The following is a 72,089-nucleotide window of genomic DNA, read 5'->3' on the forward strand; positions in this document are numbered from 1 at the left end:
AGAAGGGAAAAACTTGGATCCCCTTTTGCCTGCAAAAAGCAATCAGAATGCATTTGATGAATATCCTTGGGAAGTAGAAAGGCCAAAGGGCAAAGCAGAGAACTGAAAATTCCAGGAAGCAATGGAGAAATGCAAATATTTCCTGAAAGGGGGAGGAGTTGGGATATGGAGAGAAGCATCCTTGAGGTCCAGAGATACCAAGTAAACCTGAGGAAGCAAAAGAAGGAACAAAGTCTGAAGGGACAACGTTCAAAAGAGGGAACCTTCAGAAACCTGAGGAAGCAAAAGAAGGAACAAAGTCTGAAGGGACAACATTCAAAACGAGGGAACCTTCAGAAATGTGTTTAAATGAGATAGGTCTGGAATTGGTCTCAAAGTACCCTCTTTCCTGGGCACTAGAAACATTCTGGAATAACCTCCCCCCCCCCCCTTGGGACACAGGAACCTCTTGAACAGTATCCCAGAGTCAAGAGATCTTGAAGCAACCCTGGAAAGGACGGCAGCTGTTCCTGTGGGGGCTGGGGAATTCTCACAAAAGGGGGAAGATGTCCAGATCATGAAATACTTCTCATGGATAATGGACACCAGGAGTCCTGAGTAATCCTTAACCAAACAAGAAGAGAGAGACAGAAAGGTGAAGAGAAAGGCTGGGAAGGGTAGGAGAGTTGGACAGCACCTGGTTTATTAGGAAAAAGGTGACTTCTGGGATGCAGAAGTCTGAGTATCCTTAGCAGGAGGAGCCCGCTTCCCACCTTTTTTATGCTTGGGGTGAGAATGCCTACAAACAAAGGCTGGCTTATTCATGGTGTACCTAAAGTCCATAAATCTATTGTTGAACCTCCATTTAGACCCAGTGTCTCAGCAAGAAACTCAAAAACTCACCCCTTGGCGGTCTATATAGATAGAACTACTAAAAACATAGTTACAAAAATGAATCACATTCTTAAAGATTCATGGGACTTCCTTGGCAAAATCAACAATGACCTATGGTCGGAAAACTGTATTTTCCTAACCATAGATGTAAAGGATTTGTTCACCTGTATCCCACGGTCAGGAGGTTTTGCATTTTTTGAAGATAGTATTCATAAACATCTAGATGTACCTACAGACCAGAAATTGCTGATTTTGGAATTAATGGAAGTTGTTCTAGATAATAACTATATAGGCTTCCAAGGGGAATATTTCCAGCAGGTGAGTGGTGTAGCTATGGGGGCTGCTTGCGCCCCCATCTATGCCAACCTGGTGATGTTAGAATGGGAAGAAAGATATATATTCAACAGTGCACACAGTATACAAATTAAGTGCTATTTAAGGTTTTTGGACGATATTTTTGTTATATGGGAAGGTACAAAAGAAAATTTGAAGGAATTTATTGTCTATTTAAATAATACAACTGATTTCTTATCTTTCACACATACTGTCGGGGAAAAAAGTATCAATTTCCTCGACATTACAGTCAGTAAAGTTGTACAAGGTTTTAAATCTAGGATTTTTTGTAAGGATACATGGTGTAATGGGTATCTACATTTCGACAGTTTTCACCCATTTCATCAAAAAAAGAGCCTGATTAAAGGGCAGGCTGTTAGGTTAGCGAGGATGACATCTGACTTCGAAGATTTATTCGAAGAATTTGTTTTTTTAGGTGAAAAATTTATAGAGAGGGGGTACCCAAGGGCCTTGGTTGGAGAAATTTTAGAGGAAGTATATTATGGTTGGGGGACGAAATTTAAGGCATTATTGGGTCAACCTTTCAAGAAAAGAGAGGAACCCGACAAGGAAACAACCAATTATCTAGGGACATGTATAACTGAATTTAATGGATTTTCCGATGAGTTCACGAAAATCTTGGAAACTAACTGGTCCATATTAAAGACCAATAAGGAAGTACATGAAGCGGTAGGTAACAGACCCCATTTTACCTACAAGATAGGTACTAGTTTTAAAAGACTGTTTGAGAGGGGTGGAAGTTTTAGTAACATTAAAAAAGCTACTAACGCAAGTGGTAGGTGTGGACAATGTGGCCACATTTACAAAAAAGAATTTATAAAACTAAACAATGGTTTAGGTAGTATAGTTAAATTTTGTAAGGGCAATTGTCACACTAAGATGTTAGTATACTTAGCCATTTGCACACAATGTTCGTCTTTCTACGTAGGGAAAACTGAAAGGGCACTGAAAGATAGGATATATGAACATATGAATGATATTAGGATTAAGAAGGAAACCAGTACCCTTTATAAACATTCAGTTCTTTGTAGTTCATTTAATGGTTTTAAATTTGGGATCATTGATTTGGTTAAAAATAATTTAAGAGGGGGTGATATGAAGAATTCACTACTTTATAGGGAAGTGAGATGGCAGTTGAGACTGAAGGCTAACATTTTCCCTGGCTTGAATGAATACATTAGTATTAAAGCTATTTTAGTTGACAAAGCAGGGAGAGTATGAATTTATTATTACTTTCATTTTTATTTTCATTTTTATTTATGTTATAGTTCTTTATACAAAAAAAATTTTTGTATAAAGTAGTCACATTAGATCTTAAATAATTAATTGTTAAATTTAAAATATTTTATAGTTTCATACAATTGTTTTAAATTTCAATAATACTGTTTTTGCACACACTGGTGTGGTGGATAAACTAATTTTATTCAGGTGTTTTAAATTTTTAACTTCATTGAATGATTGAGACAATTATTGGCAGTATAAATATAGGAGTGGTACCAGTATCATTTTATCTGATGAAGTCTCATTTGGCAGACGAAAGCGCTTACTACCAGTTGTTGGAATAATAATAAAGGACTATTTCATTCCATTCTCCCTTGGTGACTTGGAACTATTTATTGGTCTACACAGTTTGTTCAGATTTATTGGTGTTATTCATGTAATGTCTTTGAAATTTAGGTACAGGAAAAGCAAACACAAATGTTTAAGTTCCTGTAAAGCCTTGCCCTTATCCTGAAGGGACTTAAAACAGCAGCAGCTTCAGCAAACAAGTATTCATTATATAGAGAAGCTTCCATTAACTTACCCTTAATATCATCAGGCAAAGGTTGAAGCTGAAGCCAAGAATATCTTCTCATCACAAACCCAAAAGGAATCATCTGCTGCATCATAACAAGCACCTGGACATATGGGTTTGATAATTGACAGCCCTAAAAGCCAAGGTAGCAGCAGTTCTGCTATCTTTATCAGAACGCAGTAACTTAGGAGAAGGAAACAACTGAGATGGCTCATCAGAAGCCACAGACACCACTGAGTAGTCAGCAGAAGGGCACTTATACAGAAATTTACATTCCTCAGGCACCCTGTAAAATTTATCCGGTTTCTTGGGGGCAGAAGGCTGACAGGAGCCTTAGAAGGATTAGAAAAGGCAACCAAAACAGGAGAGATAGCAGAAGGTCTGGGAGAATCCATCTGCAGGAACTCATAATACCTTTTTTTGTACCTCAGAAACTTGAGCACAATCCCATTTTAAAAAACTCCATAATTCGAGAGACTATATCCCCAAAAGAAATCTCAAAAGGAGCATCATTCAGGAGTAGTAGATTAGTCTTTCTCAGACCTATAATCTAAAGGAGAGGGAATCTGAGAGGTGTACACAAGGGGATTCCTCATCTGACTCTGCCTCCTCCTCAGAGGAATCCTGTTCTTGGAGTCTCTTAAGAGGAGTAGAGTGGACCTGGGAGGGGGGGGGGTGGCTGGAACAGAAACTCTCTGAGGAGGTTTTAAAGCCATCAAAGCACTAAACAACCTCTGAGTGAAGGGCTGCCATTCACTGTGTGGGTCCTTAGTGGCTGCAGAAATACACTTAGTTTTCTGCTTTCTTTAAGAGGACATCCACCTTATAAAACTTAGAAGGCTCTGACACCAGAGAGCACTCAATTGCAATTGAGACTTCTACTCTGACCATAATTTGAGAAACATCCCTAGGACCCTCAGAGATAATCAGCCACGGTTCTCCCTGAATGTTTGATGCGGACCTGTACAATGCCTCCAAGGTCAGATCCCCGCCGGCCTCCAAACTGGTTGCAGCAGAAGAATCCAATGATGGAGCCGGACAATCCTCCAGGCTTTCAACTTGCCTTGGAAGAGATATGATCCTGTGGAGGCTATACAGCAAAAGAATCTGGCCTAGATTTTTTGACAGTCTTCTTCATTGGTGGCTGCCCCTCAGAGTACGAAGTTCCCTCCATTTTGTCTTTAGCTAGGAGCTTAAGATATTGATTCTCCAGCTAAAAAGTCAAAGAAGAAAGCCTACTACAGAAGGTCTTAGGAACAAAGGCCTGACAAATTGCACAGGTTGTATGGTTGTGGGAAGCACTGAGGCAAAACAGGCACTGTTTGTGATAGTCTTTATGGGGAACCTATCTTCCATACTGGCATTTACCCTTCCTGAATGACAGGAAACCCCACAAGTAACAAAAATGTAAAAGGAACAAAATCTCCAACAGGGCACTTATCTGCAACAGCTTGGCGAACCAGCAATGGAACAGGCATTCAGACAGATGATCAAGAGATGACATTCAGACTGGTGGCAAATAAGTTCTGACGCTGATACGTCTGGATGTCACCTTTATACCCTACCCTACGTTGTGTGATAAGCAAACATATGGCATACCTTAAAACAACCTAAAGGCTTTGGAATACTGGCCAGACGTTGGGACACCCTTGACAAGGGATCCTTAATGTAATGAATACTGCGGCACCCTTGACAAGGGATCCTTAATGTAATGAATACTGCAACAGTGAAATGGACGGACATCTCTGCATTGCTTTTCAAGTATTTCAAATGCATCCAAAGCCATCCAAGCTAAGATATTTTCTTGATTTACTACACACGTACTTGCTTTATACAGTGATCACTACTGATATGAGCATTTTTAAAGCATTTATTTAATTTTGTGGCAAAAACAGTAATTTTTCTGTTTACTGTTTTTTCTAAATTGCCTCGTAGAAGGATGAATTAGCAAGGGATGTAGATATCTGGTGGTAGCCGCTTGTTTAATCTGCACTTAAGAGATGCTTTTGCATTAAGAAATTCCAGGAGCATTCATCTCTCCGAGTTAGGAATCACACCAGGGAGCTCAAAGTGTGGTTGTTTATTAGTTAGAGGGCATATGTGTCAACTTAAAAGTTTTTCCTCTGCTATAACTCAGGCAAGTTTGCACAGAGCTACCCACTGAGCAGTGGTGGTTAGCAGTGCCCAGTACAGTAGCATATGCCTAGACAGTAGAATTTCCCCTATGAAGTTAGGATTATGTCTGAAACCTGATAAATGCTGTGGTATTGTGCAGAATTATGCTTACTACAGCTAGCTTGCTAAGCTCTATGTAACATATTGCCCTTAACCGCAAAAACTACCTATGAGATCCCTGTTAAAACCCAATCTTTACAGCCCACCCGATTACATGATCTGATAATATAGATATGCAATTTCCAAATGTCACTGTAGCCAGCTTAGTGGCCACGGTGGTGCAGTGGTTAGCATTGCTGCCTCACAGCAAGAGGTTCTCCGGTTCGATCCTTGGCTGGGGTGCCTTCTGTGCGGAGTCTGCATGTCCTCCCTGTGGTCGCGTGGGTTTCCTCCGGGTGCTCTGGTTTCCTCCCACATCCCAAAGACATGCTTCTGGTGGATTGGACATTCTAAATTGGCCTTAGGTGTGAGTGCGTGTGTGTGCCTTCTGTGGAAGGTTGGGCGCCGGGCTGGCAACTTGACACTGTTAAACTCTACTGCCAGTCATGAGCGGACAGGTGATCTGCTGTGATGACCCCTAACTGGGAAAAGCCAAAAGAAGAAGAAGACTGGCCAGCTTAGTAGATTTGGGCATCCTAAGACAATGTAGCAATTGTCTCGTTATCAGACAACCAGTTAATCATTAAAGAAAGTAACATGGTATGCAAGAGATGTAAATACACAATTTCCTTGGAAGCAAAAATCTTGCATACAAATTAGGTTGTCAGGAATAACCACACTACATGCCTCACACACACAGATCTTATGGAGAGGCGCTTAAAAGAAACCTTTCTAAATCTGAAAGCCCTCCAAAGCCACCTAATGGCATCACTGCTCCTCACCAATCATTAAAACATATCAAACATCTCACATAAATCTACACCCAATCGTCCCCCAAAAGTAAAGCCCATAAGGCAAGCATATACTTTACCTAATACTCTTATCACTGAGGACTCTATTGTGCAATACACAGATGCCCCACTTACCAGGTTACACAAGGAGAAATAACTGTTAGTTGCCTATCTGGAGTCAGGATCTGCAATTTCATACATGCACTTGTCAGTGCACACCAAGTACCAACATGATTCTACCACAGTCCATGTGGGTGTAAATAACCTGAGATGCACCTCACTGGACTATACGAAGAGAGAATGGATCTGTCAGAAGGTGCGTTACATATAGGTACAATCCTTGCACCGAGCAGCATTCTGGATTCACCTCAGATGATGCTGCCTTATGAACATAAAATGATTGATTTTAACAACTGGCTTAGTTTCTGGTGTCACTCCAGGAGGATCCAACATCTGTCAGCATGGGAGGATATGGTCAACAGACAATTTTGCTTAGCAAAGGATGGGATGCACCTGTTCCCCCCAGGTGTTCAGAAATTGGCCTAAACTTTATTCACCCCCTTGGAGCCTTTCTTTTAGGAAACGCCACAAAGACAAAAGTACTAGCATTCTGAAAAGGTCGCTAAGCAACCTTATGGTGGTATTACTACTCAGTGCTTGCAGCCTAAACAAAAACATTCAAACACTCAAGCTCTCCTCACTGTGGAAAATGCAGACACTATGCCATGGCTGAGAATTGTTTAAACCTGTAGAAAGTACTTAATCAGTGCAATGCTACATAGCCTTCCACACATTCAGACCAACAGCAGCACAGACTGGGGCCAAAGGTGGATGTCTTCAACTACATTAGCAATAAACATAAGATATCATGGAGCACATCCACCAGCAAGTCACTATAGATAAGGTCCTTCTCTATATCATGGTTAGCAACAGGTCATCATCTATGCCCCTAGAGTCACAACTCTTACTTAAACTACTAAATGCGCTCACCATCCTAACCAAAACTCTATTCATGGGTGACTGCAACTACCCTCTATAGACCACACTGCCTCAAACGTATAGGCACAGTGCTTCCTGGGCTTTAACACAAACACCCTGGAACAGATACAGTGCACGCTCCTACCAGAGGATCACAATTACTCAAGCTGGTAGTCACCAATATAGGAGAGCGTTGCACCCCCTTCCATCACATCCTCATTAGTGAGATTGGTCTCCTTTGAAGTAAAAATCTACCTGGAAAACCCATCCAAACCTCCAACTATACCCTATTAAAGTATTTGTTAAAATTCAAGGCTTCCCCTAACCCCAAAACCATACTACCTATGCAGAATTATTCAGAGAGTTCCTAAACAAATATGTAAACGAATGCATAGAAACTACATACCTACCAGAAGCAAACCCAAATCAAACACTAAAACCAGACCCCACTGGTGGAATCTTCACTCATGACAGCAACTCCCTTAACGACAAGTAAGCTCTTATACAATTAAATAAGTGGTCTAATAAAGTCCAACAAGGACAGCTACAAGGTCAGGATAGCTTCACATGCTAAGAACAATCACAAAGGCTTCTTCAGCTATGTCTGGAATCTTAAAGGTAAGAGACGGAAGTGTGCTGAACTGGTGAACAGTACTCACCATTACCAATCAGGGTGACAAAGCAAATCTACTGGCAGATGAATTCAGCTCAAATGTCTCCCCATTCCTCCCCAGCTCCACCAGGTAAAATCCTCTCCAACATACTACCCTAAATGGGCCAGATACTGGCAGCACGTATTAAAGCCAAGAACACCACCTCCAGGAGTCCTGACAACATCCCCAGTTGCCCTCTAAAGTCTAAGCAGTCTAAAACACAACCTATCAAGATCACTTACGGCACTCCAACTGCAGCCTTGAAACAGGTTATGCTCCAAATGACTGAAGGACCACAGCAGTCATTCAGCACCAAAATGGCAGACCATCAGTTTGAAGCAGGGGAACTACATACCCATCGTCTAACAAGCTTAACATGCAAAGCCCAGGAACAAATTATGGAAATGATGAACACGGACAATGGAAACCTACTGGACCCATCCCAATTTGTCTTTGTTAAGGGAAGAGCATACCTACTTAACCTAGTAAACTTTGAGAGGTTCTCCAAGAGAATGGATGAGGGTAAAACAGTGCATACTGCATATCCTGATCTAGCCAAAGCATTCTAAATAAACCCCACTCAAGCATTGTTGACAAGCTCTCAGAGTTATGCAAAAATCCCTGCATAACTCCCTGGATTGCCAGTTTGCTCACAGACAGGACACAAGTCAGGATGGGCAATACCAACTCCACCAAGAGACCAGTCACTAATGGAGTACCACATCGCTCTGTGCTGGGCCTGTTCTTTTCTGCCATTTACTTCTTCGAAGTCAAGGCTAATGTTCAAGGCCTCTGGCTCAACAAGTTAGCAGATGACTGTAAATTGGGAGCTATTACAGATCCCTCCAAGACACCCACAACTTGCAAGGGGTTAACAGTTAGCATAATGCCCTAAGGTGTTTGCCTTATAAATACTATGTACAGGGTTTGAATCTTACTTTTGAAATGAGAAGTTTGAATAGACTTAAAATAGCCTGTGGTAGCCTAGTATGAACCTATGAAGAGTGTTTAACATAGATAAATGACTGGTGCCAAAGCCATGGTCAAAAACTCAGTGCCAAAAAATGCATTATGGCTTCGGAAACTGTCAACCCAAGTTCATTACTCCACTGACCATTGATAGAACACCACTAAGAGTTAACTCAGTAGCAAACTATCTGGTAACACATGTACACAGCAATCTAGTAAGAAAAATCATTATATGTCACCCAACTTACAGTTAAGGGTATGGCACCCAGGTCCAAGGAAGTTATAGTACCACTCAACTCAGCCCTTATTAGATCTACCATTGAATACAATGACCCCTTGGCATGTACCTAACCAGACACAACAATTAGAATGCCCATAAAGATTTCTCACCAGGAGAATTCAGGGCATGAATACCCTTGTACTACACTGATAACCCAAAGGCTGTCTCTGTTCTGTCTCCTATAGGCTGCTGAAAGGGGATCTCTGCCTGGCTTACAGGGCTTCCTCAGACTCAGCCAGAAGGATATGTTGCACATGTGCAAAACAAAAAGCACCAGAAACATTAGACAGGGATTTGAACTTTGACTGTGACAAACAGGACTTGGCGTGACAAATGTGTACAAGGATCCACACACTATGGAACAGGTTCCCCCATCCACATAAAAAAGACGTGTTCTTACCATAACGTTCTATCTGTGTTGTCGATCTTCATTTATCTTTGATGTTTGGGACTTTGTTCCTACTCTCAGAACCAGCTCAGCCCCTATAACAGCTCACAAAAACCAACAAACTCTTGAGCTAAGTCTTTATCCAGAATACTCCTCTCCAGATTACCTCAGATTGGGTTTGCAGCTACACAGGAAGACAGTAAAACAGCTCTATAGAAACTGAAGAGGCTATGTCCAAGGTCATACATGAGATAATACATAAACAGGACAAGAGTTCATGGTCATACATGAGATAATACATAAACAGGACAAGAGTCCAAGCCTCCAAGGAGTCGGAAGGAGGGTGGGGTGCCAAGGATAAATGAACATCAACAACACAGATGGAACATTATGGTAAGAACATAACTTCTTTTTCTGATGTTGTTGTTCATTTATCTTTGATGTTTGGGGCAGAGTCCCCAATTAACTTGCATCTTGGGAGGCCTTATGGAAGGATATTCCTAAGTACCATAGAGCCAAAAGACACTCTTCCTCTGGAGACCATATCCAATTTGTAACGAGTGATAAAAGTATATGGAGTAGTCCAGGTTGCTGCTGTGCATATTTCATCCACAAAAGCCTTTGAATGGAAGCAGCAGACATGGCTATTGCCCTAGTAGAATGCACCCTCCTTGGTGCTGGTAACTGGAGAGTCTTCTTACTGCAGATGAAGGTAATACAATCTCTTAACTACCTTGACAGAGAAATGTTTGAAACAGGTTTATCCTGAGACGGACCCAAGGAGGAGATAAATAGCTGGTCTGAGTTTCTAAATTCCTTAGTTCTGCTGAGAGTAATGCAATTGTCTGTGAATATCTACCAAATGTGAGCAATATTTACGCTTGTTACAAAAATTTGGAAGAAGACAGGTAAATCAATGGATTGATTAATGTTAGTTTCTCAAACTACCTTAGGAAGAAATGATGGGTTGGTTCTTAGTGAAACCCTATCCTTGTGAAAAACTAAATATGGAGGCTTTGAAGATCATGCTTGAATGTCTGAAATTCTTCTGGCAGAGGTAATGGCTATCAGGAAAAATGGTCCTCCATGAAACAAACTTTGTCACATGTAGCCGCCGGATCATAAGGGGAAAGGACCAAAGACTGCAGAACCAAGGTAAGATCTCAAGGAGCCAGAGGATCTTTATAAGGTGGTGTTAACCACAGTGTTCCTTTCATAAACACTTTACACTATCTATGTAAAATTAACATGTGGTCTTCAAAGCCATTGTAGAAACTGTAAATAGCCACTTGGACCTTATCAGTAGAAGCAAAAGCTCCTTGTTCAAAAAGTGTAGCTAAAAATTCTAATACCTTTTCAACCAGTACAGAGAAGGAATCAAGACCATTATTGTGTGCCCAAATAAAAAAATCTTCTCCACTTGCCGTGGTAAGGTAAAGTTTCCTGGTGGAAGGTTTATAGGAAGCTAACAAAGTTCTTTGGAGTGGAGACCATAGGTCATTCTGCCTACTGATTAATGGAATTGGAGGAACAAAGCTGTAAGCTTAAGGTTCTGTAGATTGGGATGCACCACTCCCTGAGGATGGGACAGAAGATGTGGATATGGGGCCAGAGTTCATGGATGGTGAATTAGGTAAGGCTATATAAAGGGGAACCAGACCTGTCAAGGGCAAAATGGGGCAATGAGGATTACCTTGCTCTTCATCCTAGTGGCCTTCTTTAAGAAGAGAGGAATCAATGGAATGGTGAGCAAGGCACAGAGAAATCACAAGGGCCAATGGTGAAGAAGAATGTCTCTCGGAGACTCCCCTTGAGGGGAAATGGGGCAAAGTAGCTGCTGCATTTGTTCAAAGGGGGATGCAAACAGACTGCAGCAAGGCTGGACCCAGCGACTGAATCTCCACCACTCTGGGATTGAGACCACTTGTGAAGCATGAAGATGCATCTGCTCAGCTTGTTCGCCACCACATTTGAACTCCCCAGAATGTGCGTTATTAGAAAACAGTTGGAAGAAATCACCCACTGCCACACTCAAAACTTCTCGACACAGGGGATAACACTTAGTTTCACCCTTTGTTGATATACCAGACTACAGACATACTGTCTGATTGAATCACAATTGTTCCTAGAGGGAGGGCATCTTGCAAGGCCTGCAACACTAAAAAGCACTGCCCTCAATTCCAGAACATTGATATGCAAACTGGCCTCTATCAGAGACCAAGTACCTTGGACTGTTCTGCCCAAATAATGCCCCCCACACCATCTGGGAGGCATTCATGGTCACTACAGCCTTGGGCTGGGGTGAAACAGAATCAGTCTAACAAAACTTCCTTGGATTCCATCCACCAGGATGTCTTTCTTGCAACTAGTGGTGATTAAAATGGGATGCATCAAAGGATGAGTCAGGATGGATCACTGGGAAGCCAAAGGCCACTGCACAAGTCTCATGAAATCTTGCTAGTGGAACTAGGGTGACGGCTAATGCCATGAACCCCTACAGCTTGTAGAACTAATAGTGCAGGATCCTACAGTTGGAGAGAAAAACTTGCACTTAGAATCTTATTTTCTGCAGCCTGTGTAGGGGAAGGGAAGCTGTACAAATGGTAGTATTAAGGCGGGCTCCTATAAACTTCAAATCTTGAGTTGGGCTTAATTGGGATTTTATTTGATTCACTGGAAAGACTAGAAGAGCAAAAAGATGCAAAGTCTGTTGCTTGACATAGTAGATACCTGGTGAGAATGGTGAGGAGCCAGTCTTCTAAATATAGAAACACTTGAAATCCATGCAGTCTTCAAGTGAGCTGTTATAGCTGCCATACACTTTGGTGAACACCCTGGGGCTGTGGTGAAGCCAAAAGGCAGCACTCTGAACTGAAAGTGACTGGCTCCTAGCTGAAAGTGGAGGAACCTTATGGAGCGCTTTTCCATTTTTATGTGGTAACACACATCCTGAAGGTGTATGGAGCATATCCAATTGTCTTCCTCCAGGAAAGGTAGGAAAGACTGAACCATGACCATCTGGAATTTTGCTTGCAAAACAAACTTGTTCAAAAGGCTGAGATCTCAAATTGGTCTCAAGTTCCCTGTCTTTTTTTGGCACCAAAAATAATTTTGAGTAAAATCCAGATCCTATCTGGTCTGGTGGGACTTCTTGGATGACTGTTTTCTAGCAGCTTTTGAATTTCCTCAACTGCTTGATCCCACTGATTAGGTGGAACATCAGGGAATCTTCTTCTTCTTTACCTTGGAATGAGAATGAAGGGGATATAGTATCCTCTGGTAATGATCATTTGCACTCATGTATTGGTGGTTAAATGTCACCAGACTCTTGAATGCAAGGATAACCTTTCCGCTGACAGCCTCCGTATGCAAGTAATTGGGCCTCCTTTCAGTACTGCTGGTAGGGCTTCCCTCAACAAAGAATCTTTAGAAACCTGATGTTGCAGGCCACCTCTGCTGTGGGGTCGTCTTCCACTGGAGCTCCCCCTCTGCCCTGAGGGGAGCCACTGCCATGCGTGTCCTAAGAAGGCCCTTGGGATTTTCTGAACCACAACTTCCTGCTCCACTGGTTCCTGGAATAGGACTGTTGGGGAGCCTAAAAATGCATGACCACTGCAGAGAGGTTCTTTCCATCTTTCTCACACCTGGCTAAAGTTTCTCTGACTTTGGGGACAAACAATGATGATCCATCAAAAGGAGCATTGACGAACAAAGACATAAATGGCTCAAACTCACACAAGCACATCCAAGCGTGCCTCCTTATGGCAATGCCAGAACCCGCTGCCCTAGTAGTTACTTTGGCTGCACTAGCAATGAGTTTCATGGACAAGCTGGAAATAGACTCCAGGGTATCCAGTTGGGAAGCCACTTTATCTTGAACTTCCTCAGACACTGCTCCTGCAAGGGTATCTCACAGTTCCTTGATTAGATCCCTTTGGAGTCTAGTAAAGTGTGCCATAAAATTCAAGGACCTTAAGGCGAAGGTCGATGATTCATACACATCTGATTTCTGAATCTGTCCATTGCCCTGGACTCTTGGTTATGGGGATGAAGTGTGGAACTCTCTTTTGCAAACAACTTCTTTGTGGCTACCACAACCACCATGGCATCTACTGCTACTCCCACAGCCAAAAATTGATGATCTTTTGGCGCTGAGAAAATTTTGTCAGGTCTCCTGGAGATTTGCTCTACAGAGTCAGGTGCCTTCCAAGCCCGCTGCACCATCAATTTAATGAGATAGTCAGCAGGTGGGTTTACCCAAGAGGTAGATAGGTGAGCACCAAAAGCTTGCAGGTACAGCAACTCCTCTGAGGTAGGGTCTTTGGGCTTCTAGTCCCTCCTCTGTTTCGACATCTCTTGAATGTCTTCAAAGGAAATGTCTTCTGGGGATGACAGAGGGGAACCCTCCCCATTATCAAAGTCCATGAAGAGGAGTAGGAGCCTGGAACAGAGAAGGGCAACCTCTGAACTGTGGTCCCACCCAACGAAGCTGCCTCCAAAGTTGGAGCCGTGGAAGAGTTCGCTCATACCAATCAGAGTCCCTTTGATCTGGCAGTGGAGCTAAGACCCTGGGAGTCCATCAGATCCAATGCAGCAGAAGAAATCAAGGCAGACTCTGGAACCGAAGGAAAGGCTGTCTTGTATAGGAGCAGCCAGAACTGGAGGAATCTGAGTCATTATCTCTAAACCCTCAGAGGAGGTTAGAGGAGGAAGATTCAGTGGAGTCCTAGGAGAGAAAGCCCCATCAACAGAAAGGAGTGAGGCATGGGAAGAAACTGGCCAACAGGAGCTGATCTACCAACTGCACAAAGTCGATTTCTGTCAGATTCATGGAGGAACAGACAGAAAAAGCTGAGGTGGATTCCTCTCTAGAAAGGGGTTTGAAGTTGCCCTATGAAAGGATCAATTAAGGGGGAACATCTTCGCCTGGGAACTGAAATAAAACCAGGTTGTGAATTTATTGGCAGCACTGGGGGAGGTATTGGTTCCAAGATTTTGGAAAGTGCCACAGAGGGGACCAGTACCAATGGTGCAGCTTGGACCATTGGTATCATGGTGGCAGGCACTGAAACCTGCGGTGCAGAAGTAGTTACCATAGCTGGTGCTGAGGAGGTCAGTTCTGTGGATTTTTTGACTATCAACTTTGGGTCTATGGAAAGTGTGGGAACCGATGATTTGTTTTCTTGGCTGCCGGAGCTGAAGGGGATGCCAGCACCTAGTGACAATTCTTCTGTCCATGTGTAGATTTAGAAGACTGGGAGGAAGGTGAAGATGCATCAGATTTGGATTGACTGGACAAAGCCTCCCTAAAAGAAGTTTTAATCAGACATTTTAAAACCAGTTTATTTTTCTTTCAATGAGGGCCCGGTAACTGAAGGCTTGACAAATAATGCAATCATCCTGTAAATGTGTGGGGCCCAAGCAGTAAACACAAGAGGAATGCCCATCAGAGTTGGGCATTTTCCTACCACAATCTTGACACTGCTTGAAACCAGTCACTCCTCAAGTTTTATCTGCCATGTTGAATAAGGAAAGTATCAACATGCAGAAACACACACTAGAGAAAGGCATAAGCACACTAGAGGTAAATGGCTACCAGCAATGATAGGCCAGGGCTACCAAGAGGTATGGAAAGGGAAAAGAACTACCTACGATGGTAGAAACTGATATCATGAGGTAACAGAGCACACTCACTCGCAGAAAGGAAATGAGTGAAAACTATTTCTAGAAGAGGAGTAGAAAAGCAAAGTAAGAAATAAAATGGGTAGAAAAAAATATATAGATAAAGATTTTAACAGAATTAATCAGGGTTTCAGAGAAAAAAAATGAAAATACACTTAGTTGGCAAGACAATCTGGCTGATATGCCTTGGTAGAAGAGCTGCAAACAAGATCTGGGGGTAATCTGGACGGGGGTATTCTGGGTAGAGACTTAGCTCGAGTTTTTTGGTTCTCAAGAGCTGTTATAATGGGTAAGCCAGTTCTGAGAGTAGGAATACAGTCTTCAAATGTCAAGGATAAATGAAAATTGACATCAGATACAAAGTTCAACCCTGATCCTATTCAAACAAAACCTTGACAACTGGATAGGACGTAAAATTTTCCCCCAGTCTGCCTCCCACATCCCTTATGGACAGAGGTCATCAAAAAGAAAAGTATTATCCTAACATCCCCCAACAAATAGTACAGTTGTGTACACTTACCATAAATGTAGATGTTCAAGTGTATTCACTGTTGCAGTCAGGGTTATCTGCAGGCAGGTAGCCCTCAGTCGGACTGAATACCAGAGTCTTGGGATTTCTGCGTTGGATGCTGTCGCCTCTTCCATGTCAGGTCATCAGGGGTATAAAAAATGCAGTCGATGCCATTACATCACTTTTTCTTGCCCCAGATGTCAGGAGCCCCAAAATAGGAAGCAATTACATGGTGTGGAACACCTCCAGTAAAAAGTAAATACCACTGCCATAAGATATGGCCAAAAAGAGGATAGGTAGAAAGTATAGAAGAGTCAGGGGGCTGGAGGGAGAGTAACCAGGACTACAACAGTGAATACACTCGAACATCTACATTTATGGTAAGTGTACACAACTGTACTATGTTCTTCGTGTTTCACTGTTGCAGTCAACACACATGGGTTGATTCCCAACGCTGAGGTTGGGTGGAGGCAGTCAAGAAGTATTAGGGCTGGCTAGCAGGCCTTGTAAGACTGCTGTGGCAAATCCAGCTCTGGATTTAGAAAAGATAGGTAAGTGGTAATGCTTGGTGAAGGTGTGTACAGAAAGTACCACTTGTGTACACTTACCATAAATTAAGATGTTCGAGTGTATTCACTGTTGCAGTCATCACATTTGGGTTATCTGCCTGAATACCACAGTCTTGGAATTTCTGCATTGGATGCTGTCGCTTCTTCCATGATGTCAGGTCATCAGGGGTATAAAACATGCAGCCGATGCCATTACATCAGCTTTTCTTGCCCCAGATGTCAGGAGCCCCCTAAACAGGAAGCAATTACATGTTGCGGAACACCTCCAGCAAAAAGCAAATACCAATGATATAAGGTATGCCAAACAAAAAGGATAAGTAGAAGTAAAGAGAAATCAGGGGGCTGGAGGGAGGGTAACCAGGACTGCCACAGTGAATACACTTGAACATATACATTTATGGTAAGTGTACACAAAGTACAGTTGTGTACACTTACCATAAATGTAGATGTTCGAGTGTATTCACTGTTGCAGTCATTACATCTGGGTAATCTGCTGGCAGGTTGCCCTCAGTCAGCCTGATTAACAAAGTCTTGGGTCCTGCATCGGTTGCTGTCCCTTCTTCCATGACATCAGGGGTATAAAACATGCAGCTGATGCCATCACATCAGTTTTTCTTGCCCCAGATGTCAGGTGCCCCCTAAATGGGGAGCAAAATATAGATAAATAATTTAAAACATAAAAATATACCTCCAAACAAAAACAAATACACCAAAAAGACTTTTAAGTGTAGTAAAAGAAAATAAAGGCATAGTAAGAGAAAAAACAGGGGGCTGGAGGGAGGGTAACCAGGACTGCAACAGTGAATAAACTCAAACATCTACATTTATGGTAAGTGTACACAAGTGTACTATGTTCTTTGTGTTTCACTGTTGCAGTCATTACATTTGGGTAGATTCCCAAAGCTATGGATGGGGGGATGGATTTATACAGCATTAGGACCGGCTATAAGGCCCTGCAAAACAGCAGTGGCAAAGCCATCTCTGGATTTAGAGAAAATTGGTAGATGATAATGTTTGGTGAAAGTATGAACTGAAATCCAGGTAGCAGCTTCTAGAATATCCCTGGTAGGAACACCTCTGAGAAAGGTTGTAGAAGTAGATGCAGCCCTGATGGAATGGGATCTGATCCCCTGGGGGACAGGTTTTCCATGGTGCTTATAGCAGAAATGAATACAATGGCTTATCCATTTGGAAATGGTTTGCTTTGAAATAGCCTTTCCCTCTGCACCTGCAGCAAAAGCTACCAGCAGTTGTTCAGATTCTCTTAAAGAATTAGTCCTGTCCAAGTAAAATAGAAGTTGTCTGTGTACATCCAATGAATGCATAATCCGCTTCCCCTTGTTCTGTGGATTGGGAAAGAAAGTTGGCAAATGAATGGATTGATTAAGAGCCACACTGGATACCACCTTGGGCATGAAGGATGAGTTGGTCCTGAGTGACACCCTGTCTGCATGAAAAATGATGAAAGGCTCCACTGCCATAAGGGCCTGTAATTCAGAAATCCTTCTAGCCGAAGTGATTGCTAAAAGAAAGGCTGTTTTCCAGGAAAGAAATTTTAATTCTGCAGTAGCAGCTGGCTCGAAAGGAGGGAGAGTGAGTTTCTCCTATACAAATTTAAGGTCCCAGGCAGGGGTTGGAGCTCTCCTGGGTGGTCTCATGTTTTTGGCCCCACTGAGGTACTTCTTTAGCAGAGGATGAGAGAGAAGAGGGGAGGTTCTGTGTTGTAATGAGCTGAAATGGCTGAGGCATGGATTTTTATGGAAGAAAAAGACAGGCCCTTGTGAAGCATCTCAGTTAAATATTGCAAAATCTGAGGTAAATTGGGCTCTGCTGTGCTCATCCCTTGAGACAGATTCCAGGCACAGAATCTTTTCCATTTATCAGCATAAGATTTTCTAGTACTAGGTCTCGCTTCCAAAATGACATCCATCACAGGTTTGCTGAGTGATGCTAATGGGGAATTTAAGTGATCAGTCAAGCTGCAAGATTCAAAGTTTGGAGCTGAGGGTGCAGAATTTGGTTGTTCTGCTGAGACAGTAAGGTGTCTGAGGCAGGTGCCATGGAGAAATTTGTGACAAGACTGCATAGGAGTGGGTACCAGTGTTGGCGAGGCCAGTCTGGAGCAATCAAAATTATTTTTGGTTTGTCCTGTTTGACTTTTAGTAGAACCTTGGAGAGTAGAGGCAGAGGGGGAAAGGCATAGAGTAATAGGTTTTCCCAGCTGAAGGACAGAGCATCCACTTTCCAGGCTTTTTTGTGAGGAGTTCTTGTGCAAAATTTGTCCATCTGGTAGTTCTGGGGTGAGGCAAAAAGATCTATGTCTAGGCTCCCCCATTTGCATGTCAACATGTTGAAAATCTGTGGTTCCAGTTTCCATTTGTGTGGGTCCATGAGATTTCTGCTTAGTTTGTCTGTCAAAATATTCATCTTTCCTGGCAGGAATTGAGCTTGTAGTTGTACCTGACAGCTCAAGGCCATGTTCCACAATGGCATGGCTAGTCTGCAGAGGGGGTAGGAATGTGTACCTCCCTGCTTGTTTATGTATCACATAACTGTGGTGTTGTCTGTCTTTACCATTAGTTGTCCTGGATGAAGTTAGTCTTTGAAGGCTGTCGGTGCATTCTGTACAGCTAACATTTCTTTTTGATTGATATGAAGGTGCATTTGATTTGGGCTCCATTTGCCCTGAATGCACTTCCCTGCCAGATGAGCCCCCCATGCATAGTCTGATGTGTCTGTAGTTAGGGTATGGGCAGCAGGGGGTGGAGTGAATGGCAGTCCCTTGTTTTGGTGGCAGGCCTCTGCCCACCATAGGAACTCTAGTTGCAGGCAAGGAATGATAGGAATCATTGTTTCCAGGCTGTGACAATGTTGACTCCATAAACTTTTTAAGTAACACTGAAGTTTCCTCATATGCAGTCTTGCATATGGAATGTTTAAGAGGGAATGTACTTGTTTCTGGGCCTCTGCCCATTGATCTGGGGGCAGGTCTGGTCATCCGCTTGGAGGTGGCAACGTATGGAAATGAAATCTATATCCCTGGGATACTATATTTAAAACCCATTTGTCCTGGGTTATAAGTTGCCAGTTTTTTGCATGAAAAGCCAGTTTTCCCCCAAAGGGGTGGCTAAAAGGTAAGTGCTTGGTAGTTCTAGAGGAAAGTCATTGAGACTGCTAACCATAGGGAGGTGTCTTGTTGCTTCCAGATTTGGAAGAGGAGGCACCCCACTGCTTAGCTCTGAAAGTCCCTTGGGAGTGAAACCTGGTGCCTTTGGAATGTCTGGGTTTGACTTGAGTGGCTCTGGAAAGGACCAGTTCTTAGTAGGCCAGTGCCTACTAAATCTTGGAGGTTGTACTTGTAAGAAATCTTTTACAGTTTGCATAGATTTAGCTTTATCGTCCATCTTTTTTAGAACTTCTTCAGCCTTATTACCAAAGAGACTGTCATGTTGCAAAGGAGCATCCAACAATTTTACTTTAACATGATCAGGCAGAGATTGCTCTTTGAGCCAAGCATGCCTTCTAAGCACAGACCCAGTTACAGCAGCCCTGCAAGAGGCCTCCAAAGAATCAAAACCACATTGCAAAGTATGTTTTCCAACTTGTTCAGCTGAATGCAATAAATCCTGTAAATCTTTATTTTCCAAACAGTCAGAAATCAACATCATTTTCTGTTTAAGCAGTCCCATGACATGCTGCTGACATTTTAGCATATGGAATTGACAGTTTAAAGCCCTGCTTGCCAAGGTTGCATTAGTATAGACCTTCTTACCCCATCTATTGAGCGCCCTGGAATCTCTATCAGAAGGTGTAGGATTTTTAGCAGTAGAAGCCTTAATGCCCTCGGGGCCCTGAGAAATGGTTTCAGGATCCGCAACAGGATTTTTGAAAAGGAATTTGTGGGAGTCAGGAACCCTATAGTATCTGTCTGGCTTACAAGGAGCTGGAGGCAGAGAATCAGGAGCCATACTAGATTCTGAAAACACATCAACCATGTCTAGAACAGGAGGTATAGCCAAAGGCCTATGCTGAGGAAGAAGAAGAAAATCCCTAAGCCTCTTTTTAGATTCAGAAAAATCCTGACTTTCCCAGTGGAAGTGTTCCCTTAAGGTATGTAAAGTTTCCCCAAAAGAAAAATCCTCAGGGGGAGAAGCAGAAGGAATGGAATCCTCTGCATCAGAGTCCTCATAAGTAGGTGCAGACAAATCCTGTTCATTAGAAGAGTCAGAAGAAATAGAATCCTGTTCAGAAGATTCATAATCAATTTCAGCCCTAGGCCTCTTAGAAGGGGGGGGGGGGTTGGCTACCCCTGATTAGAGTAATTAAATCTTCAGCCATTTTGATCATTTGTTTTTTAGGCATAGGGGCCTGGCACATGTGGTCTGGGCGTCAATTTTTTAAACATGGATTGAGATTTTGGCCTTAATATTAAAGATGGTGTTGGTTTAATATACAAATCTGTAGGCCTGAATACACCCTCAGAAGCCAGTGCCTGCACAGCGGCTCCAGACCCGTCCAAGGTAGAGACATCCGTGGGTGCCATAATTGAAGCATCTTGCAGCATACCAGACTCCGAATGGGTCTCAGTAGAGGCTAGCGAATCAGAAGTAGCGGGGCTGCGAAAGTGCCTCACTGAGTACCGGGGAACTGGCAACTGGCTTAGGAAAAGCGTCGTCAGCAGTTTTGGACCTCAATGGCCTGTCTCTGTCTTTTTCTTTGTGTTTTTTAGGTATTCTGGTAGTCGGATTGTTAACCGACGTCATTTCTGGATAATTAAACCGTGATCCAAAATACTAAGATGCAAAAATGTACCAAAGACAGACAGTGTGCTGATTAAATAAAGCACAGAACCAGCAACACGGTACGTCGTGGTCAGGGCCTAGGCAAGGAATACAGTACAAATGGAAATCCTTATGAGGTATTTGCTTCCCACAAGTAATACAATTATTAACTTTTACTGACATCGGTAAGGAGCAAGAAAAAGTTTCCCCAACGGGATACTTAGCTTTTTAGTTGAAGACTTCGGTTCTGAAACTTGAAAATGAAAATTTCAGTAGTCGGCCGACCAGCACTTGCGAACTGCTTCTGCTTCGGGCACCGCACAGCAAGAAAGACTGATGTAATGGTGTTGACTGCATGTTTTATACCCCTGACGTCATGGAAGAAGGGACAGCAACCGACGCAGGACCCAAGACTTTGTTAATCAGGCCGAGTGAGGGCAACCTGCCAGCAAATTACCCAAATGCAATGACTGCAACAGTGAAACACGAAGAACATCTGTACTATGTTCTTCATGTTTCACTGTTGCAGTCATCACATTTGGGTTGCTTCCCAAAGCTGAGGAAGGTTGGAGGCAGTCAAGAAGCATTAGGGCTGACAAGCAGGCCCTGTAAGACCGATGTGGCAAATCCAGCTCTGGATTTAGAAAAGATAGGCAAGTGGTAATGCTTGGTGAAAGTGTGTACAGAGCTCCAGGTTGCACCTTCCAGGATGTCCCTGGTAGGGACTCCCCCCTGAGAAAGGCTGTAGATGTAGCCCTAGTGGAATGTGTTCTGATCTCCTGTGGGGTAGGTTTCCCATAGTGTTTGTAGGAGAAATGGATGCAGTGTGCTATCCATTTAGAAATGGTTTGCTTTGAAATGGCCTTGCCCTCTGCCCCTGCAGAAAAGCTGACTAGCAGCTGGTCAGTTTTCATGAAAGGCTTAGTCCTGTCCAGATAGAACCTAAGCTGCTGTGTACATCCAGGGAGTGCAGGATCCTTTCCCCTTTATTCTGAAAATTAGGGAAAAAGGTTGGCAAATGTATGGATGGTTTAAAGCCATACTAGATATCACCTTGGGCATAAATGATGAGTTAGTCCTGAGGGAAACCCTGTCCACATGGAAGATAATGAAGGGTTCCACAGCCAAAAGGGCTTGCAATTCAGACACTCTTCTTACTGAAGTGATGGCTAGAAGTAAAGCTGTTTTTCATGAGAGGAATTTTAACTCTGCTGTAGCAGCAGGTTCAAAGGGTGGAAGCGTGAGATTTTCCAATACAAAGTTAAGGTCCCAGGCTGGAGTGGGAGCTCTGCTGGGGGGGGTCTTAAATTTTTGGCTCCTCTCAGGAACTGTTTGACCAGAGGATGAGAGAAGAGGGGTGGCTCAGTATTATAATGAGCTGAGATGGCAGAGGCATGAATCTTAATTGAAGAGAAGGATAGGCCTTTGTGGAATGGTGGCCACGGTGGTGCAGTGGTTAGCATTGTCACCTCACAGCAAGAGGTTCTCTGCTTCGATCCTCGGATGGGGTGCCTTCTGTGTGGATTTTGCATGTCCTCCATGTGGTCACGTGGGTTTCCTCCGGGTGCTCTGGTTTCCTCCCACATCCCAAAAATATGCTGTAGGTGGATTGGACACTCTAAATTGGCCCTAGGTTTGAGTGTGTGCCTTCCATGGAAGGTTGGGCGCCGGGCTGGCATCTTGACACCATAAAAATCCACTGCCAATCATGAGCGGACAGGTGATCCGCTGTGGTGATGTGGTGACCCTTAACTGGGAAAAGCCGAAAGAAGAAGATAGGCCTTTGTGGAGCATTTCTGTTAAGTAACCTAGTATATGAGGTAAGCTGGGCACAGTTGTGTCCATTCCCTGAGACTGGATCCAAGAACAGTATCTTTTCCACTTTTCCGAATAGGAATTTCTAGTATTAGGCCTCCTTGTCTCAAGGATGACATCCAGCACCTGTTTACTGATGGTTGCTGGTGACGAGTTCAGGGGATGAGCCAGGGTGCTAGTTTCAGGGTCTGTAGCTGAGGATGCAAAATCTGGCCCTCCTGCTGGGACAGCAGGGAAGGGGTCTGAGGCAGGTGCCATGGTGGCACTACTGTCAGACTGCGCAAAAGAGGATACCAGTGCTGATGTGGTCAGTCTGGTGCTATCAGGATTGTCCTTGACTTGTCCTGTTTGATCATTAGTAGAACCTTCGAGAGGAAAGGCAGTGGGGGAAAGGCATAGATTGAGAGGTTTTCCCATGTAAAGGACAGGGCATCCACTTTCCGTGCTTGGCTGTGGGGAGTTCTGGAGCAATACTTGTTCAATTGATAGTTCTGTGGGGAAGCAAAGAGGCCCACCTCAGGTGCCCCCCACCTGTGCCTCAAAAGCTTAAATATGTTGGGTTCCAGTTTCCACTCATGTGGGTCCACTAGATTTCTGCTTAAGTTGTCTGCCAGTGAATTTAGTTTGCCTGGCAGGAACTGAGCTTGCAGGTGCACTTGGTTGCTCAAGGCTGTGTTCCACAGAGCCATGACTAATCTGCAGAGTGGGTAGGAATGGGTTTCTCCCTGCTTGTTTATGTACCACATAACTGTGGTGTTGTCCATCTTTACCAATAGTTGTCCTGGAAGAATAAGGCCTTTGAAGGCTGTCAGAGCATTTTTTACAGCTAACATTTCTTTTTGATTGATATGCAGGTGCATTTGCTTTGGGCTCCATTTGCCTTGAATGCATTGTCCTGCCATGTGAGCCCCCCTCCATGCATAGTCTGATGTGGCTGTTGTTAGGGTTTGGGAGGAAGGGGGTTGAGTGAAAGGGAGTCCCCTTGTTGTGTTAGCAGGCCTCTGCCAACCAAAGGAACTCTCTTTAGGCAAGGAATGATAGGAATCATCGTTTCCAGGTCCTGAGAATGTTGACACCAGAGACTTTTTAAGTACCGCTGAAGTTTCCTCACATGCAGTCTTGCATATGGAATTAGTAGAATGCAAGAGGCCATGAACCCTAGGGCTTGCAGTATTTTTCTTGCAGATAGCTGGGTTTTGGTGGCCAGTAGATTGAAGTAGTTTGTCAAATAAATTTGTTTTTCTGGAGTGAGGAATGCCATCTGGGAAGTTGTGTTCAAGCTTGCTCCTAGGAATACAATCTGTTGGCTGGGTACCAGATGTGATTTCTTTTAGTTGATGGTGTACCCCAGTGAAGTTAAAAGTCTCTTTACAAATGTCAGGTGCTGTAGTAGAAATTCCTGATTGTCCGCCTGAATCAGGCAATCGTCCAAGTATGGGTAAATTTGAATTCTTCTCTGCCTGCAATATGCAATGACCAGAGCTAGGCATTTTGTGAATACCCTGGGTGCAGTAGATAAGCCAAAGGGAAGTGCAGAGAACTGATAATGCATACAGCCTGCTCTGAAACGTAGATATTTCCTGCATGATTCCATTATGGGGATGTGCAGATAAGCTTCTTTTAGGTCTAGGGTGGCTAGCCAGGAGTTCTTGGTTAGCATAGGAAGCATCTGTTGGAGAGTAAGTATTTTGAATTTTGGAACCACCAGAAAGGTTTTGAGAATAGACAGATCCAGGATAGGGCGCCAAGAGTTTTCTTTTCTGGGTACCAGAAACAGTCTAGAATAAAAACCTTGTCCCCTTTGCTCTGTTGGGACAGGTTGAATAGCCTTGATACTGAGAAGGGACTGTACTTGATTTTGGGCCTCTGCCCACTGGTTTGAGGGGAGAGGTCTGGCCACCCACTTGGGGATGGCAGTGAGTGTAAGTGGAATCTGTATCCCTGGGAAACAATGTTTAAGACCCATCTGTCCTGGGTAATGTACTCCCAGTTTTTTGCATGCAGGGCACATTTTCCTCCTAGAGGTGCAAGTACTTGAGCAAGGCTTGGAAGAGTTAAGGATAAGTCATTGTGAGATTTTATCAAAGGATTGCGGCTTACTACTCCCTGTTTTAGAAGTGGGAGCACTCCATTGCTTAGATCTGTGCATACCCTGAGACTGTAGTCTTGGTGGTCTGCTGCCCCTGGGTTTGGACTGAGAAGATCTGGGAGGGACTGGAAAAGACCAGTTTTTAGAAGGCCAATGCCTACTGAATCCAGATGGCTGTACCTGTAGGAAATCTTTAACAGTTTGCATAGGTTTAGCTTTTTCCTCCATCCTTTTGAAGACTTCTGCTTTATTGCCAAAAAGACATTCTTGGTTTAATGCACCATCTAGTAATTTTGTTTTGACATGGTCTGGCAAAGTTTGTTCCTTAAGCCAACCATGCCTTCTAAGAGCAGACTCAGTCACAGCAGCCCTGCAAGATGCTTCTAAGGCATCAAAACCACATTGCAAAGTATGTTTTCCAACTTCATTAGCAGAATGCATTAACTCTTGTAAATCCTTATGTTCTGCACAATCAGGAATCAACATCATTTTCTGTTTAATTAGTTCCATAATATGTTGCTGATACTTTAACATATGAAACTGGCAATTTAAAGCCCTGATGGCAAGAGCAGCAGAGGTGTATACCTTCTTACCCCATCTGTCTAAAGCCCTAAAGTCCCTGTCTGGAGTAGTAGGGTTTTTGGCTGTTGTAGCCTTAATGCCTTTAGGTCCCTGGGAAATGGTCTCTAGATCTGCAGCAGGATGTTTAGAGAGAAATTTGTGGGAGTCAGGTACTCTGTAGTACCTGTCAAGTTTCCTGGGAGCTGGGGGCAAAGTATCACGGGTACGGCTGGATTCCAAGAAGGCATCTACAATTTCCAGAACAGGAGGTATAGCTAGAGGCCTATGCTGAGGCAAGTTTAAAAATTCCCCGAGTCTCTTTTTGGACTGTGAGTAGTCCTGGCACTCCCAGCAGAAATGTTAAGAGTATGCAGGGTTTCGCCAAAGGAAAAATCTTCTGGTGGGGAAGCAGAGGGAATGGAATCCTCTGCATCAGAATCCTCATAGGTGGATAAGGGTATGTCCTGGTAATCAGTAGGATTGACAGATGGTCCAAAATGAGTTACAGAATCCAGGATTTCTTCTGTAAATGAGTTCAGAGAAATGGAAACCAGATTTATTGAGGCCAAAATGGGGCAATGAGTATTATTTTCTTCAACCTTTACCTTCTGCAGGAATTTGTGAATCAAGGGGATGGGAGGGGAAGGCATACAGGAGACTGGGAGGCCAATCGTGTAGGACAGCATTCCCTCAGGGACTCCTCTGGTGGGGGGATTAGGGCAAAGTAGCTACTGCATTTGTTGCTTTGGGGGTGCAAAGAAGTTGCAGCAAGGCTAGGCCCATCTTTGGAAAATGTCTTCTGCTACTGTCTGGTTGAGGGACTACTCGTGAGGCATGAGAATGAATCTGCTCAGTTTGTCCGCTATCACGTTGGACTTTCCCAGAATGTGCATTGCTACAAGAAAGTGGTTGGATGAGATCGCCCACTGCCACACTATGAGCACTTAGACACACAGGACATGATCTGGTTCCTCCTTGTTTATGTACTACACCACAGACATGTTGTCTGACTGGATTGCCACTGTTCCCAGAGAAAGAGCAGACTGAAATGCCTGCAGCACTACAAGCACTGCCTTCATCTCCTGGATGTTTACGTGCAAATCAGCCTCGTCGACAGACCAGATGCCTTGGACAGCCTTCCCCCAGATAATGCCCCCCCCCCCCCCCAATCTGGGAAGAATCTGTGGTCACAGTGACCACTGACTGAGGGGGAAAAAAGGGTCATTTTTGCATCAACTGTGCTGAATGAAACCACCATGAAAGGGATCTTTTGCATGCGTCCATTATGAGAATTTGGGAAGACATCGGTTAGTGGATAACTGACCACTGGGCAGCTAGATGCCATTGTATAATTCACATAAGAAATCTGACCAACGGAACAAACTATAGCAGCAGCCATTGATCTTAAGGCCAGTACAACATGACAGGTGGCTGCCTTCTTGTCCCAGAGCAATCTGTGTTTGGTGCCTGATTGTCAACACTGGAGGGTGTAGGTTTCAAAATCTGAGTTGTGTCCAGCAGTGCTACTATGAACTCCAGTGTTTGAGAAGGATCCAGGTGCAATTTTTGGTAATTTATGGTTATACCTAGTTCTGTACAGATGTGAAAAACAGTCTCTTGCACGTATAAGTAGATGCTTGGTCGGGGGGATACGAGCCAGTCGTATAAGCAGGGAAACACCTGGAATCCTTGCCATCTCAGGTGAGTCGCAACCACTGCCATGCATTCGATGAACACACTGGGGGGGGGGGGGGCAGCAGTGGGACCAAAGGGCAGCACTCTGAATTGGTAAAGACTGGCTCCCAGACGGAAACATAGGTGTCTTCTGGATTGTCTGTCCATTTTTATATGGTAGTATGCATCCTGAAGGTCTATGGAGCATATCCAATCATCCTGTTCTAGGAAAGAAAGCATGATTGAACCGTGACCGTTCAGAACTTGTGGTGAACTGACTTTAATCTGCAGAGATCCAGAATTGGTCTCCAGTCCCATTTTCTTTGGAACTAAAAAAGAATCTTGAGTAAGTTCCTAATCCTATCTGGGGACCTCTTGGATGACTTTTCCAGCAGTTCTTGAGAATTTGAATAACTACTTGATCCCTTTGACTGGGTGGAACATCTGGGATTTTTTTGGGGGGGTGGGGTTGGTGAGAGAAGGGGATTTGCTTACCTCTCGATATTATCCTCTGCACTCACATGCTGGTGGTTATTTTTTTGCCAGGCTCTCCAGTGCAGGGATAGTCGACCCCCGATTGCCTCCAGAGGTGGGCAATCAGGCTTCCTTTCAGGAGCACTGGAATAGTTTCTTGAAGATTGATTCTCAGGACCATTGATTCTGCAGGCCTTGTCTACCACAAGGGGAGTGCCTTCCAGAATTGTTCTCCCCTCTGCCTCTGGGGGAAACTCTCCACATGTGTCCTGGTAAGACCCTTGAGATTTCTTGGACCACATTTTACTGCCACCTCTCAGAGGTGCAGAAAAATGTATGCCCACAGCAGAAAGAGTCTTATCTTCTTTTTCAAACTTGGATAATGTATCTTTGACCTTGGAAACTTTTCTCGTGCTCCCTCAGCTACTGCTCCTTCAAGGGTATCCGATAGTTTTTTGATCAGATCCCTTTGCAACCTGGTGAAATGGGAAAGGTAATTCAGTGATCGTATGGCAAAAGTCGCTAAAGAAAAAACTTGCTTCCCCCGCATGTATCCATCGTCCAGAAATCCTTATTAGGAAGATGAATAGTGGAACTCTCCCTCTGATGATTCCTTTTTGGTCACTGTCTCCACACCATGGCATGTACTGCAACCCCTTCCATCCAAAAAGTCTTGCCAGCTGGAGCAGTAATTATTTTGTTTGGTTTCCAGGGAGTAGATTCGATGTAATCTGGGCTCTCCCATGTCCACCGAGAGATCAATATTAAAAGCTCATCTGTGGGCGGAGTGACCCAGGAGGTAGACTGTCAGGAACCAAAGGCTGCCAGGTACACTGACTCCTCACTCCTCAGGTGAAGGATTACTGGACTGCCAGTCATCATTGATTTAAAATCGCTAGGATTTCCCCAAAGGAAAAATCCTCAGGAGTTTGACCATGGAGATCCTCTTTGGCTGACTCTTCTGTGGAGGCCAAATGCTTCCCCTTGCAAGTTCTCTTCCGTTGGACTTCCTCAGTGGAATACACTGGGCAGGTATCAGAAGAGGCAGGGATACCCCGATGGGTATCCTGGGGCCTAAGGTTTCATTGTCCTTATGGAACACCTGGTCAGAAGATGTGCACAGGGGACATTGATGGGACTGAGGATCTGAGGGGGGCAGGTGACTTTCTAGATCTGGTGGCAGCTATAGTCCTCTCCACAGCCCAAAAAGCTGACTGCTCCTGAGAGGAGAAGGACTCCGGCTCAGATAAGCCATGCCTGCAGGACAGGGTCTTCAACAGCTCAGAAGACAGCTCACCTGTGGTAGAAGCTGAGGCAGAGCTCATCTGTGTGGAAATCCCAAGGAGCATTGCTTGCTCCAAAGTTCTGGGAGTTCATGGTCCGCGAGACTCGCTACTGCTCCAGAGCTCTCCAACTCCAGAAAGACCAAACAGCTCCCAGCAAAGGTCTGATCCAAGGAAAGAAACATCTTCAGATCTGAGCTGAAAGATACTAGGCATTTTGGATCCGATTACTCTGAAGCTTGCCCTGAAGTTGGAGGAAGAGTTAGAGGGGGAGTGGATGGCTTCGGTAAATCTTGAACTGTTTAGGTAGAGGCTGAAGGGGACTTAGTGATGCCCTGTTCCCACAGGATTTTATGTACCATTCGTTCCACATCTTCTGCAAGGCTCCTGGTTGAACAGGAAGAGGATGCTGAAGCAGATTTAGGTCTGCTCAAAAAGGGGGACGATACCCTTGAATGCACAGGGTCTACAGACTGGGAGTACAGAGTCCTTGCAAGAGTCACTAATGGTTTAAAGGGACTGGTGGGTGGATCCGACCTCAACAGATCAGAGTTATCGTTACCCAACAGACTCAGGGCCAAAGAAGCTGAATCCAATAAAGAGGTGCTCAGTGCCGAAGGTTCCGGCTGAGCCACTGAGCAGATTTAGAAGGTTTTGAAATCTTAGTCTTTGGCTCTGAAGGATCTCTAGGAGCACAGGAAGGCCTCTGCCAGAACTTTTGGAGGAAAAAGAAGAAGCAGGGGTCGAATGAGCCAACTTGGATTTAGATGTAGTCACAGGTATAGGATCACTGCAAGAAATGGCCTCGACAAATAAAGATGGTAGCATGCCCATCAAAATGAGTTTGTTTTTCCTTTCAACCAAGGCCCTGTGGTTGAAGGAGTGGCAAATTCCTGCAGATGAAGAGGCCGCAGACAGTATATTCACAAGGAGTGCGAGTCACTGAAGGGAAGTTTGTGACGGCACTTTGTGCATTTCTGAAAGCCCGCTGGCTTATCCTGCTACTCAGCCATGATGAAGAGAAGGCTGAGAACACACCCACATACACAAACCCACACACAAAAAAGGCACACAACAATTCTCTCAGAATGAAAGGGAGAATTTGGTCCCCCCTCTGCTTGTTCACATACTAGATGACTGTCAATGTTGTCTGTGAACAGTTGTAGAGAGCCTGAGAAAAGGAGATGTTGAAATGCTTGTACAGCTAGTAGCAATTTGGCATTTCCCTGATGATGTGTTCTGTTTTCTGGGAGGGAGACCAAATTGCCTGAACTGTAAATTTACCCAAGGCTGCTTCCCAGCCCATGACTGATGCATCTTGGTAGACTCCTAGGACTGGGGTGAGACCTGGATTTAGGTCCATCTGTTGGATCCACCAGAGCAGTTGCCTCTTTAAGCAGGGGATGAATAGGACTTTGTATTCTAGCTGGTGAGAATGCTGGGTCGACACTGATCTGAGGAACCACTGGAATTTCCTCATGTGGAGTTTTGCCATTGGTACCACGGGAAGGGTTGAAGCCATAAATTCCAGCGCCCTAAGGAAAGTACAGTTGTGTACACTTACCATAAATGTAGATGTTTGAGTGTATTCACTGTTACAGTCATCACATTTGGGTAATCCCTGCAGGGTAGCCCTCAGCCAGCCCGAATACCAGAGGCTTAGTATTTCTGTGTCAGTTGCTGTCGCTTCAGGACCAACATCAGGTCATCAGTAGCATAAAGTAAGGCAGCTGATGCCATTACATCAGTTTTTCTTGCCCTAACTTGTCAGTAGCCCCCAAGTAGTAGCCAAGTTCTGGTGGAAACCCCCCACCAGTAGAAAGTAAATACCAATATATCCCTTGTAAGGAAAGAGAAGAAAAAAGGGGGATGGAGGGAGGGAAACCAGGACTGCAACAGTGAATACACCCTAACATCTACATTTATGGTAAGTGCACACAACTGTACTATGTTCTTCGTGTTTCACTATTGCAGTCATCACATTTGGGTGGATTCCCAAATCTGAGAGGCAGTCAAGAAAACTAGGGGCTGGCTAGGATTCCCTGCAAGACTGCAGAGGCAAACCCTGTCCTGAATTTGGAGAAGAGAGGCAAGTGGTAATGTTTGGTAAAAGTGAGAACAGATGTCAAGGTGGCAGCCTCCAGGATGTCCATGGTGGGGACTCCTCTCAGGAAAGCTGCAGAGGTGGAGGCTGCTCTGGTTGAGTGAGTCCTGACCCCCTTGCGGGGAGGCTTTCAGTGTTGCTTGTAGCAGAAATGGATGCACTGTGCTATCCATTTGGAAATGGTTTGTTTGGAGATGGCTTTGCCTTATGTCCCTGTAGCAAAGCTAACAGTACAGTTGTGTACACTTACCATAAATGTAGATGTTTGAGTGTATTCACTGTTGCAGTCATTACATTTGGGTAATCTGCTGGTAGGTTGCCATCAGTCGGCTTGAATAACAAAGTCTTGGGTCTTGCGTCAGTTGCTGTCTCCTCTTCCATGACATCAGGTCATCAGAGGTATAAAACATGCAGCCGATGCCATTTTATTCAGTTTTTCTTGCCCCAGATGTCAGGTGTCCCCCAAATGGGGAGCAAAAAATATATATACATATATAAACAGAAAAATATAAAAATTCACTTTTAGCAACATAAACTTTACCTTCATCTAAAAGCAAATAAACCACAAAGGCTTTAGTGAATAGTAAAGGAAAGAAAAGGTATTGAAAGGGGGATAGCGGGTGGGTAACCCAGACTGCAACAGTGAATACACTCGAACATCTACATTTATGGTAAGTGTACACAACTGTACTATGTTCTTTGTGTTTCACTGTTGCAGTCATTACATTTGGGTAGAATCCCAAAGTTATGGATGGGAGGATGGAACTAAACAGCATTAGGAGCAGCTATAAGGCCCTGCAGAACTGCAGTGGCAAAGCCTGCCCTGGATTTGGAGAAGAGAGGCAAATGATAATGCTTTGTGAAGGTATGAACAGAGGTCCAAGTAGCAGCTTCTAGAATGTCTTTGGTTGGAACCCCTCAGAAAAGCTGCTGAAGTAGAGGCAGCCCTGGTGGAATGTGATCTGATCTCCTTGGGCACAGGTTTTCCATGGTGCAAGTAGCAGAAATGAATGCAGTGGCTTATCCACTTAGAAATAGTCTGCTTTGATATAGCCTTCCCCTCTGACCCTGCAGCAAATTCTACCAGTAGTTGCTCAGACTTTCTTAGAGATTTGGTCCTGTTTAAGTAGAATCTTAGTTGTTTGTGTACGTCCAATGAATGCAGAATTCGCTCCCCCTTGTTCTGCGGATTTGGGTAAAATGGCAGGTGAATGGTCTGATTAAGAGCCACACTGGATACCACCTTAGGCATAAAAAAAGGATTGGTCCTGAAGGACACCCTGTCCAGGTAAAATATAAAAGGCTCCACTGCCATGAGAGCCTTTAGTTCTGAAACCCTTCTTGCTGAAGTGACTGCCAAGAGAAAAGCTGTTTTCCAAGATAGTAATTTTATATCCGCAGTAGCTGCTGGTTCAACAGGAAGCAGGGTGAGTTTTTCTGGGACAAAATTGAGGTCCCATGCAGGAGTTGTTAATCTTCTGGGAGGCCTTAAATTTTTGGACCTTCTTAGATACTGTTTAAGCAGAAGATGAGAAAAGAGGAGAGGGCTCTGTGTTGTAATGAGCTGAGATGGCAGAGGTATGGATTTTTATTGAAGAAAAAGATAGGCCCTTGTCAAGCATCTCAGTCAAATATTGTAAAATCTGAGGAATATTGGGCTTTGCTGCATCTGTTCCTTGTGCTTGGTTCAAAGCACAGAATCTCTTCCATTTATCAGCATAAGATTTTCTAGTACTAGGCCTTCTGGCTTCCAAAATGACATCCATCACAGATTTACTGAGAGGTGTTGTTTGAATAATTAATTGATCAGCCATACTGCAAGATTCAGAGTTTGGAGCTGAGTGTGCAGAATTTGATTGTTCTGCTGAGACAGTAGATGAGGTATTTGAGGCAAGTACCATGGAGTAAGTTGAGACATATTCCTTAGAAGTGGGTACCAGTGCTGGCGAGGCAACTAGGGTCATTTTTGTTTTTTCCTGTCTGATTTTAGTAAGACCTTGGAGAGTAGAGGCAGAGGGGGAAAGGCATAGACTGATAGGTTTTTCCAGCTGAAGGATAGGGAATCCACTTTCCATGCTTTTTTGTGATGAGTTCTTGTGCAGAATTTGTCCAACTGATAATTTTGGGGAGAGGCAAATAGATCTATGTCTGGGCTCCCCCATTTCTGTGTTAACATGCTGAAGATTCATGGATCCATTTTCCATTCGTGCGGGTCCATAAGATTTCTGCTTAGGTCATCTGCCAGAGTATTTTGTTTTCCTGGCAGGAATTGAGCTTGAAGATGTATTTGGTAAGTCAAGGCTGTGTTCCACCACAAGGCCATGGCTAGTCTGCAAAGGGAGTAGGAATGTGTACCCCCCCCTGCTTGTTTATGTACCACATAACTGTGGTGGTGTCCGTCTATCAGTAGTTTTCCTGGATGAAGTAAATCCTTGAAGGCTGTCAGAGCATTCTGAACAGCTAGCATCTCTTTCTGGTTGATATGCGGATGCATTTGGTTTGGGCTCCATTTGCCCTGAATGTATTTCCCCACCAGGTGGGCCCCCTAAGCATAGTCTGAAGCATCTGTAGTTAGGGCATGAGTGGTAGGGGGTAGAGTGAATGACAGATCCTTGCTTTGGTGACATGCCTCTACCACCAAAGAAACTCCTGCTATAGGCAGGGAATGAGAGGAATCATTGTTTCCAGACTGTGACAATGTTGACTCCATAAACTTTTTAGGTACCGTTGAAGTTTCCTCATATGCAGTCTTGCATATGGAATTAGAAGAATGCAGGAAGCCATGAACCCCAAAGCCTGCAGAATTTGTCTTGCAGATAACTGGGTTTTTGTTGCCATTTGTTTGAAGTACGCTGTCAGTTGCCTTTGTTTGTCTGGCGTAAGGTACACCATCTGGGCAGTTGTATTCAAGCGTGCACCCAGGAATGTAATTATTTGAGGGGGTACCAGTTGTGATTACTTTTCGTTTATGGTGTACCCTAGGCATGCTAGAAGCCTTTTTACAAATGCCAGATGTTGAAGAAGTGTCCTTGTCCTCTGCTTGAATGAGACAGTCGTCCAGATAAGGATAAATTTGAATGCTTCTTTGTCTGCAGAATGCAATTACTGGTGCCAGGCACTTTGTAAAGACCCTGGGTGCAGTAGATAAGCCAAAGGGTAGTGCAGAGAATTGGTAATGCAAAAAACCTGCTTTGAAGCGGAGGTATCTTCTGCATGATTCCCTTACTGGGATATGCAGGTATGCCTCTTAAGTCTAGAGTTACTGACCAGGCATTCCTGCCTAGCATAGGCAGTAGCTGTTGTAAAGTCAGCATTTTGAATTTTGGAATGTCCAGGAATGTGTTCAAAATTGGTAAGTCCAGTATTGGACGCCAGGAATTGTCTTTTCTGGGTACCAGGAAAAGTCTTGAATAAAAACCTTGTCCTTTTTCCTTTTCTGGTACCGGTTGAATAGCCCCCATATCCATGAGGGACATGACTTGTTTCTGGGCCTCTGCCCACTAGTTTTGTGGTAGATCTGGCCATCCATTTGGAATTGGCAAAGTATGGAAATGAAATCTGTACCCCTGGGATACTATGTTTAATACCCACTTGTCCTGTGTAATTAACTGCCAATTTTGAGCATGAAGTGCTAGTTTTCCCCCCAAGGGGACTGCCAAAAGGTAAGTGCTTGGTGATGGTAGAAGAAAGTCATTGAGACTGCTTACCGTAGGGTTGTGCTTTGTTTCCTCCAGTTTTGGAGGTGGAGGCACCCCATTGGTTTGACCTGTAAGAACCCTGTGATTGGTTTCTGGAGCCTTTTGAGCACCTGGATTTGCCTTGAGTGGCTCTGTTGGACACAGGAAAGGAACAGTTTTTAGTAGGCCAGTGTCTACTGAACCTGGGTGGTTGCACCTGCAAGAAATCTTTGACAGTTTGCATAGATTTAGCTGTCTCTTCCATTTTCTTTAAAACCCCTTCTGCCTTATTACCAAACAGAGTATCATGCTGCAAAGGGGCATCCAACAATTTAGCTTTAACATGATCAGGCAAGATTTTGCTCCTTGAGCCAAGCATGCCTTCTAACCACAGATCCAGTAACGGTGGCCATACAAGAGGCCTCCAAGGAATCAAAACCACATTGCAAAGTATGCTTTCCAACCTGTTCTGCTGAATGCAATAATTCCTGCAACTCTATTTTCCACACAATCAGAAATCAAAACAATTTTCTGTTTCAGTAAGCCCATAACATGCTGTTGATATTTAAGCATATGAAACTGGCAGTTTAAGACCCTGATTTGCCAAGGTTGCAGACATATAAACCTTCTTTCCCCATCTATCCAGCGCCCTGGAATCTCTGTCAGAGGGGGTAGGATTTTTGGCTGTAGAGGCCTTTACACCCTTGGGACCCTGAGAAATAGTCTCAGGATCAGCAGCAGGGTTTTTGAATAGAAATTTGTGGGAGTCAGGAACCCTGTAATACCCGTCTGGCTTACTAGGAGTCAGAGGCAGGGAATCAGGAGCCATGCTTGAGTCCGAACACACATCAACAATGTCTAAAACAGGAGGTATTGCCAAAGGTCTATGCTGAGGAAGAAGAAGGAAATCCCTAAGCCTCTTTTTTGATTCAGAGAAGTCCTGACTCTCCCAGTGAAAATGTTCCCTTAAAGTATGCAAAGTTTCACCAAAAGAGTAATCCTCAGGAAGAGATGCAGATGGGATGGATTCCTCTGCATCAGAATCCTCATAGGGTGGAATAGAAAATTCCTGATCAGAAGAGGAATCAGAAGAAATGGAAACCTGATCTAAAGATTCAGTGCCTTGCCTAGGCCTCTTAGCGGGGGGGGGGGGGCCCTGATCAAGGTAATTAAATCGTCAGCCATTTTGATAATCTGTTTTTTAGGCATAGGGGCCTTAGCACATGGCTCATGCATCAGTTTTTTAGACATAGAAGATGTTTTTGACCTTGTTTTTGAGCTGGCTTTGGTTTAATATAAAAATGTTGAGGCCTGAAAACACCCTCAGAAGCCGGTGCCTGCTCAGCGGCTCTGGACCCATCCAAGGGAGAGACATCCGCAGGTTCAATACTCTGAGAATCTCGTGGCATACCGGACTCTGAATGGGTCTCGGTAGGGGACTGCAACTCAAAATTAGTGGGTATCAGGGGCTGTGAAAGCACCTCACTGAGTACCGGCAACTGGCTTAGGAGAAACTTCGTTGTCGGTTTTGGACCTCAACAGTCTGTCTCTGTCTTTTTCTTTGTGTTTTTTTGTGAACTCCGGTAGTCTGATTGCTAACAGACGACATTTCAGGATAATTAAATCTTGAACCAAAATATTTAGAAGCAAAAATATACCGATGCTTAATAGTGCGTTAGTTAAATCTAGCACAAAACCGACAGCAAGGCACGTTGTGATCTGGGCCTAGGCAAGGAATACAGTACAAATGAAAATCCTTATGAGGTATTTGCTTCCCGCAAGTAAGGCAATTATTAACTTTTACTGACATCGGTAAGGAGCAAGAAAAAGTTTCCCCAATGGGGTACTTAGCTTTAGTTTGAAGACTTCGGTTCTGAAACTCGAATGTGAACATTTCAGGAGTCGGCCAACCAGCACTTTCGAACTGCTTCTGCTGCATGTTTTATACCCATGACATCATGGAAGAGGAGATGGCAACCGACACAGGACCCAAGACTTTGTTATTCAGGCCGACTGAGGGCAACCTGCCAGCAGATTACCCAAATGTAATGACTGCAACAGTGAAACATGAAGAACATCAGCAACTGATCACTTTCTGAAGGATTTAGTCCTGTCTAGACAGAATCTGAGCTGTCTGTGCACATCTAGGGAGTGCAGGATCCTTTCCCCCTTGTTCTGGGGATAGGAAAAAAGGTGGGCAAATGAATGGATTTGTTGAGAGGCACACTGGACACCACATTGGGCATGAAGGATGGGTTAGTCCTGAGGGATACCCTGTTAGCATGGAGGATAATGAAGGGGTTCCACAACCATGAGTGATGGCCAGGAGGAAAGCGATCTTCCAGGTGAGAAATTTTAGCTCTGCAGAAGAATCTGGTTCAAAGGGGGACAGAGTGAGCTTTTCCAACACAAAGTTAAGGTCCCAAGCTGGGGTTGGTGCACTTCTGGGTGGCCTTAAGTTGCTAGCCCCTCGTAGGAACTGTTTGATCAAGGGGTGTGAGAAAAAGGGGCTGCTCAGTGGGAAAATGAGCAGAGTTTGCAGAGGCATGAATTTTAATAGAGGAAAAACAGAGGCCACTGTGTAGTAGGTCAGTTAAGTAATCCAGTATGAAAGGGGATTGGCTGCCTTAGCCTGAATCCAGGTGCAGAACCTTTTCCATTTGTCAGCATAAGACTTTCTAGTGCTAGGGAGTCTGGCCTCATGTATAACATCTAGAACCTGGGGGTTAGGGAATAAGCCAAGCTGCCAAACTGAGTGACTGCAATTGGGGATGCATGAATTCCCCTTCCCTCTGGGTCAGGAGGTTTGGAATCTGAGGAAGATGCCATGGTGGCAGTGGGGACAGGTTGCGCAGCAAGGGGTACCAGTGCTGGCAAGGCCAGTCTGGCACTATAAGAATTGTCCTTGGTTTTTCCTCCTTTATTTTGGGTAGTACCCTGGGGATGAGAGGTAGTGGAGGACAGGCACAGACCAATAGACTGACCCAGGGGAAGGACAGGGCATCCACTTTCCAAGCCATGCAGTGGTGCTTCCTGGTGCAGAATTTGGTGAGTTGATGGTTGGTGTGGGAGGCAAAGAGGCCAAACTTCGGGATCTCTCATTTCTGAGTTATTAGGGTGAAGGTTCTTCTGTTGAACTGCCACTCGTGTGAGTCCAGAAGATTTCTGCTTAATTGGTCTGCCAGACAGTAGAGAGAACCTGGTAGGAACTGTGCTAACAGGTGGAGTTGCATGGCAGAAGCTGTGTGCCAACAGGTCATGGCCAGCCTGCATAGAGGATAGGAGTGAGTCCCTTCCTGCTTGTTGATATACTACATTACAGTGGTGTTGTCTGTTTTGATCAGGAAAGCCCCTGGAGAGAGAAAGGGCTTGAAAGCTATCAAGTCATGCTGGATAGCCATCATCTCTTTTTGGTTGCTGTGTATAGGGATTTGCTCTGGGCTCCATTGGCCCTGTATATACCTGCCATCCCAGGTGTGCACCCCAGGCATAGTCTGATGCATCTGTGGTGAAGGTCTGGGTGGCGGGAGGTGGCGAGAAAGGTAGTCCCTTGTTGTGGGAGCATGCTGTTGCCCACCAAAGAAAATCTTTTCTGAGGCAAGGAATTATAGGTACAAGAGTCTCCAGGTCTTGAGAGTGTTGCCACCAAAGGCTTTTTAGGTACCACTGAAGTTTCCTCATATGCAGTCTGGCATATGGACTGAGTAGTGCGTAAGATGCCATGAACCCCAGAGCTTGCAGGATCTTCCTTGCAGATAGCTAGGGTCTGTTGGCTAGTTGAAAGAAGAAGGATGCCAGGACATTTTGCTTTTCTGGTGTAAGGAATGCCATCCGGGATGCTGTGTCCAGGCTTGCTCCCAGGAAATATAATCCTTTGGGTGGGCACCTGTTTGGATTTCTTTTAGTTGACTGTGTACCCTAGGGAGGATAGTAGGGACTTTACAAAGGCCAGGTGCTTGAGCAGCTTTTCCTGGCTGTCTGCCTGAATTAGGCAGTTATCTAAGTATGAGTAAACCTGGACATTCCTTTGTCTGCAAAAGGCAATGGTATAAGCCAAAGGGAAGCACAGAGAACTGAAAGTCCTGAGATCCTGCCCTGAAATGGAGATATTTCCTGCATGATTCCGATACGAATATGGAGGTAGGCCTCTTTTAGATCTAGGGTGCCTAGCCAAGCATCCTTGGACAGCATGGGTACCAGCTGCTGGAGAGTGAGCATTTTGAATTTTGGGATCACCAGGAAGGTGTTTAGAATGGATAGATTGAGGAGGGGGCGCCAGGTGCCCTCTTTTCTGGATACCAGAAAAAGTCTGGAGTAGAAGCCTTGGCCTCTCTGTTCTGAAGGAACGTGCTCTACTGCCCTCACAGAGAGCAGGGAATGGCCTTGCTTTTGCGCCTCTGCCCACTGGTTTGGAGGTAGATCTGGGATCCCTTTTAGGGTAGGAAGGGTGTAGAAAGAAAATTTGTATCCCTGGGACACGATGTTGAGAACCCAGCGGCCATCGGTAATGGTGGCCCAGGTGCTGGACTGGCTTAGTGGGAGCAGGAAAGGCCCAGTGCTTAGTTGGACAATTCCTGCTGAACCTGGATGGCCGGACCTGTAAGACATCCTTATCGGCATAGATTTTGCTTTTTCTTCCATATTTTTTAAGACCTCTTCTGCCTTAGTGCCAAATAAGTTGTCTTTGTGCAAGGGACATCCAATAATTTAGAGCTGACATAGTCTGGCATGGGCTGTTCTTTAAGCCATGCATGCCTTCTAATAACAGGGCTGGTGACTGCTGCCCTGCAAGAAGCTTTTAGGATGTCAAAACCACAGTGCAAGGTGTGTTTTACTTGCAAAATGCATTAACTCTTGTAACTCTTTATATTCTGCACAAGCAGGAAAGGAAGACATTTTTTGTTTGAGGAGTTCTGGGGTATGTTGCTGAAATTTTAGCATATGACACTGACAATTTAGTGCCCTGATAGCAAGAGTAGCTGAGGTGTATACTTTTTTACCCCATCTGTCTAGTGCTCGGGAATCCCTATCTGAAGGGGTGAGATTCTTAGCAGTGGTTGCTTTAATCCCTTTAGGCCCTTGAGAAATTACCTCAGGGTCAGCAGTAGGATTTTTAAAAAGAGATTTGTGTGAGTCAGGGACTCTATAGTACCTGTCTGGTTTTCTGGGTGCAAGAGGGAGGGTGTTAGGAGTCAAGCTGGATTCCAGGAAAACATTCTCCACAACATCCAGGACTAGGGGGATGGCCAATGGTCTGCACTGTGGAAGATCTAAAAATTCCCTGAGTCTCTTTTTAGACTGAAGGTAGTCCTGACTCTCCCATTGGAAATGCTCCCTTAAGGTATGAAGGGTTTCCCCAAAGGAAAACTCCTCTGGGGGAGAGGCAGAAGGGATGGAATCCTCTGTATCAGAATCTTCATAAGTAGAGAAGGGTTGCATGCCTTCATATTTCAGATGCATCAGTCATCTGACTCTTGTTCAGACAAAACTACAGGTGACAGATCTTTTTTACTTTTGGAGGGGGTAGCTTGGCTTCCCCTGATCAGCATGATAAGGTCTTCTGCCATTTTAAGCATTTGAGATTGAGACAAGGAAGCAGGTGCCTGAGATTGGATAAGTTTCTTGGGTGTGGTTTGTACCCTGGGACTAAGAAAAGTACAGTTTTGTACCTACCATAAATGTAGATGTTCGAGTGTATACACTGCTGCAGTCATTACACTTGGGTTATCCTGCCATCAGGCAGTTCCCCAGTCAGCCTGAGTTACAAAGTCTTGGTCCGGCATCAGTTGCTGTCGCCTCCTCCCTGACGTCAGTGCGACAGGGGTATATAAGATGCAGCCGATGCCATTTTCTTCAGTTTTTCTTGCCCCAGATGTCAGGTGCCACCAAAAGGTAGGCAATTCAAATTGCTAATAAAACATACATAAGAAAAGCAAGCATCAACTTTCAGTTACCAGCAAATACTCCCCATAGGTAGTAAAGGGAAGAAGACATAGGTACGTACCAGCAAGTAAGGGGAAGGAGGGAGGGTAACCTGGACTGCAGCAGTGTATACACTAGAACATCTACATTTATGGTAGGTACAAAACTGTACTATGTTCATCTTGTTACACTGCTGCAGTCATTACACTTGGGTAGAATCCCAAAGCTGAGGTAGGGTGGCTGGTTCTATAAGGCATTAGGTGTGGCTATAAGGCCCTGCAGCACAGCAGTGGCGAAGCCAGCTCTGGATTTAGAGTATAAAGGCAGATGGTAATGCTTGGTGAAGGTATGCACAGAACTCCATGTTGCTGCTTCCAATATGCCCTTGGTAGGTACTCCTCTGAGGTAGGCAGTTGAAGTGGCTGTTGCCCTGGTGGAGTGAGATCTAATGCTGCTAGGTATAGGTTTCCCATGGTGTGTGTAGCAGAAACGTATGCAATGTCCTATCCATTTTGAAATAGTCTGTTTTGAAATGGCTTTTCCCTGTGCTCCTGCAGCATATGCTATCAGTAATTGCTCAGATTTTCTGAAAGCTTTGGTTTTGTCCAAGTAGAAGTGTAACTGCCTGTGAATATCCAAAGAATGAGGTAGTCTCTCCCATTTATTCTGTGGTTTTGGATAAAAAGTTGGCAAGTGAATAGTTTGGTTTAGAGCCACACTTAAAACCACCTTTGGCATAAACGTAGGGTTAGTTCTTAAGGACACCCTGTCCTGGTGGCAAATGAGGAAAGGTTCCACTGCCATTAGTGCCTGTAATTCTGAAACTCTTCGAGCTGATGTTATTGCCAGGAGCAGAGCAGTCTTCCAAGAAATATATTTTAATTCTGCTGTGTTAGCTGGTTCAAAGGGAGGTAAAGTTAATTTTTCCAGAACAAAGTTGAGGTCCCAAGTTGGAGTAGGTGCTCTACAGGGCGGTCTTATGTTTTTAGCCCCTCTGAGGTACTGTTTTAGCAATGGATTAGAGAAAATTGGAGGATCCATGTTGTAATGAGCAGAGATGGCAGAGGCGTGGATCTTGATGGATGAAAAAGAGAGACCTTTGTCCAGCATCTCAGTTAAATATTGTAAAATCTGTGGAATGTTTGTGACAAGTGAAGTATCTGATTGCTGTGCTGAGTCAGCAGATGTGGGATTTGAGGCAATATCCAGGGTGGTTCTTGTGTTAAATTCTTTAAGATTGGGTACCAGTGCTGGCGTGGCCAGTCTGGAGCAATCAGGATCATCTTTGGCTCTTCTTGCCTGGCATTTATGAGAACCTTTGGAAGGAGAGGCAGTGGAGGGAAAGCGTATACTTGTAGGTTTTTCCAGCTGAATGAGAGGGCATCCACTTTCCATGCTTGTGGATGGTAACTCCTTGTGCAGAATTTCTGTAGCTGGTAGTTCATTGGGGATGCAAACAGATCTATGTTTGGGCTCCACCATTTTTGTGTTATCATTCTGAATATTTGTGGATTCAATTCCCATTCGTGGGGATCCATGATGTTTCTGCTTAAGTCGTCTGCCAGTGTGCTGTTCTCTCCTGGCAGGAATTGTGCTTGAAGATGAACTTGATAGTTTAGAGCAGTGTTCCACAAGGTCATGTCTGCAGAGGGGGTAGGAGTGAGTGCCCCCTTGCTTGTTTATGTACCACATAACTGTGGTGTTGTCTGTTTTTAGTAGTAGTTACAAGGGCATTTTGTACAGCTAACATCTCTTTTTGATTGATGTGAAGATGCCTTTGTTCTGCGGGCCACTTGCCCTGAATACATTTTCCTGCCATGTGCGCTCCCCAGGCGTAATCTGATGCATCTGTTGCCAGTGTTTGCCTGGCTGTGGGTTGAGTAAAAGGCTGTCCCTTGTTGAGGTGACAAGCTTGAGCCCACCATCAAAACTCCTGTTGAAGGCAAGGAATTAGTGGTATAACTGTTTCCAAACTTTGACAGTGCTGAGACCATACACTCTTTAGGTACCATTGTAGTTTCCTATTTTGCAGTCTGGCATATGGAATTAGTAGCATGCAAGATGCCATGTAACCCAAGGCCTGCAGAATTTTTCTTGCAGGGAGTTGGGTGTTTGTTGCCATCAATTGAAAGTATTGAGTCAGTTGTCCTTGTTTGTCTGGCGTGAGATAAGCCATCTGGGCCGTTGTGTTCAAACTGGCACCCAGGAATATTATCTCTTGTGAGGGCATTAGTTTTGATTTCTTTTCATTTACTGTGTACCCCAGGCAACTTAATAACTGTTTTACAAATGCCAGATGCTCTAGAAGATTGTCCTTGCTCTCTGCTTGAATCAGGCAGTCGTCCAGGTACAGATAAATTTGAATTCCTTTCTGTCTGCAAAATGCAATTACTGGTGCCAGGCACTTTGTAAAGACCCTGGGCGCAGTAGATAAACCAAAGGGCAGTGCAGAGAATTGATAGTGCATTGAACCTGCTATGAATCTGAGGTATCTTCTGCAGTTTTGTCTGATAGGAACATGCAGGTATGCCTCCCTGTGGTCCAAAATCACGAGCCAAGCTTTCTTGTCCAGCATGGGAAGAAGCTGCTGTAGTGTTAACATTTTGAATTTTGGAACATCCAGGTAAGTGTTTAGAGAAGAAAGATCCAGAATGGGCCTCCAGGCTTTGTCCTTTCTGGGAACCAGAAAGAGTCTTGAATAAAATCCTGCCCTTGTTCTTGTGGTGGTACCTCTTGAATAGCTCTCATTTCCATGAGTGCTGCAATTTGTTTTTGAGCCTCTGCCCATTGATTTGGTGGCAGATTTGGCATTCCTTTTAACCTTGGCAGAGTGTGAAAGTGGAACCTGTAACCTTGAGATACAATGTTGAGAACCCATTTGTCTTTGGTGATCCAATGCCAATTGTGATAGAAAAGTTCTAGTTTTCCTCCCAAGGGGGCTGCCAAGAGAGAGCTGTAATGGGAAGTCATTGAGGCTGCTTTTTATATGGTTGGGGCCCGTCTTCCCCTTCTTTCTGGCCTGGTGCACTCCATTGTCAAGGCCTGTAAAGACCTTGTGGTTGACCTCTACCTCTCAGACGTCTGTATCTGCCTCTTTGAGGTCTGTCTGTAGCCGGAAAGGACCAGTTTTTTGTTGGCCAATTTCTGCTAAATCTTGGTGGCTGAACCTGTAAGAAATCTTTTACCGTTTGCATATATTTTGCCTTATCCTCCATTTTCTTTAATACCTCTTCTGCCTTAACTCCAAATAACATATCCTGCTGTAAAGGTGCACCCAATAATTTTGCTTTAACATGATCTGGTAACGTATGCTCTTTTAACCAAGCATGCCTTCTAATGACAGAGCCTGTAACTGCTGCTCTACAGGAGGCCTCTAAAGAATCAAAACCACATTGCAAAGTATGCTTTCCCACTTGTTCAGCTGCATGCAATAAATCCTGCATTTCTTTAAAATTGGGAGTCTGGAAGCATTTTTTGTTTTAACTGAGACATCAAAAATTGCTGATAATTTAGCGTGTGAAACTAGCAGTTTAAGGCTCTCATTGCTAAGGTTGCAGACGTATATACTTTCGTTCCCCATCTGTCTAATGCTCTGGAATCTATGTCAGAGGGAAATGGGTTTTTTGCTGATGAGGCCTTAATCCCTTTGGGTAAAATAAAAAACACAAAATCACCAGCACTTCACCAGAGTATCTTCTTTATTATTTGGTTAACAATCTGGTACCTCGGCCTTTTGCCTTCATGGATCTCAGAACATTCACTTTTTAACTGGTTTATATACTTATTCATCCTAGTTAACACAAACAGCTTGCATTCAATCATTAATTCATAGTACACATTTAAAGTGACAGTACATATCACATACATCAAATTCACTATTTCATCATTTTTTTTCTACAAAAAATATATACATATATATGTATATATAAAACTAAATATAAATAAATCATAAATGTATTAAATATATATTATTAAATGTTGGATATTGCAATTCTTAAATACCCATTTCCTGATTTAAACCAAAGGGCTTTAAAGTTTTAAACTTTAATATCATTCTAGTTTCTAGTTCAAGTAATTTATTGTTGTAATCCCCCCCCATCTAGTTAAATATGGCTTACCAAGTACACAAAATTTTAAACTATTAGGGGAACTGTGTAATATGAATTAATGATTGAATGCAAGCTGTTTGTGTTAATTAGGATGAATAAGTATATAAACCAGTTAAAAAGTGAATGTTCTGAGATCATGAAGGTGAAAGGCCGAGGTACCAGATCGTTAACCAAATAATAAAGAAGATACTCTGGTGAAGTGCTGGTGATTTTGTGTTTTTTATTTTACTATTTGCCTGCTGGTGTTTTTTGATTTAATCCCTTTGGGTCCCTGAGAAATAGTTTCAGGGTCAGCAACAGAGCTTTTTTACAGAAATTTGTGAGTCAGGGACTCTGTAATATCTATCAGGTTTAACAGGGGCTGGAGGTAAGGAGTCAGGGTTTAAGCTGGATTCAGTGTAGACATCATCCACAATATCTAACACTGGCGGAATACAAAGGGGTCTGTGTTGAGGCAATAAAAGGAAGTCTCTGAGCCTTTTCTTGGATTCTGAGTAATCCCGGCCTTCCCAATAGAAATGCTCCCTCATGGCGTGTAAAGGAGTAGTCCTCAGGCGGGGAGGCTGATGGAATTGATTCCTCAGCATCAGAATCCTCATAAGGTGGTAAGGAATATCCTAGGTCTGAGGATGAATCTGAAGAAATGGACACCTGGTCGGAAGATTCATAGTCTGCATCCTGTCTGGGCCTTTTATCAGGAGGGGGATGGGGTCTTCGGCCATTTTGAGCATTTGTTTCTTAGGCATGGAAGCCTGTCCTGGAGAATGCTGAATCTGTTTCTTTGTTTTTAAGGGAGCCTTAGACTTAGTAAAGGGTTTAATGGTTAACTGGGTAGGTCTGAAGACACCCTCTGAGGCTGTGGATTGCTCAGCTACTTCAGTTCCCTCACATAGGTTAGTTTCGGTAGGCTGAAAACATGTAGAGTCCGAAGGCCCAGCCAGCTCCACGTGGGAGTCAACTGCGGTCTGTGGTTCTGTGGAAGTGGTCGTCAGGGGCTGCATAGGCGCCTCGCTGAAAAACGGAGAACCGGTGACCGGCCTAGAAGAGGCCTCGTCAGTTTTGGGCCTCGGATGCCTGTCTTTATCTTTGCGCTTTTTATGCAATCCTGTCATTGGGAGTTCCGACAGCATGGTGTAATTGAATTTTCTGCCAAAATAATGTCGGGCAAAATCAAACAGATGTTTAATAGTGCGCTTGTTAAACCTAGCACAAAACCGACAACCAGTGACATAGTGGTCTGGGTCTAGGCATGGAATACAATAGGAGTGGAAATCCTTATGAGGTATTTGCTTCCCAAATGAAATAGTTATTAACTTTTACTGACATCGGTCTAAGGCAAGACAAAGTTTCCCCAAGGGGGTACTTAGCTTTGTAGAAGACTTCGGTTCTATATTCGGAATGAAAATCTTAGGAGTCGGCTGACTGGCACTTGCGAACTGCTTCTGCTTCGGGCACCGCGCGGCAAGAAAGACTGAAGAAAATGGCGTCGGCTGCATCTTATACATCCCTGTCGCACTGATGTCAGGGAGGAGGCGACAGCAACCGACACCGGACCAAGACTTTGGAACTCAGGCCGACTGAGCAACCGCCTGACGGCAGGATAACCCAAGTGTAATGACTGCAGCATTGTAACACGAACATCTTGGCAGTTTTCAAAAGGTTTGTGTCGAGAATCAGTAGTGTGGAGGACTTCCTCTGAAGCCGATGCCTGCTTAGTGGCTCTGGACCCATCCAAGGTAGAGAAAACTGCAGGATCCTTAGTCGAAGAACAGCTTTGCGGCATACCAGACTTTTGAAAAGGTCTCTGTTGCAGCCAGCGAATCCAGAGAAGCAGGCATCAGGGGCTGCGAAAGTGCCTCACTGAAGACCGGAGAACTGACAACTAGCTTATTGGAAGAGTCGTCGGTAGGTTTGGACCTGTGTGGTCTCTCTCTCGGTCTTTATGTTTTTTCAGATCATCTGTCTGAAGGCTTACCGAAGCAATATCAGAGTTCGAGGACTGTAAGCAAAAATATCTAGCTACAGTAAGGGCCTGACGACGGATAGTTCTGGCGATGAACAAAGCACAGAAGTGACAGCGGGGGACGTCGTGGTCTGGGCCTAAACAAATGACGCAGTAAGAATGAAAGTCTCAGTGTGTTATTTGCTTTCCACAGGCGAGAAAATTGTTAACTTTTTCTGACATCGGTTAGTGCAAGAAAAAAGGATCCTCAATGGGGTACTTAGCTTTAGAAGACTTCAGCTTCAAATCTGTAGACGAAACTCAGGTAGCGGTCGACCGGCACTCATGTGAACTGCTTCTGCTTTGGGCTCCACAGCAAGAAAGACTGATGTAATGGCGTTGGCTGCCTTACTTTATACTGACGACCTGACGTAGGTCCTGAAACGACAGCAACCAGTGCAGAAATACTAAGCCTCTGGTATTCGGGCCGGCCGAGAGCTAACCCGACAGGGATAACCCAAATGTGATGACTGCAACAGTGAAACATGAAGAGCATCTCCCTGGCCATGATGCGAGTCAAGGGGAGAAGGGAGTAAAATGATCAAAGGTCCTGCACCTTCTGAAGTGGAAGTGACACACTCAATGTCTCTCTGGATTAGACTACCCAGGAAGATGCGGTCCTGTGCAGGAGTGAGGATTTACTTCTTGAAGTTGATGTAAATCCATTTTCCAAAGAGGGAAATGCTCTCCAGGTTCTAGAGTGTGGGAAGTTGGGGCCTGTAAGAGCAGGTCATCCAGGTATGGAAAAATCTGGATGCCCAACAGTCTGCAGCATGCAATCACTGGAGCCAGGAATTTTGTGAATACCCTCAGCGCTGTAAAAGACCAAAGTGCAAGGCATTGAACTGAAAATGCCAGAAATCCACAGAAAATTTAAGAATTTCTTGAACATGGGGAGAACAGGGATGTGAAGGTAAGCTTCTTTTATATCTAGAGATGCCATGTATCCTTCTGGAAGGATAAGGGAGAATAGAGTTTGTATTGTCAATATTCTGAAGGTAGGAACTTTTAAGAAGGTGTTGAGATGGAATAAATCCAGGATTGGTCTCCAAGAGCCATTCTTTCTGGGTACTAAGAACATTCTTGAATAGAAGTCTTTCGCTATTGACATTTGAGGAACCTTTTGAATGGAGCCCTGTTGCCAAAGCTCCCAAAGGAGCTCTGGGAAGAGAGGCAACTGCTCTCGGGGGTTGAGGTATTCTCATGAAGGTGGGGATGGAGTGCCAATTCATGAAGTATCCTTTTTTGATTATGGAATGAACCCATGTGTCTTGGGTGATGCTTTTCCAGACCCTGTGAGCATTTGAAAGGCCAAGGGAAAGAGGGGAAAGGGAGACATCTGTAGGGTCATCACAGGACTCCCTGCTTTATCAGGAAAGGACTGCCTTTGTTGTGAGAATGGCTGAGAAAGTACAGCTGTGTACACTTACCATAAATTTAGATGTTGAGTGTATTCACTGTTGCAGTCCTTATAAAATGGGTTATCCGGCTCCCGTTAGCCCACAGTCAGCCAGAATACCAAAGTCCTTGGTATATGACGTTGGCTGCCTTCAGTTTACGCCTGATGTCAGGTACAAAGGAAGGCAGCCAACGCCATTTCCTCAGTTTTTCTTGCCTTAACTGTCAGGAGCCCCCCAAAAAAGGTTAGACCAAGAAAAGAAAAATCCAGTCTGTGCTCTAGGAAAATAGGGTATGGAAAGGGGGGGGGGGGACCAGGACTGCAACAGTGAATACACTCGAACATCTACATTTATGGTAAGTGTACTCAACTGTACTATGTTCGTGTTTCACTGTTGCAGTCCTTACAAAATGGGTTGATTCCCAAAGCCCAGGAAAAAAACAAAAGGGAGGAGGAACACCCACTGTTTAAGGGTTGGGAAGGATGCCCTGCAACACTGCAGTGGCAAAACCAGCCCTGAACTTAGGAAACAAGGGTAAATTATAATGTTTAGTGAAAGTGTGGACACAAGTCCAGGTAGCTGCTTCCAGGATGTCCCTAGTAGGTACACCTCAAGCTTCTGAGGTAGAGGCTGCTCTAGTAGAATGGGTACTAATACTCTGTGGAGGAACATTGCCATGCTTTAAGTAACAAAGGTGAATACAATGAGCAATCCACTTAGAAATGGTCTGTTTAGAAATAGCTTTGCCCTGAGCTCCAGCAGCAAAACTGACCCAACAACTGATCTGACTTTCGAAAAGGTTTAGGTAAAATCTAAGCTGTCTATGCACATCCAGGGAATGCAGTAACCTTTCCCCTTTATTCTGAGGATTAGGGAAGAAGGTAGGCAGGTGGATAGACTGGTTAAGAGTCAGGCTAGAAACCACCTTAGGCATAAAGGAGGGATTAGTTCGACGAGAAACCCAATCCACATGGAAGATGACAAAAGGCTCTACTGCCATTAAGGCCTGCAGCTCAGAAACTCGAATGGCTGAAGACCTTATTACTTTAATCAGGGGAAACCAACCTTCCCCCTCTAAGAGACCTAGGACTGAATTTGCTTATGATACTTCTGACCAGGATTCTGAATTTTCTGTCTCTTCTGATGACCAGGATTTACCCTTATCTACCTATGAGGATTCTGATGCAGAGGACTCTATTCTATCTGCTTCTCCCCCAGAGGATTTTTCTTTTCGTGAAACCTTGCATGCTCTTAGGGAGCATTTTCACTGGGAAAGCTAGGATTACTCTGATTCTAAAAAGAGGCTTAGAGATTTCTTACTCCTGCCCCAACACAGGCCTTTCACTGTCCCTCCTGTGCTGGACATCGTTGACGATGCCTTTTTAGAATCTAGCTTGCCCCCTGACTCTCTACCTCCTGCTCCCAGAAAACCTGATAGATATTACAGGGTTCCTGATTGTCACAAGTTCCTTTTTAAAAATCCTACTGCAGATCCTGAGACCATTTCACAGGGACCCAAGGGCATTAAGGCTACTACTGCCAAAAATCCTACCTCCAAGAGAGATTCCATTATCATTTGTTTTTTAGGCATAGAGCCCTGACCATGCAGTCTGGGCATCGGTTTCCTAAGCGTGGTTCGAGTTTTAGGCCTAGAAGAAGAAGATGGTGTTGGTTTAATATGCAAGTCAGTAGGCCTGAATACACCCTCAGAAGCCAGTGCCTGCACAGCGGCTCCGGACCCATCCAAGGTAGAGACATCCGCAGGTTCCACAGTTAAAGCATCTCGCAACATACCGGACTCCGAATGGGTCTCAGTACAGGCCTGCGAATCTGAAGTAGCAGGTATCAGGGGTTGCGAATGCGCCTCACTGAGTACCAGTGAACTGGTGACTAGCTTAGGAAAAGCGTTGTCGGCAGCTTTGGACCTAGGCGGCCTGTCTCTGTCTTTATCTTTGCATTTTTTCAGAATGTTGGTAGTCGGGTGGCTTACCGAAGATATCTGGATAATTGAACAGAGTACCAAAATATTTAGAAATGAAAATGTACAGAAGTTGAATATTTCGTGGTTTAAATAAGGCACAAAACAGACAGCGAGGTACGTCGTGGTCAGGGCCTAGGCAAGGAATAATGTAGGAATGAAAATCTTTATGAGGTATTTACTTTCCACAAGAAATACAATTATTGACTTTTACTGACATCGGTTTAGAGCTAAAAAGTTTCCCCAATGGGGTACTTGGCTTTAGTTGAAGACTTTGGTTCTGAAACTCAAACGAAATTTTCAGGAGTCGGCCGACCGGCACTTGCGAAATGCTTCTGCTTCGGATACCGCATGGCAAGAAAGACTGGGGTAATGGCATCAGCTGCATGCTTTATACCCGAGAGACATCACAGAAGATGATGCGGCAACCAATGCAGGACCCAAGACTTTGATAATCAGGCCGACTGAGCGCTACTGCAAGCAGATAACCCAAATGTGTTGACTGCAACAGTGAAACACGAAGAACATCTCTTCTAGCTGAAGTAATAGGCAAAAGAAAGGCAGTTTTCCAGGAGAGAAACTTCAAATCTGCTGAGGCAGCTGGTTCAAAAGGAGGCAGAGTAAGTTTCTCAAGTACAAAATTAAGATCCCAAGTAGGAGTAGGTGCCCTTCTGGGAGGCTTTAAATTGCTAGCTCCTCTGAAGAACAGTTTCATCAAGGGATGAGAGAAAATGGGTTGTTCAAACAATGAGCAGAAATAGCAGAAGCATGAATCTTGATAGAAGAAAAGGAAAGTCCACCATTAAGCAAGCCTGGCAGGTAGTCAAGAATAAGAAGAGTAGTAGGTTGAGAAAGGTCTTCCCCTCTAGTCTGCATCCAAATGGAGAATAGTTTCCACTTATCTGCATAAGATTTCCTAGTGCTAGGCCTCCTGGCCTCAGGAAGGACCTCAATCACCTGTTGGGAAAGGTTTAAATTATGAGCCAGGCTGCCAATGCAAAGTCTGCAGATGAGGATACAGAATTTTTCCTCCCTCCTGAACCAAGAGATCTGGTATTAAGAGAAGATACCAAGGCTGAGACTGGGAGAGACTGCTAAGTAGTGGATACCAATGTTGCCTGGGCCAGGCTGCAGCTATGATGATGGCCCTTGGCTTTTCACCCCTTATCTTTAACAGCACTCTGGGAAGAAGAGGCAGAGGAGGGAATGCATAGATCGAGAGCTGTGTCCAGGGGAAGGACAGAGCATCCACTTTCCAAGCTTTGTTGTGATGATCCCTGGTGCAAAAGGTTTAAAGAAGGTGGTTGGTTGGAGATAAAAGATCCACCTGGGGAGTGCCCCAACACTGAATGATGCAATAGAAGATGGTCTTGCTAAGTTGCCACTCGTGAGGATCCAGGACCTGCCTGCTCGGCTGGTCTGCCAATGTGTTGAGCCTTCCTGGAAGAAACTGAGCTATCAAATGAATGCCCATGGAAGCTGCTATGGACCATGTTGTCTGCACAGGGGGTAACAAGAGAGTCCCTCCCTGCTTGTTCATGTACCACATGATTGTGGTGTTGTCTGTCCTGACCAGAAGAGTACCAGGAGAGAGAAGATGCTTGAAAGCCATCAAGGCCTGCGGGACTACCATCAATTCCTTCAGATTTATGTGCAAATAAACCTGTTGATAGTTCCAAGACCCCTGAATGCATCTGCCCTCTTGATGTGCTCCCCAAGCGTAGTCAGAGACATCTGTAGTGAGAGTCTGGCTGGCAGAAGGTGGACAGAAAGGCAGGCCTTTGTTATGTGCACAGGCCGATACCCACCAAAGGAACTCTGCAGGCAGGGAATCAGAGGAAGAATCAAATCTAAATCCTGTGTGTGTTGACACCAAAGGTTTTTGAGGTACCATTGTATTCTCCTCATATGCAGTCTGGCATATGGAATCACCAGAATACATGAAGCCATGTATCTCAGGGATTGCAGGAATTGCCTTGCAGAGAGCTGGTCATGCTTGCCAAATTCTTGAAGTAATTTGAAAGATCCATTGGTTTCTCTTGAGGGAGGAATACCATCTGGGCGGCTGTGTTCAGGCTCGCTGCCAGGAATACAATTCTCCCTGGTGGGTACCAATTTTGACTTCTTTTCGTTGACAGTAGCCCAAAGAGGTGGGAAGGTTCGTTACAAAGTCCAACTCCTTTAGAAGTTGCTCTGGAGAGTTTGCCTGAATAAGACAATCGTCCAAAGTAAGGGTAAATTTGAATGTTTCTTTGCCTGCAAAAAGCAATGACTGGAGCTAAGCATTTTGTAAAAACTCTGGGAGCAGTAGATAAGCCAAAGGGCATTGCAGAGAATTGGAAGTGCCTGTTCCCTGCCCTGAAGTGAAGGAAAGTACAGTTTTGTACCTACCATAAATGTAGATGTCCGAACTGGATAGCATCTGCAGTCATAACAAGTGGGTTGTCCTGTCATCAGGCAGCCCTGCAGTCGGCCGGATTCCAAAGTCTGGGTCCGGCTTCGGCTGATGTCGCACTCCACCCGACATCATCTCTGTTGGTCTTCGGGTATAAAAGCATCAGCCGACGCCATTTTCCTCAGTGTTTCTTGCCCCAGATGCCAGTAGCCCTCTTGCAGGCTAAAATTTGGATAGATGCCAATGTTTCCAAATAGATAGAGGTAAACACAACAATAAGCATATATGTACATATATACAAACAAATACACCATAAAGACTCCCCAACAGCTAGCTATTAGGAGGGTAAACACCCTAGGAGTACCACAGAGCGGAAGGAGGGAGGGTAATCCTGACTGCAGATGCTATCCAGTTCGGACATCTACATTTATGGTAGGTACAAAACTGTACTATGTCCTTCATGGATGCATCTGCAGTCATAACAAGTGGGTAGAATACCATAGCCAACTAGGGGAGGAGGATAAACGTAGATTATGGTGTGTTTAGGATCCCTTGCAGTACAGCAGTGGCAAACCCTGCTCGGGATCTGGAATATAGAGGTAAATTGTAATGCTTGGCAAATGTATGCACGGAGGTCCAAGTAGCCACCTCAATAATGTCTTTGGTTGCCACTCCTCGTAAGAAGGCTGTGGTAGTGGCTGTTGCCCTTGTAGAATGAGGTCTTATGTTCTGTGGAATTGGTTTTCCATGGAAGGAGTAACAGTATCGTATGCAATTTCCTATCCATTTGGAGATTGTCTGTTTGGAAATGGCTTTTCCTTCCCTTCCTGTTGCATAGGCTACAAAAGTTGGTCAGTCTTTCTGCTATTTTTGTTCTGTCCAAGTAGTAGCGTAGCTGTCTATGTACATCCAAGGTATGCAGTATTCTTTCCCTCTGTTTTGTGGGTTGGGAAAGAAGGTAGGTAGGTGGATTGCCTGGTTTAAAGATACTCTGGATACCACCTTGGGCATAAATGTAGGATTAGTTCTCATGGACACTCTATCTTGGTGGAAGATTAGGAAGGGTTGCACTGCCATTAAGGCCTGTAGTTCTGAAACCCTCCTTGCTGAAGTAATTGCCAGTAGGAAAGCAGTTTTCCATGACAGGTGTTGTAGGTCTGCTGTTGCTGCTGGTTCAAAGGGTGATAGTGTCAACTTTTCTAGCACAAAGTTTAAATCCCAGGCTGGTAATGGTGGTTTCCTTGGAGGTTTTACATTCTTGATTCCTCTGAGGAACTGCCTGAGCAAAGGGTGCGAAAAACAGGTGGATCAAAGCTGTATTCTGCTGAAATAGCTGATGCATGTATCTTGATGGAGGAGTAGGACAGGCCTGAATGAAGAAGTTCGCCAGATACTCCAGAATGTTAGGCATATCTATGTTTGACACATCTTTTCCTCTTCGGTACTCCAAATGACAAACCTTTTCCATTTTCCAGCATAGTTCCTTCTTGTTGAAGGTCTGCGTGCTTCAAGAATAATGTCTTTAACTCTTTGGGAAAGTTCTGGATTAGCTGCTGCTATGTGATGTTCCATGCAGTCAGTTGCAGCGTTTTAGGTTTGGATGCATGATGCTGTAGTTGTTCTGAGTTAACATCAAAGGCATCAGGGTATTGGCCACATATTGTTCGAGACATGCTCTTCAGTAGTGGGTACCAGTGTTGTCTTGGCCAGTTTGGGGCTTCCAGGATTTTCCTTGGACGTTCTTCCTTGATTTTAGTAGTACCTTGTGTATCAAAGGAAGAGGTGGGAATGCATATGCTGTTAGGCCTTTCCAGTTGAAGGAGAGTGAGTCCACTTTCCATGCTAGTGGGTGGAATGTCCTTGTGCAGAATTTTTGAGCTGGTGATTGAGAGGTGATGCGAATAGGTCTATCTGTGGCATTCCCCATTTCTTTGAGATGGTCTTGAAGATGTCCGGTGCAGCTTCCATTCGTGGGCATCCGGTGGTTCTGCTTAATATGTCTGCTAGAGTATTGTCTTTCCCGGAACAAACATTGCCTGTAACTGAATGTTGTAGCTGAGTGCCAGGGTCCACAGCTCCAAGGTCATTCTGCATAGGGGTATGAATGAGTGCCTCCCTGTTTGTTGATGTACCACATGACTGTGGTGTTGTCTGTCCTTATCATCAACTGGCCCTCTTTGAGGAATGGTTTGAACTTTTGGATTGCCAGTTTTACTGCCAGCATTTCTTTTAGATTGATGTGCAGGTGAAGTTGATCCTGTGTCCACAATCCTTGCACGCATTTGTCCAGCATGTGGGCCCCGGATCCTAGGTCTGAAGCGTCTGTTGTGATGGTCTGGCTTGGTTGACATCTGCGAAAGGGTAGGCCTGGGTTTGACTGGCATGCCTGAGCCCACCATAGGAACTCCTGTTTTAAGCATGGAATTAGTGGGATTTCTGTTTCTAGACTGTGTCTGTGTTGGGACCATAAATTCTTTAGGTACCACTGTAGTTTCCTCATATGTAGTCTGGCAAATGGGACCAAGATTATGCATGATGCCATGAAGCCCAAGGCCTGCAGAAATTTTCTTGCTGTTAACTTGTTCAGTTTTGTTAGTGCCAAGAAGTAAAGAGGAAGTTCTTTTGTTTTTCTGTAGTCAGGAATGCCATTTGTTGTACTGTGTCCAATTCACCAAGAATGTCCTTGTTTGGGATGGTATCAGCCTTGACTTTTGTAAATTGACTGTGTATCCCAGTCCTTGAAGCAAGTAAATGACCCTTTGTAAATCTGTTGTCAGCTTGCTTTTGTTGTCCCTTGTAGTAGGCAGTCGTCCAGGTATGGGTAAATCTGAATTCCCTGTAGTCTGCAATGGGCGATTACTGATGCCAGGCATTTTGTGAATACTCTGGGCAGTAGATAAGCCAAAGGGCAATGCTGAGAATTGATAGTGCTCTGATCCTGCAAGAAATCTGAGGTATCTTCTGCAGATTGGTCGAATGGGGACGTGCAGGTATGCCTCCTTGAGATCTAGAGTTACCAGCCAAGACTCCTTGCCCAGCATGGGAAGAAGTTGCTGTAGGGTCAGCATTTTGAATTTTGGGACAATGATGTATGTATTTAAGGTGGACAGGTCGAGAATTGGTCTCCAACTTTTTTCCTTTCTTGGAACTAGGAATAGTCTGGAATAGAACCCCTTTCCTTGTTCTGTTGTTGGCACTCTTTCCACAGCTCTCATGTTTGCTAACTCCATTATCTGGCGTAGAGCCTCTGTTTTTTGATTTGGAGGTAGATTTGGCATTCCTCTTTTGACTGGTAAAGTGTGGAAGTGGAACCAGTAACCTTGATCTATGGTTTGTAAAATCCACTTGTCTTTTGTTATGTAGTGCCAGTTCTTTGAAAATAAGGTTAACTTTCCGCCTAGAGGAGCTGCTATTTGTTCCCTGGTAGGCGGAGTTAGGATTAAGTCACTGTGGTTGTGCTGATGTAGTGGCAGTGGCTGCGTCTGTGCCTCTGTTGTTACCTTGCCACTGTCGTCCTCTGTAGGCACCTCCTCTGGATTGGTTTCTGCCTCTGGAACGCCTATTCCTGCCCCTTTGAAATTTTGTGGAGTCGGGAAAGGACCAATTTTTGGCAGGCCAGTTCCTGCTAAACCTTGGGGGTTGAACCTGCAAGAAATCTTTAACAGTTTGAACAGATTTTGCCTTTTCTTCCATTTTCTTCATAACCTGCTGGGCAGGTGTACCAAACAAACTTGTCTTATCCATAGGAGCATCTAGCAACTTAGCTTTAACATGATCCGGTAAAGCTTGTTCCTTTAGCCATGCATGCCTTCTTATCACTGTGCCTGTCATGGCTGATCTAAATGAAGCCTCCAGTGCATCATAGCCACATTTTAAGGAATGGTTGCTAACCTGTTGTATGTTATTTACCATCTCTAATACATATTTCTTATCAAGAGATTCATCAGTGGTTACTTTTTTAGTTAACTGATCAAGCATAAACTCTTGGTATTGTATCATGTGAAACTGACAGTTTAAAGCTCTAGCTGAGAGAGTAGCTGAAGTGTAGACCTTTTACCCCATCTGTCTAATGACCTTGCTTCCCTTTCAGAAGGAATAGGGTTTTAGCTGTGGTCGCTACTGCCTTGGGACCCTGGGATATAGTTTCTGGGTCTGCAAGTGGGGCCTTGTAAAGGTGGTGATGAGTATCTGGCACCCTGTAAAATCTGTCTGGTTTGGCAGGGGCTGGGGGTAAAGAATCAGGAGCGGAGCAAACATCATTGAAAGCATCATCCACCACAGAGAGAACAGGAGGTATAGCTAAGGGCCTGTGCTGTGGGAGGTGCAGAAAGGTCCTAAGTCTCTTTCTGGAGTCTGAAAGATCCTGTTGCTGCCACTGGAACTGTTCTCATGGCATGCAAGGTTTCCCCAAAGGAGAATTCTTCTGGTGGGGAAGCAGCTGGAATGGATTCTTCAGCATCAGAATCTTCAAAATTGGAGAAGGGAGCCACTGGCTGGTCAGTAATGTCTGATTCATCAGCAGAATCATCAGAAGACACTGGCTCAGGGGGCTCTGCCCTAGGTCTCTTTTCTGGGGGCTGAGAGGCCCTGTCTGGGTGAGATTGAGATCCTCTAATTAAAGAAATTAAATCTTCTGCCAAAGAAAGCATTTGAGAACTAGAAGAGGGCCTGGATGTGGTGGGTTTAACAGGCACTGATTTAGTAGTCTTGGCAGCTTTAGCCCTGGCGAAGGCCTTAATGGACATGGCTGCTGGAGGCCTAGCAGCACCACGTGCTGGGGTAGAGACATCCAAGGGGATGGTGTCTGATAAGTCAACCACCGTAGTGGGTAAAATTTCTGAGGTCGATTCAAGAGTTGTAGCAGGGGCCTCAGTTGTAAGAATAGGTTCAGCTGTACTTTGATCAGTTTTCGGTTTCGCCGAAACAGAGACACTCGCGTTTGCTTTTCCGTGGTTTCGCCGAAACCGCGGACCGCTGATGTCGGTCTTTATCTTTGCGTTTTGAAGATTGGGTAGTCGGAGGATCCGGCGGCATAATGTACGCAAAATCAGTACCGAAAACTGTTCTGCAAACTCCGACCGACGCCTAAGCGTTTCGGTTGAAGGAGGCACAGGCGAACAGGCTGCTACGTCGTGGGCTGGGCCTAAACAAGGCAGACAGTAAGAGTGGAAATCTTTATGAGGTATTTGTTTCCCACAGGTTAAACAAATGTTAACTTTTTCTGACATCGGCTGAGGCAAGAAAGAGTCCCCAACGGGGTACTTAGCTTTAGAAGTGTTCGAAGTAGTATTCGGTAGAAGTAATCTCTGGATCCGACCGACCGGCACTTGCGAACAGCTTCTGCTTGCGCCACGGCAAGAAAGACTGAGGAAACTGGCGTCGGCTGATGCTTTTATACCCGAAGACCAACAGAGATGACGTCGGGTGGAGTGCGACATCAGCCGAAGCCGGACCCGGACTTTGGAATCCGGCCGACTGCAGGGCTGCCTGACGACAGGACAACCCACTTGTTATGACTGCAGATGCATCCATGAAGGACATCTGCCTGCAGCTTTCCCTTACTGGGGATAAGCTTCTTTGAGATCCAAAGTCACCAGCCAAGAATCCTTGGCCAACACTGGCAGCAACTGCTGAAGAGTGAGCATTTTGAATTTGGGAATCACCAGAAAAGTGTTTAGAATGGAGAAATCCAAAATAGGGTGCCAGACGCCCCCTTTTTTTGAGAACTAGGAAAAGTCTTGAGTAGAAACCCTGGCCTATATGTAGTGCAAGAACTGGCTCTATTGCTTCCAGGTTTAGCAAAGAAGAAACTTGTTTTACTGCTTCTGCCCTTTGATGTGGGGGGATATCTGGGTTGTCTTGGTGGACAGGGAAGGTGTGAAAGGAGAACTTGCAGCCTTGGGATACTATTTTGAGCACCCATTTGTCATCTGTGATGGTGTACCAGACATCTGCAAAAATAGCTAACCTTCCTCCCAAAGGAAACCCTGGGCCCACAGAGGCAGGCAGGGGAAGGCCGGAGTCATTGAGAATGCTTGCTTTAGGAAGTTTGCTTAGAACTCCCAGATTCTGAAGAGGAAGCCTGCCAGTGCTTAGCCTTTTGAGGGGTGGAAGTCTGTCCCTGAGAAGATCTGTAAGCCCAAGGCCTACTGCGACCCTGTTTACTAGGGTCATGAAAAGTCCAATTCTTAGAAGGGTAATGTCTACTAAAGCGAGGAGGCTGAACTTGCAGAAAGTCCTTAACAGTTTGCATAGATTTGGCCTTATCCTCCAACTTTTTCAACACCTCTTCTGCTTTGCTACCAAAAAGATGGTCTTTGTGCAAAGGCACATCCGGTAATTTAGATTTGACAGGTTCAGAAAGGGGCGGTTCCCTGAGCCAAGCATGTCTTCTAATGACAGAACCAGTGGCTGCTGCCTGCAAGAAGCCTCCAAAGTGTCAAAATCACAATGTAGAGAATGTTGTGACAAGAGTGGCAGAATTCAATAAATCTTGCATGTCTTTACTCTCTCATCAGGGAAGGAAAACTAGCAATTTTAGCCTTAATAGCCCCCAAAGTATGCTGCTGATACTTAAGCATATGAAAAAGACAATTCACAGACCTAATAGCCAGGGTGGAAGAAGTATAAACCTTTTTACCCCATCTATCCAAGGCCCTAGATTCCCTGTCAGAAGGAACAGGATTTTTAGCAACTGTGGCTTTAACACCCTTAGAGCCCTGAGAAATAATTTTTGGATCAGCAGTAGGATTCTTGAAAAGGAAGTGATGAGAATCAGGAACCCTAACACCTGTCAGGCTTTCTGGGAGCAGGAGGAACAGAATTAGGAGTCAAAGAATTCTCCATGAAAACATCAACAACTTCCAAAACCGGAGGGAGAGCTAAAGGCTTATGCTGTGGCAAATCCAAGAATTCCCTAATTTGTTTCTTACACTGAGGGTAGTCCAGACTTTCCCATTTGAAATGCTCCTTAAGAGTACTTAGAGCATCTCCAAAAGAAAAATCTTCTGGAGGGGAGGCGGAAGGGATGGAGTCTTCTGCATCAGAATCCTCAAAACCAGAAAAAGTTGAGAGTTTCCCTCTTCATCAGCAGAGTTGCTGGAAACCTCAGAGTCTGAGGCAGACAAAACGGCTGGAGACAATTCCCTAGCCCTCTTAGGAGGAGGTGGCTGAGAGCCCCTGATAAGGGTCAAGAGACCAATAGCCATTTTAATCATCTGAGACGGAGGCATTTGCGGGGAGGCTGGCACCTGTTTTGGAGTATATTTTCATCTGGAAGGCCTGCTAGAAAGCAGGAGGGAATCAGGAGGCCTAGCCACCGCAGTAATCTGAACCAAGGTCGTCAGTCTGGATCTAGTCTCCAGGTGGAGAAAAGAGGCCTCAGAAGCCGGCGCCTGCTTAGCGGCTCCAGATCCATCAGAGGCAGAGGCTCAAAAGACGAAGTCGAAGCCTGCGGTTTGGAGAACTCAGAAAAGGTCTCCACTGATGCCTGTTACTGAACTTCTGCGGACTGTAGAGGCAATAAAAGCGCCTCACTATCTCTGGGCCGACAACCAACTTAACAGGGATGTCATCGGCTAATTTGACCCTAAGCATGTCGTATTCCCTTTCCTTGTGCTTCTTAAGAACATCTGAAATCGGGAGAACAGAAGACACCATACTGACGAACTTATGCCAAACTCTGAAATGCTTGAACAAGATCCTAGCTCTACGGCATATGGTACACAGGCTGAAAGAAGCACAGAGAACACAATTAGGGACGTCGTGCTCAATGCCCAAACAAGTAATACAATAGGAGTGAAAATCACAGTGCGGAATCTGTTTTCCGCAGGCAAGACCGTTATTAACTTTTTCTGACATTCGTTAAAGCAAGAAAAGAGGGTCCCCAATGGGGTACTTAGAGGATGTCTTCAGCTAAGCAGTCAGAATACAAAAAGAAGGTACTTGGCCGACCAGCACTTGTGCAAAATGCTTCTGCTTTGGGGTCCATGGCAAGAAAGACTGAGGAAATGGTGTCGGCTGCTTTCCTTTGTACCTGACGTCAGGCCTACAACGAAGGCATATACAGTACAGTTGTGTACACTTACCATAAATGTAGATGTTAGAGTGTATTCACTGTTGCAGTCATTACATTTGGGTAATCTGCTGGAAAGTTGCCCTCAGTCGGCCTGAATTCCAAAGTCTTGGGTCCTGCGTTGGTTGCTGTCTCCTCTTCCATAACGTCAGGTCGTCATGGGTATAAAACATGCAGCAGACGCCATTTTCTTTAGTTTTTCTTGCCCCCGATGTCAGGTGCCCCCAAAAAGGTAGCCAATTTATATATATATATATATATATATATATATATATATATATATATATATATATATCTATATATATATCTATATCTATACATATATATATATATATATATATATATATATATATCTATACATATATATATATATATATATATATATATCTATACATATATATATATATATATATATACATGCATCAATATAAACTTTACCTTCATCTACAAGCAAATACACCACATAGGTTGTAGAAGATAAAGGAAAGATAAACTTCAGAATGACAGGGGGACGGCAGGAGGGTAACGTGGACTGCAACAGTGAATACACTCAAATATCTACATTTATGGTAAGTGTACACAAAGTACAGTTGTGTACACTTACCATAAATGTAGATGTTCGAGTGTATTCACTGTTGCAGTCATTACATTTGGGTAATCCTGCTGGCAGGTTGCCCTCAGTCGGCCTGAATTCCAAAGTCTTGGGTCCTGCATCAGTTGCTGTCGCCCCTTCCCTGGCGTCAGGTCTTCAGGGGTATAAAAGATGCAGCAGACGCCATTTTCTTCAGTTTTTCTTGCCCCAGATGTCAGGTGCCCCCAAAAGGGTAGGCTACATATATATATATATATATATATATATATATATATATATATATATATATAAATATACAATATATATATATATATATATATATATATATATATATATATATATATATATATATAAAACACATACATGCACGAAAATAAACTTTACCTTCATCTACAAGCAAATACACCACATAGGTTGCACAGATCAGAGAAGTAAAGATAAGTTCCAGCAGGAATAAGGGGGATGGCGGGTGGTTAACCCGGACTGCAACAGTGAATACACTCGAACATCTACATTTATGGTAAGTGTACACAACGGTACTATGTTCTTCATGTTTCACTGTTGCAGTCATTACATTTGGGTAGAGTCCCAAAGCTATGGTTGGGGGGCTGGAGCTAAACATTAGGAGCGGCTATGAGGCCCCTGCAGAGCTGCAGTGGCAAAGCCTGCTCTGGATTTAAGAGTAAAGTGGCATATTGTAATGTTTTGTAAAGGTGTGCACTGAACTCCAAGTAGCAGCCTCTAAAATGTCTTTGGTTGGTACTCCCCTGAGAAAGGCTGCAGAAGTGGCTGCAGCTCTGGTTGAATGTGGCCTAATGCCCTTAGGCACTGGTTTGCCATGCTGAGAGTAGCAGAAACGAATGCAGTGACCTATCCACTTTGAAATAGTCTGTTTGGAGATCGCCTTTCCTTGTGATCCTGCAGCATATGCCACTAGTAATTGTTCTGTTTTTCTGAAAACTTTAGCTTTGTCCAAGTAGAATCCAAGTTGTCTGTGTACGTCTAATGGATGCAGAATTTTTTCCCCCTTGTTCTGTGGTTTTGGATAAAAAGTTGGCAAATGAATAGTTTGGTTAAGGGCTACACTGGACACCACCTTAGGCATGAATGTGGGGTTTGTCCTCAGAGAGACCCTGTCTGGATAAAAAATGGTAAAAGGTTCCACAGCCATGAGAGCCTGTAGCTCGACACTCATCTTGCAGACGTTACTGCTAGGAGCAGAGCTGTTTTTCCAGGATAAAAACTTTATATCCGCAGTAGCAGCTGGCTCAAAAGGAGGTAGAGTGAGTTTTTCCAAGACATAACTGAGGTCCCATGCAGGCATTGGCAATCTCCTTGGAGGTCTTAAATTTTTGGCTCCTCTGAGGTACTGCCTTAATAAAGGATGAGAAAAGAGTGGTGGCTCTGTATTATAATGAGCCGAAATGGCAGACACATGAATTTTGATGAAAAAGATAGGCCTTTGTCCAGCATCTCAGTTAAGTATTGCAAAATCTAAGGAATATTTGGTACAGCTGTGTCAGTTCCTTGAGCTTGGTTCCAAGCACAAAATCCAGCATAGGATTTTGTAGTACTAGGCCTTCTGGCTTCCAAAATGACATCCAACACAGCTTTACTGAGAGGTATGCTTTGTATGGCTACATTATCCGCCATGCTGCCAGGTTTAGAGTCCTGAGTTGGCTGTGCAGAATCTGATTGCTTTGTTGGGACAGTAGGTGAGGTATTTGAAGTAAGGTCCAGGCTGGGCATTGATACAAGTTCTTTAAGATCGGATACCAGTACTGGTGGGGCCAGTCTGGGGCAATCAGAATCATTTTTGGTTTCTCCTGTCTCACCTTTAGGAGTACCTTGGGGAGGAGAGGCAGTGGAGGAAAGGCATATACTGATAGGTTTTTCCAGTTGAAAGATAACTCGTCCACTTTCCATGTTTGTCTGTGATAAGTCCTTGTGCAGAATCTTTTTAGTTGAAAGTTGTGAGGGGAGGCAAATGGATCTATGTCCGCGCGTCCCCATTTCTTTGTTATCATGCTGAAGACTTGTGGATCCAGGTGCCACTCATGGGGATCCATGAGGTTTCTGCTTAGTTCGTCTGCCAGAGTATTGTCCTTTCCTGGCAGGAACTGTGCCTGCAGATGAACTTGGTAAGTCAATGCTGTGTCCCATAAAGCCATGGCTAGTCTGCAAAGGGGGTAAGAATGCGTGCCCCCCTGCTTATGTACCACATGACCGTGGTATTGTCTATCAGTAGTTGTCCCGGATGAATTAGGTCATTGAAGGCTGCCTGGGCATTTTGAACAGCTAGCATCTCTTTTTGATTGATATGTAAATGCATTTGATTTGTGGACCAAGTGCCCTGAATGCCTTTTCCTGCCATGTGGGCCTCCCCAGGCATAATTTGATGCATCTGTTGTTAGGTTCTGCCTGGCTGGGGGTAGTGAGAATGGCTGTCTCTTCTTTTGGTGACAGGCCTTTGCCCACCATCGGAACTCCTGTTGCACGCAGGGAATGAGAGTAATTGTTTCCAGGCTGTGGCAATGCTGTGTCCAGACACTTTTTAGGTACCACTGAAGTTTCCTCATATGCAGCCTTGCATATGGAAATAGTAGGATGCAGGATGCTATGAAGCCCAAAGCCTGCATATTTTTTCTTGCAGATAACTGGGCCTTTGTTGCCATTTCCTTGAAATAGGTAGTCAGTTGCCTTTGTTTGTCTGATAAGCCATCTGGGCAGTTGTATTTAAGCTTGCACCCAGGAATATTATCTCTTGAGAGGGAACTAGTTTTGATTTCTTTTCATTGACTGTGCACCCTAGGCATGTTAAAAGTCTTTTCACAAATGCCAGATGCTGTAGTAGAATGTCCTTGTTCTCTGCTTGAATGAGGCAGTCGTCCAAGTAAGGATATATTTGTATTCCTCTTTGTCTGCAAAAAGCAATTACTGGTGCCAGGCACTTTGTGAAGACCCTGGGCGCAGTAGATAAGCCAAAGGGCAGTGCAGAGAATTGGTAATGCTTTGAACCAGCCTTGAATCTGATGTATCTTCTGCATGATTGTCTGATTGGGACATGCAGGTATGCCTCTTTTAAGTCTAAAGTGACTATCCAAGCCTTTCTGCCCAGCATGGGCAGAAGCTGCTGTAAGGTCAACATCTTGAATTTTGGTATATTCAGGAAAGTGTTTAGAATAGATAGGTCCAGTATTGGTCTCCATGCTTTGTCCTTTTTGGGTACCAAGAACAGTAGAGTAAAATCTTGTCCCTGCTCTTGCTGTGGCACTTGCTGAATAGCCGCCATGTCCATGAGGGATGAGACTTGTTTTTGAGCCTCTGCCCATTGATTTTTTGGCAGGTCTGGCCAACCGTTTGCCCTTGGCAGGGTGTGGAAATGAAACTTGTAGCCTTGTGACACTGTCTAGAACCCATTTGTCCTGGGTTATAATGTACCAATTTTGAGAAAAAAAGTGCTATTTTTCCCCCCAAGGGTGCTGCCAGTAGATAAATGCTTGATACAGGCAGGGTATGGTTGTGATTTGTCTTCTCCACTTTTGGAGGTAGAAGCACCCCATTGTTTAGACCTGTACGAACCTTGTGGCTGGGATCTGCCTCTAGGGCATCTGGATCTGACCCTTTGAGGTCTGTCTGACACTGGAAAGGAGCAATTCTTTGTAGGCCAGTGCCTGCTAAACCTAGGCGGCTGTACTTGTAAAAAAATCTTTGACCGTTTGCATAGATTTAGCTTTGTCCTCCATTTTCTTTAACACCTTTTCTGCCTTAACACAAAACAAGGTATCATGCTGTAATAGTGCAGCTAATAATTTAGCTTTGACATGATCAGGCAGATTTTGTTCCTTTAACCAAGCATGCCTCCTAATTACAGAACCCATAACAGCGGCCCTGCAGGAGGCCTCCAAAGAATCAAAACCACATTGCAAAGAATGCTTTCCAACTTGTTCAGCTGCATGCAATAAATCCTGCATTTCTTTATCTGCACATTCAGAATTTACCAACATTTTCTGTTTAAGCAGTGTCATGACATATTGCTGATATTTGAGCATATGAAACTGGCAGTTTAAGGGCCTTATAGCCAAGGTAGCAGATGTGTATATCTTTTTTCCCCATCTATCCAGTGCCCTAGAATCTGTCAGAGGGGGTAGGATTTTTGCAGTGGAAGCCTTAACCCCTTTGGGATCCTGAGAAATAGTTCCTGGGTCTACAGCAGGGTTTTTGAAAAGGAATTTATGAGTCAGGAACCCTGTAGTATCTGTCAGGCTTAACAGGAGCTGGAGGTAAGGAGTCAGGGGTCAGACTAGACTCTGAAAACACATATACAATGTCTAACACAGGGGGAATAGCTAGAGGCCTGTGTTGAGGTAGTAGAAGGAAATCCCAGAGCCTCCTCTTAGATTCTGAAAAATCTTGGCTCTCCCAGTGGAAATGCTCCCTCATGGTATGCAAGGTTTCCCCAAAGGAATAATCCTCAGGAGGAGAAGCTGAAGGAATAGATTTTTCAGTATCAGGATCCTCATGGGGGGAAGAGAATATTGCCGATCAGAAGAGGAATCAGAAGAAATGGAAACCTGATCTAAAGATTCATAGTCTGTCTCTTGCCTAGGCCTCTTATCAGGTGGGGGTTGGGAACCCCTGATCAAGGTAATTAAGTCTTCGGCCACTTTGGGCATCTGTTTTTTGGGCATGGAGGCCTGTCCATTTGGCTGGTGAACTGGGTTCTTTGCTTTTAAAGGTGCTTTAGTCTTTGCTTTTGAAGCTGGTCGGTTTAATGTATAATTGTTTAGGTCTGAATACACCCTCAGAAGCTGATGCCTGCTCAGTGGCTCCGGACCCATCTGAGGGAATAGTCTCAGAGGCTCTAATACCTTGAGTATCCAGCGGCCTGACCGACTCCACGCGGGAGTCAGTAGTTGCCTGCGACTCTGAAGTAGCGGTCGTCAGGGGCTGCAAAAGCGTCTCACTGAGAACCAGCGACTGGCTTAGGAGAAGCTTTGTCATCGGTTTTGGACCACTGTTCCTTTTTCTTTGCGTTTTTTGTGAACTCCGGTAGTCGGATGGCTATCTGGCGACATTGTATAATTAAATCCAAGTCCAAAATAGCTTAGTGCAAAAACGTACCAACGCTTAATACTGCGTTGGTTAAATCTAGCACAAAACCGACAACTTGAAACGTCGTGGTCAGGGCCTAGGCAATGAATACAGTAAGAATGAAAGTCCTTATGAGGTATTTGCTTCCCACAAGAAATACAATTAACTTTTTCCTGACATCGGCCTGGAGCAAGAAAAAAGTTTCCCGAATGGGGTACTTAGCTTTGAATGAAGACTTCGAATCTGAAACTCGAACACGAAAATCTCAGGAGTCGGCTGACCGGCACATGCGAACTGCTAATGCTTCGGGCACCACGCGGCAAGAAAGACTGAAGAAAATGGCGTCAGCTGCATCTTTTATACCCCTGACGACCTGACGTCAGGGAAGGGGCAACAGCAACCAACGCAGGACCCAAGACTTTGGAATTCAGGCCGACTGAGGTCAACCTGCCAGCAGGATTACCCAAATGTAATGACTTCAACAGTGAAACACGAGGAGCATAGTACAGTTGTGTACCTACCATAAATGTAGATGTTCAAGTGTATTCACTGTTGCAGTCATTACACTAGGGTTATCCTGCTGACAGGCTACCCGCAGTCAGCCTGAATTCCAAAGTCTTGGTCCGGCGTCGGTTGCCGTCACCTCTTCCCTGATGTCAGTGTGCCAGGGGTATAAAAGATGCAGCCGACGCCATTTTCTTTATTTTTTCTTGCCCCAGATGTCAGGTGCCCCCAAAAGGGTAGGCTAAAATAATACCAATAAATATGCATGCACTAAAGTAAACATTTCCTTAATCTACAATCAAATACATCACATAGGTTGTATAGAATAGAGAAGTACAGATAAGTCCCAGCAAAGAAAAGGGGATGGTGGGTGGGTAACCTGGACTGCAACAGTGAATACACTCGAACATCTACATTTATGGTAGGTACACAACTGTACTATGTTCATGTTTCACTGTTGCAGTCATTACACTTGTATTGAATCCCAAAGCTGAGGTTGGATGGCTGGGTCTAAATAGGATTAGGAGAGGCTATAAGGCCCTGCAGAACTGCAGTGGCAAAGCCTGCTCTGGATTTAGAGTAGAGAGGTAAGTGGTAGTGCCTTGTAAAAGTGTGCACTGAACTCCAAGTTGCAGCCTCTAAAATGTCTTTGGTTGGTACTCCTCTGAGGAAGGCTACTGACGTGGCTGCTGCTCTGTTTGAATGTGGCCTAATGCCCTTAGGCACTGATTTGCCATGTTGTGAATTGCAGAAATGAATGCAGTGGCCTATCCGTTTTGAAATAGTCTGCTTGGAGATGGCCTTTCCTTGTAATCCTGCAGCATATGCCACTAAGAGTTGCTCAGTCTTTCTGAAAGCTTTAGTTCTGTCCAAGTAGAAGCGTAGCTGTCTGTGTATGTCCAAAGAATGCAGGAGTCTCTCACCCTTATTCTGTGGGTCTGGATAAAAAGTAGGCAAATGAATGGTTTGGTTAAGGGCCACGCTGGACACTACCTTAGGCATAAATCTCGGGTTTGTCCTCAGAGAAACCCTGTCTGGATAGAAAATGATAAAAGGTTCCACAGCCATGAGTGCCTGTAACTCTGAGACTCGTCTTGCAGAGGTTATTGCTAGGAGCAGAGCTGTTTTCCATTATAAGGACTTTATCTCAGCTGTATTGGCTGGCTCAAAAGGAGGCAGTGAGAGCTTTTCCAAGACATAATTGAGGTCCCATGCAGGTATTGGTGCTCTCCTTGGAGGTCGTATGTTTTTGGCCCCTCTGAGGTACTGCCTTAGCAATGGATGAGAAAAAATAGGTGGTTCCGTATTGTAATGAGCTGAAATGGCAGAGGCATGGATTTTAATTGATGAAAAAGATAGGCCTTTGTCCAGCATCGCAGTTAGGTATTGTAAAATCTGAGGAATATTTGGTACAAACGTGTCAATTCCTTGTGCCTGGTTCCAAGCACAGAATCTCTTCCATTTTTCTGCATAAGATTTTCTGGTACTGGGCCTCCTGGCTTCCAAAATAACATCCATCACTGCTTTAGAGAGGTGTGTGTTCTGGATGGCTACATTATCCACCATGCTGCCAGATTTAGGGTCCTGAATTGGCTGTGCAGGATCTGATTGTTTCATTGGGTCAGTAAGTGAGGAATTAGAGGTAATGTCCAGGCTGGGCCTTGAGACAAGCTCTTTAGGATTGGGTACCAGTGCTGGCGGGGCCAGTCTGGGGCAATCAATCATTTTTGGCTTCTCTTGTCTGACCTTTAGGAGTACCTTGGGGAGGAGAGGCAGAGGAAGAAAGGCATATACTGTTAGGGTTTTCCAGCTGAATGATAGAGCATCCACTTTCCATGCTTGCTTGTGATAAGTCCTTGTGCAGAATCTCTGTAGTTTGCAGTTGTGATGGGAGGCAAATAGATCTATGTCTGGGCATCCCCATTTCTTTGTTATTATGCTGAAGACTTGTGGATCCAATTTCCACTCACGGGGATCCGTGAGGTTTCTGCTTAGTTCGTCTGCCAGAGTATTTATCTTTCCTGGCAGGAATTGTGCTTGCAGGTGTACTTGGTAAGTCAATGCTGTGTCCCACAAAGTCATGGCTAGTCTACAGAGGGGATAGGAATGTGTGCCTCCCTGCTTGTTTATGTACCACATGACTGTAGTATTGTCCGTCTTTATCAGCAGTTGTCCTGGATGAAGCAGATCCTTGAAGGCTGTCACGGCATTTTGAACAGCTAACATCACTTTTTGATTGATATGAAGATGCATTTGGCTTGTGGACCATGTGCCCTGAATACATTTTCCTGCCATGTGTGCCCCCTAGGCATAGTCTGACATCTGTTGTTAATGTCTGCCTGGCTGTGGGCAAAGTGAATGGCTGTCCCTTGTTGTGGTGACAGGCCTGTGCCCACCATTGAAACTCCTGTTGCAGGCAGGGAATGAGGGTAATTAGTGTTTCCAGACTGTGGCAATGTTGAGTCCAAACACTTTTTAGATACCACTGTAGTTTCCTCATATGCAGTCTTGCATATGGAATTAGCAGAATGCAGGATGCCATGAAACCCAAAGCCTGCAGAATTTTTCTTGCAGATAACTGGGTCTTTGTTGCCAACATTTTGAAGTAAGCAGTCAGTTGCCTTTGTCTGGCATGAGATAAGCCATCTGGGCAGTTGTATTTAAGCTTGCACCCAAGAATATTATCTCTTGAGAGGGTACTAGTTTTGATTTCTTTTCGTTTACTGTGTACCCTAGGCAAATTAGTAATTTTTTTACAAACGCCAGATGCTTTAGAAGAATGTCCTTGTTCTCTGCTTGAATAAGGCAGTCGTCCAAGTAAGGATATATTTGAATTCCTCTGTCTGCAAAATGCAATTACTGGTGCCAGGCATTTTGTGAAGACCCTGGGCGCAGTAGATAAGCCAAAGGACAGTGCAGAGAATGGGTAGTGCATTGAGCCAGCTATGAATCGGAGGTATCTTCTGCAAGATTGTCTGATTGGGACATGCAGGTATGCCTCTTTTAGGTCCAATGTTACAAGCCAAGTCTTCTTGCCCAGCATGGGCAGAAGTTGTTGCAGAGTCAACATTTTGAATTTTGGAATGTCCAGAAATGTGTTTAGATTAGACCGGTCGAGTATTGGTCTCTAGGCTTTGTCCTTTCTGGGTACCAAGAAAAGTCTTGAGTAAAATCCTTGTCCCTCCTCTTGCTGCGGCACTCGCTGAATGGCCCTCATGTCCATGAGAGATGAAACTTGTTGTAGTGCCTCTGCCCACTGATTGAGTGGCAGGTCTGGCATACCTTTTCACCTTGGCAGGGTGTGAAAATGGGACCTGTAGCCCTGTGACACTATATTCAAGACCCATTTGTCCTGGGTGATCATGTGCCAATTTTGTGAAAAAAGTGCTAGTTTTCCCTTAAGTGCTTGGTGCTGGCAGAGGAAAATCATTGGGACTGTTTCCTGTATGGCTGAGATTTCTTTTTTCCGCTTTTGGAGGTAGAAGCACTCCGTTGTTTAGACTTGTATGAGCCTTGGGGCTGGGATTTGCCTCTGGAGCATCTGTATCTGCCTCTTTGTGGCCTGTCTGACACTGGAAAGGAACAATTCTTTGAAGGCCAGTTCCTGCTAAATCTGGGTGGCTGTACCTGTAAGAAATCCTCAACTGTCTGCATAGACTTCGCTTTGTCCTCCATTTTCTTCAATACCTCTTCTGCTTTAACATCAAACAAAGTATCATGCTGTAGTGGAGCATCTAATAATTTTGCTTTAACATGATCCAGCAGATTCTGTTCCTTTAACCAAGCATGCCTCCTAATGACAGTACCCGTAACAGAGGTCCAGAGAGTCAAAACCACATTGCAAAGTATGCTTTCCCACTTGTTCAGCTGCATGCATTAAATTCTGCATTTCTTTGTTTTCTGCACATTCAGAATTTGTCAACATTTTCTGTTTAAGCAGTGACATTAAGTATTGCTGATATTTAAGCATATGAAACAATTTAAAGCTCTTACAGCCAAGGTAGCAGAAATATAAATCTTTTTCCCCATCTGTCCAGTGCCCTTGAATCCCTGTGTGAGGGGATAGGGTTTTTTGCAGTGGAAGCCTTGACCCCCTTTGGGACCCTGAGATATAGTTTCTGGGTCAGCACAGCAGGGTTTTTATAAATAAATTTATAGGAATCTGGAACCCTGTAGTATCCGTCTGGCTTAACAGGTGCTGGAGGTAGAGTCTGGAGACATGCCGGACTCTGAAAATACATCTACAATGTCTAAAACAGGAGGAACAACAAGAGGCCTGTGCTGAGGAAGTCTCTAAGCCTTTTCTTAGATTCTGAGTAGTCTTGGCTCTCCCAGTGGAAGTGCTTCCTCATAGTATGCAGGGTTTCCCCAAAAGAATAATCCTCAAGAGAGGCTGAAGGGATAGATTCTTCAGCATCAGAATCCTCATAGGGAGGAAGAGAGTATTCCTGTTCAGAAGAGGAATCGGAAGAAATGGAAACCTGATCTGAATATTCATATTCTCTCTCTTGCCTAGGCCTCTTGTCAGGAGGGGGATGAGAACCCCTGATCAAAGTAATTAGGTCTTCGGCCTTTTTGAGCATCTGTTTTTTCAGCATGGAGGCCTGCCATGTGATTGCTGTACTTGTTTCTTTGTCTTTAGTGGAGCTTTAGTCTTTACAAGACAAAACTAAAAGCACGAGCGTGAGACTCAGTGCGCGGTTCAACCAAGAACACGAACAATCCAAAAACGAACCAGCACACAGCAGAAAACGGCTAAATAGTCATTTATTGTAGATAATTATTCCAAAAACATACCGGTTTTGGCTATATGTAGCCTTCTTCAGTGTGAATAATTACAAAAATAGATAAATGACAACACCATCCTGATGTGACCTTTATATACACAAATGTGTTAATATAACAAGATATCTTAAAGACATATCCCCTAAATTGAAGCACATTCAATATGCATATATCAAAAACAAAAAATCAATAAGATTATATTCAAATTCACCTATTGTGCTAAAAACACTATTATATTGATATGGAAGATATATGCAATATTGGATATGTGATAAAGTACAGTTATGTACCTACCATAAATGTAGATGTTCGAAGATCCACATTGCTGCAGTCCTTACACTTGGGTAGTCCGCTGTCCTCCTCAGTCGGCGAATATCAAAGGAGGCTAGGGGCGCGGTCAAGCGCTTAAGACTGACATCAGGGGCGTCAGGGGTAAAGGGTGCATGACCGGCGTCACCCTCGTCATTTCTTCAGTCAATTCAGACTTTGAAAGTCCAAGACCAAAAAAAAAAGCAAAAAAAAAAACCAAGTGTAAAACAACCTAATGCCCTGACTAATAATAATATCACAATATATGCAATATCCAATAACCACAACCGCCCAAACACACCTGGCCGAGGGAGGACACATTTGAAGGAGGAGGAGTAAATTGGACTGCA

The sequence above is a fragment of the Protopterus annectens genome, chromosome 17.part0 (genome assembly GCF_019279795.1).
Source record: "Protopterus annectens isolate FY-2018-M chromosome 17.part0, PAN1.0, whole genome shotgun sequence".
NCBI lineage: Eukaryota > Metazoa > Chordata > Ceratodontiformes > Protopteridae > Protopterus > Protopterus annectens.